Genomic DNA, 72089 nt, shown 5'->3' with positions numbered 1-72089 from the left:
CCCCTGCGGTTACTATCTACTCCCACCCCCCCATTCGATGTATTCTTTTGTGTTCATATGGCCATTTTCTTCCCTCCTTTCTTTTGTGTCTTGTTCACTTTTATATAATTGAATAAAATTTGTTACCATTTTTGCACTATTTATTACTCCATGTTTCTTCTGTTTTTTGATATTGTATAGGAGTATGTGCTAGGCACATGTTTTGCCCCATTGAGGGCAATTGTGCCTTATTTTGTGATAGATGATGGTTGTGAGGTATAGTTTTCTCATGCTTAAATGGGAGAAGGATCTTTCCTCCCCACTCCCAACTCAGGCTTGGCACTCTGCCTCAAAGTGGATGCAAAGATTTTCCTCATGCCTTAACCATATTGAACAACTAAAAAAAAATTCCCCTGAGATGGTATAATTTCCCCACCAAATTAGCAACCTTTTCTCCAAACATCTCCCCACTGTGCTTGAGGCGCTGCAACCACAGAGATACTTTAAGTCATATGTGGTGGTTCTGCCCGAGGACCTTTGAATTTTGGAATTTAGTTTTTGAAATGATCCAGGAGGTCACTGTTCTCCAGCTCCCCTCGTCCCCAGCCCTCGCCGTTCTACATATGGGTATAGACACAATTCCTGACCCCTTTAAAACCATTATCTCCCATTTCCTTATTGCAGGTAGGCATTGTATAGCTTACAGGTGGAAGTCCCCGCTTTCTCCAACTAGGACAGAGCTAACAGACAGGCTGAATCTCCAGTGAGTATATGAAATGAGTTTAGCTTCTAGTCTGAAAAAGAAAGAGGCAGTGCTGGAACAATGGGCCCCCTGGGTGACTTCTCCCTATGCCGCGGCTCTCTCACAACCTTCAAACCCCCCACAGCCACCAGGCAACTCTGAACCTTGAAGAAACTTAAGGCCCCGTCACACTAAGCAACATCGCTAGCAACATCGCTGGTAACGAACAACTTTTGTGACGTTGCTAGCGATGTTGCTGTGTGTGACATCCAGCAACAACCTGGCCCCTGCTGTGAGGTTGTTGGTTGTTGCTGAATGTCCTGGGCCATTTTTTAGTTGTTGCTGTCCTGCTGTGAAGCACAGATCGCTGTGTGTGACAGCGAGACAGCAACAACTAATGTGCAGTGAGCAGGGAGCCAGCTTCTGCTGAGGCTGGTAACTAATGTAAACATCGGGTAACCAAGAAGCCCTGTCCTTGGTTACCCGATATTTACCTTTGATACCAGCCTCCTCCGCTCTCACTGCCTGTGCTGCCGGCTCCTGCTCTGTGCACAGATAGCTGCAGCACACATCAGGCAATTAACCCGATGTGTGCTGTAACTAGGAGAGCAAGGAGCCAGCGCTCAGTGTGCGCTGCTCCCTGCTCTGTGCACATTTAGCTGCACCACACATCGGGTTAATTAACCTGATGTGTGCTGTAACTAGGAGACTGGGGGCTGGTCACTGGTTGCTGGTGAGCTCACCAGCAACTCGTGTAGCCACGCTCCAGCGATCCCTGCCAGGTCAGGTTGCTGGTGGGATCGCTGGAGCGTCGCAGTGTGACAGCTCACCAGCAACCTCCTAGCAACTTACCAGCGATCCCTATCGTTGTTGGGATCGCTGGTAAGTTGCTTAGTGTGACTGGACCTTTAGAGCTGGCCCCTTGAGACAGATAACCCCAGGGAAATTGCTAGACTCACTAAAGGCCACGTCTCACTAAGCAACATCGCTAGCAACATCGCTGCTGAGGCATGACTTTTGTGATGCAACAGTGATGTTGCTAGCGATGTTGCTGTGTGTGACATCCAGCAACAACCTGGCCCCTGCTGTGAGGTCGCTGGTTGTTGCTGAATGTCCTGGACCATTTTTTAGTTGTTGCTCTCCCGCTGTGAAGCACACATCACTGTGTGTGACAGCAAGAGAGCAACAACTGAATTTGCAGTGAGCAGGGAGCCGGCTTCTGCGGACGCTGGTAACCAATGTAAATATCGGGTAACCAAGAAGCCCTTTCCTTGGTTACCCGATATTTACCTTCGTTACCAGCGTTCGCCGCTCTCACGCTGTCAGTGCCGGCTCCCTGCTCCCTGCATACGTAGCTGGAGTACACATCGGGTAATTAACCCGATGTGTACTCTGGCTAGGAGTGCAGGGAGCCAGCGCTAAGCGGTGTGCGCTGGTAACCAAGGTAAATATCGAGTTGGTTAGTTACCAAGCGCAGCATCGCTTCCACGCGTCGCTGCTGGCTGGGGGCTGGTCACTAGTTGCTGGTGAGATCTGCCTGTTTGACAGCTCACCAGCAACCCGTGTAGTGACGCTCCAGCGATCCCTGCCAGGTCAGGTTGTTGGTGGGATCGCTGGAGCGTTGCTTAATGTGACAGTACCTTAAGGTAACTTATCTATGTGGCTGCTCACCCCTCCCCCCCTATGTGTTTCCTTAGTATTTACCAGTTCGCACTGAAGGGGTATTTAATGTCCCACAATGATATGTTGATATACCCCATATGTACTCTGTTTTTGTATTGTTACCTGTATGTTGTTTGACATTGTCAAATTTCTTTGTTATATGCTGGAAATTTAATAAAACCTTTATGATTTAAAAAAAAGATATGAAGGACAGGTATCGTTTTATTCATCTTTTTATGACCTGTATGTTTAGGAAGGATGATCCTACTGATAGATTCCCTTTATCAGTATTTAGTGATTTATACAGTATCTATATTACAATATTTTTTGGCTATCTTTTTACATTGTCTCAAGTATGATGAGAATACTAATCTGAAAAATGTTATGATCAAAAATTTGTCACTTTCTAACTTTCCTGCATTCTGTCATTTGCACCCACTGTCAGATGTGATCAATGTCTACGTCTGCTAAGAATGTGCTGATGAGGATTCATTCCACTGGACTAATTCAAAGACTTCAATAATAGGAAAGCAAATTCAGCAAATTACATACTTTAAGTGCAGTGAATAAAGAAATCATGTAAACGTGCTGAAAGCCTGTGTACATCTATTAACCTGCAAAACCAAATAAAAGTTCTTAATGAAATAACAATGCTATACGCAGTGTGTAGAATTTCTACATAGGCAATTTAAAAGTTAGAAAATAGTTCAGACAGCGGTTCAAGCGGAGATCAGCATTCTGTTCCAAGATTGGGAATGTGCTTCCCACTATGTGCTTCATAATGTGTTTTATAATTTTAACATAATATATTATTATATTAATTGTGAAAATGAAGTGTCCCACTGCCCGAAGATTCCAAGCCTTGGCAGTCCTCTTGTACATATATGGTGCAATGTAGAAGTCAATTTAATTATTCCATAGTAGCTACAAAAGCTTATTGCATTTCTATGCCCCCTAGGTCTTTAAGTAATAGCTATATCTATACTTCCAAGGCTTGTTAACAAAATAGAGCAAATAAGTAGAGATAAGCTGACACGTGGATGTTTGGGTTTGCCAGGTTTGGCCGGACTTTTGTAACGGGGTGCCAGGGGTGCCTCGGGGATTGTAGTTGTTGTATTGGCCCCTTCTGTTAGGCTTACCCCTGGTGCCGCCGTCACTTTTCGGACAGGAGATGACTGGGTGGGGCAGAGTGTGGTGGTGCAGACGCCGTCGTCAGTTGTACAGAGACTCTGCAGACATGGATCAATTGAACCAGCAGGCATTTTTATTACGCGCTTTTTCTTCACAGAGGCACAACACTTCAGGTGACTTCACACTTTTTGGCTGAGGGGAAAAACCTGCTCCTGACGTCTCCTCCAGTGGGGATGTGCCCGGCTAATCCACTTCACCTGGCTCCCACTACGGCTATCACAGACCGGACCCACACCAGTACTGCTTCACACTTGAGGTTCCGCCTTCTCCTCTTCTCTCCGGCTTTCCTATTCACCCAGCTCCCACACTCTGCCCCTTCTCTGCTTCTTCTCTCCTGTCCCAGACTCAACTGCCTCTGGTTCTAATTTTTCCTTTACAACTCTCCTTCTCCCTCCCCTTTCTTCTGCCGGCTCCTCCTTTCCTCTGCCCTGTTTCTGTGGAGACAGCCGTCCCACCCGGCCACTAGGGGAACCCCTAAAAACAGTGCATATAACAATAAAACATTTTTATTAAATAACATCAACATTCCGGGGAAACTGTACCTCATTGTAAGGGGTCTGCCCACCCCTTACATACCTCCCCTCTTTAAGCCTAAGCCTCCCGGCAAGGCACAAACCTAAAAACATATTCATGTAATAAAGTCATTGTAATAAAACTATAAACATGTCCACCTTAGGGCACACGCAAGGGGCGCACCAGTCCGGCGCCCGGAGTCCCTCCTGGGAGCTCCCGGTCTTAGAAGAAAGCGTGCCCGGAGGCCTTCAGTAAGCACTCCCGGTCTTTGCAGGTCTTCCGCCCGGAGGCTTTTGCAGCACTCCCGGTCTTAGACGGCAGGAACACAAAATAGCAAAGTTTCCTTTAACCACACGGATGGAGCCCCTGGCTCAGTCCAGCGTCAGGCTCCCTCCGGGCTCAGTAGCTTGAACAAATTGCAAACAGCAGAACTTCTCCGGCTCTGAACAATGCCTGTATCTAACATAAACAGGTCCACTATCTTCCGGTCACGACGGTTCACTCGGGGTGATAAGCACGTTGCCATTCCGCCCGTTGAGCCTTCACATAGTCAGACAAGGACTGACCAGGCAACCGGCGCAGCCTCCGGAAGGGTTCATAGTTGACGGTTGGCTCCGGTGTCTCAGTCTCCGGTCTTGTCTCCTCAACCCCCGACGGGGGTGAGGGGGTCGCTGCACGGGACGGCTGGGGGCTGCCCATGACAATCACCGGGTGAGTAACCAGGCTCTGTTGGATAGCCAGCACCGCCGGGGTCCCCTTCTCTGGGTCAGCGCTCGGTCCGGTCATGACTTCAGGTGCTACTGCCAGTGTGCTTTTCGGGCGGGAAATCTCAGCCAGTACCGGTCTTTGCTGTGCACGCCGCCAGTATTGGCATTCTTCCCACTCGATTTCTTGCTGCCTTTGGGCAGCCTCTTGGGTAGTGGGCATCCGGGTCACTCCTACCGCAAATAGGCCCCGGCATCCCACCTCTCTCATGAACCGCACCTTCTCTCCCGGGTATAAAGTGTGAAGGCGTTGTGGTAGGCCCTCAGTGTTCAGGTTCACCCGGTTGTAAAAGTAATGATCACCGGTCTCTTCATCCTCGATGAAACCATAGCCCTCCTTCTGGTTGAACTTTACCACAGTTCCGACGGTACACTGTCGTTCGAATTCTTCACTCCGGGGACCGACCATCATTTCACGGGCCACGGTCTCGGCCAGCAACCTCTCCTGTACCGGGTCGGGTTCTGGTGATGGGGACTTCCGCCGAGTCTGGGACGACGGCTGCACTGGATCCCAGAAGAAACCCCACTCGTCCTTTTCTAGCTCCCGGGCGTGTGATTCTTCCGGGGCCGGAACTGTTGCGTGGGTTGAAGATCCCACCGCGACCGGCGGGGGTACCTCCGGGCACCGGTAGGGAGTTCCCAGGAGTCTGTTTCCCGACGGCAGCTGTGCCGTGTAAGTAGCTCGGACCTCGGTCTCGTGGTCTCTCCGGTCGCGGCGTCCCAGGTAGTAACCCAGGTAACTTTCGTGGGCCGCTCCGATCCTCCGGGCACAGCCGGTAAGTTAGGGGTGAGTCCTTCCGCAGCTGCAGCCGCAGTCGGCTTCTGGTGTCCTCTGCCCAGGCCAGTCGCGACCAACGCAGCCATCGCAGCTTGCTGTCTTTCGGAGTTCTCCATCTTGCTAGCAGTCAGCGTTTCTGGTAAGGGCGTCAGGGTCAGTGGAGATGCTGGAGGAAGTGGAGGCGGGCCTACTTTTCCCGCTCTTGGGTATACTCCACCCCCAGTCTCGCACATCAGATCGACCCCTCCGCGGTGGTTCTTCTTTTTTTCTGGAACACCGCCCACTTCACATGTCTTCTTCAGCATCCTGGGGCCAGCACCTCCCCTCTTTGGGTGGAGTAGTCCGTACTTCTTTTTCTTCACCGGCCAGCCCCAGGCTCTTCTTTTGGCGCCAATTCTTCGCGCTCTTACTGTGTCCTTGAAGACGACAGCCATCTTGCCGCCATCTTGTGCCCGGTCCAACGCCTTAGGCACCACTTCTTCTTCCCACCATGGGATCGGAACCCTTCGCCAATAATCCGGATCCTGTGCCCTAGGCACCACTTGGTCTCCATCTTCTTGAATCGGGACCCCTTGCATATAATCCGGATCCTGCCGACTACGCCACATGTAACGGGGTGCCAGGGTTGCCTCGGGGATTGTAGTGGTGGCCCCTTCTGTTAGGCTTACCCCTGGTGCCGCCGTCACTTTTGGGACAGGAGATGACTGGGCTGGGTGGGGCAGAGTGTGGTGGTGCAGACGCCGTCGTCAGTTGTACAGAGACTCTGCAGACATGGATCAATTGAACCAGCAGGCATTTTTATTACGCGCTTTTTCTTCACAGAGGCACAACACTTCAGGTGACTTCACACTTTTTGGCTGAGGGGAAAAACCTGCTCCTGACGTCTCCTCTAGTGGGGATGTGCCCGGCTAATCCACTTCACCTGGCTCCCACTACGGCTATCACAGACCGGACCCACACCAGTACTGCTTCACACTTGAGGTTCCGCCTTCTCCTCTTCTCTCCGGCTTTCCTATTCACCCAGCTCCCACACGCTGCCCCTTCTCTGCTTCTTCTCTCCCGTCCCGGACTCAACTGCCTCTGGTTCTAATTTTTCCTTTACAACTCTCCTTCTCCCTCCCCTTTCTGCTGCCGGCTACTCCTTTCCTCTGCCCTGTTTCTGTGGAGACAGCCGTCCCACCCCACCTCTAGGGGAACCCCTAAAAACAGTGCATATAACAATAAAACATTTTTATTAAATAACATCAACATTCCGGTGAAACTGTACCTCATTGTAAGGGGTCTGCCCACCCCTTACACTTTAATAAAAGTTTGTTTCAGTCCTCAAACTTGACCAGAACTTGACCCCGGATTCTGAACCCCATCCAAGTCAAACGTTGTAGGAAGTTGCAGGTTGTATTGCAGCTAAGAGAAAAGGAAACTATTTCGAGTCTCTTCCATTGTGAGTATCGAAGAGCACACAGGTGTAATTTTTTTCTATGTGTGGTTTGGATTAAGTGTGTAACTTGCAATTCAGTGAAGAAGTATTTGGGAATTCTGCATCAAATACCTATGTGCATTTCTACCTAACTCTTTAATTTAATTGTATTTTCTTACGTTATTGTCTGCCTACAGGTCAGAAGACTCTTACCTTACTATTCCTTACTGACCAAGAAACTCCCTTTATGAGTAAAGTGATGAAGGAATTATGTAAAGTCCTCTAGATCGCCCAACTGAAGACTTTGGTGTACAATCCGCAAACAGATGGCCCCATTGAGAGGTTTACTAAAACTCTAAAAGCTATGCTAAATAAAGTAGTGGAAAAGAATGAGCATGACTGGATCTGTCTTCTCCTAAATCTGTTATTTTCCATCAGGGAAGTTCCACAAGCCCCTACTGAGTTCTCTCCATTTTAATTACTGTATGGCCGACACCCGCGAGGACTCCTAGACATGGCAAAGAAGACCTGACAAGCCAAAGCTATACTCTACTGGAGTGTCATTGAGCATGTCGCACCACACAGATGCAGGAGAGGATTGCAAAGGTGATGCCTATCATACAGGAAATTCCCTTCCAGGTGCAAGAGGCCCAGGCAAAGGTATACAATTGTTTAGCAAGGGTGAGACAATTGAACCTTGGAGGCCAAGTGTTAAGGTGGCTTTACACACTGCAACATCGCAAACGACATCGCTGTAACGTCACCGGTTTTGTGACGTAATAGCGACCTCCCCAGCGACATTGCAGTGTGTGAAACACATCAGCGACCTGGCCCCTGCTGTGAAGTTGTGATCGCTACAAATCGTTCAGGACCATTCTTTGGTCCTTTGTTTCCCGCTGTGCAGCAAAGTCTCAGTGTGTAAAGGGGACTTAAAACACTGGAAACGAGTGATGTGTCACAATATCTGTCAATCACTATTCTCTGTCAGTCGGTCTCTCCCTCTCGGTCTCTATTCTCTCTCTGTCGGTCCGTCACTATCTCTGTCCCTCTCTCACAGTCTGTCGGTCATTTTCCCCTCCTCTCTCATACTCACCGATCCCCGATCCCCAGCGCGGCGCTGCATGGCATTCACACTGCTGTGGAGGCTTTTACTATTTTGAAAAAGCCGGCCGCTCATTAAACAATTTCGTATTCCCTACTTTCCCCGCCCACAGGCGCCTATGATTGGTTGCAGTGAGACACGCCCCCACGCTGAGTGACAGGTGTCTCACTGCAACCAATCACAGCAGCCGGTGGGCGGGTCTATACTGTGCAGTGAAATAAATAATTAAATAATTAAAAAAAACGGCGTGCGGTCCCCCCCAATTTTAATACCAGCCAGATAAAGCCATACGGCTAAAGGCTGGTATTCTCAGGATGGGGAGCCCCACGTTATGGGGAGCCCCCCAGCCTAACAATATCACCCAGCAGCCGCCCAGAATTGCCGCATACATTAGATGTGACAGTTCTGGGACTGTACCCGGCTCTTCCCGATTTGCTCTGGTGCGTTGGCAAATCGGGGTAATAAGCAGTTATTGGCAGCCCATAGCTGCCAATAAGTCCTAGATTAATCATGTCAGGCATCTCCCCGAGAAACCTTCCACGATTAATCTGTAAATTACAGTAAAAAAACACACACACCCGAAAAATCCTTTATTAGAAATAAAAAACACAAACACATTCCCTCATCACCAATTTAATCAGCCCCAAAAAGCCCTCCTTGTCCGGCGTAATCCACGGACCTCCAGCGTCGCTTCCAGCTGTGCTGCATGGAGGTGACAGGAGCAGCAGAAGACACCGCCGCTCCTGTCACCTCCACGCAGCTAATGAAGACAGCCGCGCGATCGGCTGAGCTGTCACTGAGGTTACCCGCTGTCACTGGATCCAGCGGTGGATCCAGCGGTGGATCCAGCGGTGGCCGCGGGTAACCTCAGTGACAGCTCAGCTGATCGCGCTACTCACCGCCGCTCCGGTCAGCTCTACGCAGCAACTGAGGTGAGTAGTGCGATCAGCTGAGCTGTCACTGAGGTTACCCGCGGCCACTGCTGCATCCACCGCTGGATCCAGTGACAGCGGGTAACCTCAGTGACAGCTCAGCTGATCGCGCGGCTGTCTTCATTAGCTGCGTGGAGGTGACAGGAGCGGCGGTGTCTGCTGCCGCTCCTGTCACCTTCATGCTGGAAGCGACGCTGGAGGTCCGTGGAATACGCCGGACAAGGAGGGCTTTTTGGGGCTGATTAAATTGGTGATGAGGGAATGTGTTTGTGTTTTTTATTTCTAATAAAGGATTTTTCGGGTGTGTGTGTTTATTTACTGTAATTTACAGATTAATCATGGAAGGAATCTCGGGGAGACGCCTGCCATGATTAATCTAGGACTTATTGGCAGCTATGGGCTGCCAATAACTCCTTATTACCCCGATTTGCCAACGCACCAGGGCAAATCGGGAAGAGCCGGGTACAGTCCCAGAACTGTCGCATCTAATGTATGCGGCAATTCTGGGCGGTTGCTGACTGATATTATTAGGCTGGGGGGCTCCCCATAACGTGGAGCTCCCCATCCTGAGAATACCAGCCTTCAGCCGTATGGCTTTATCTGGCTGGTATTAAAATTGGGGGGGACCGCACACTGTTTTTTTTAATTATTTAATTATTTATTTCACTGCACAGTATAGACATGCCCACCGGCTGCTGTGATTGGGTGCAGTGAGACACCTGTCACTCAGCGTGGGGGCGTGTCTCACTGCAACCAATCATAGGCGCCTGTGGGCAGGGAAAGTAGGGAATACGAAATTGTTTAATGAGCGGCCGGCTTTTTCAAAATAGTAAAAGCCGCCGCAGCAGTGTGAATGCCGTGCAGCGCCGCACCGGGGATCGGTGAGTATGAGAGAGGAGGGGAAAATGACCGACAGACTGTGAGAGAGGGACAGAGATAGTGATGGACCGACAGAGAGAGAATAGAGACCATGAGGGAGAGACCGACTGACAGAGATTAGTGATTGACAGATGTTGTGACACATCACTCGTTTCCAGTGTTTGACTAGCTAGGTCGTTCTGCAGGTCCGGATCGCTGTTGCGTCGTTGGCCAGGTTTGCCTGTTTGACAGCTCACCAGAGACTTTGTAGCGATCCCGGCCAGGTTGGGATCGCTGGTGGGATCGCTAGAAAGTCTCAGTGTGTAAAGGGGCCTTAAGTGCTGATCCCCACAATGGAAAGCAAGTTTCTGGCTAAGTGGCAGGGGCCATGTGAAGTAATAGAAAAATTTAGGGAGGTGAACTATAAGGTCCATCAGCCTGGAAGATGGAAGACCTACCACGTATACCATGTCAACTTGATCGAGCTATGACAAGATAGAGAGCAGGTTGAAACTACATGTCTTGGGCCTAGTACCAAAGCGGTTATGAAAGATATCAAAGTCACAGAGACATTGTCACAGGCTCAGAAACAACAGTATTGAGAACTGCTCCAGTAGAGTCAAGACCTATTTTCAGAAATGCCAGGAATTGCTGAAGCTCGGAGTCATCAAGGTGTCTAAAAGCGGTTGGTCCAGCCCAATTGTCCTACTGCCAAAACTGTTGGGGAATGGAGATTCTGGAATGACTATCGGAAGTTGAATTAAGTCTCCTAGTTCGACGTGTATCCGATACATAGGGATGATGAGCTGATTGAGAAGCTGGGGCTGGCACGGTATATTTATTACTAGTTTGAACCTGATGAAGTGATACTGGCAAATCCCCATGTCACAAGATGTCAAGGAGAAGACAGCCTTCTGTATGCCTAATGGGTTTTTTCAATATACCAGGGTGCCTTTGGGGTTGCAGGGAGCCCCGGTCACCTTCCAGTGGGCTATGGACCGAATTCTGGCTCCACATAAGAGTTATGCAACATCCTATCTGGTTGAGATTGTAATCTTCGGCCCGGATTGGGGAGTCATCTTAGAAAGGTCCAGGCGGTGTTCGATGCTCTAAGGAGCAGGGTTTTTGATAAACCCAAAGAAGTGTGACATAGAGAAAGAAGATGCTAAGTACCTGGGATATGTAGTAGGTAGAGGTGAAATCAAGCCCCAAATGAATAAAGTGGATGCAATCCAGAATTGTCCAAGGCCACTTTGGAAGAAGTTTGGTTATCCTTTGTGATGTGAGCCTGGGATGCAAGCTCTAATACATGCTCCACTAAGAAAGTTATTAGGGCATAACAGACCTGGATTTATAAAAGGCAGAGAGATGGGTGGGTCTGGCTGATCACATACCCCCAACCACGAGAGTGTGAGGCTATGTGCGCACTAGAAAAGTGATTTTTCTCAAGAAAATTTCTTGAGAAACTTCTGGGAGTTGAAGATTACTGCACCTGCGGTAAAAAACAGCACAAAAACCGTGGGAAAAATGCATGCGTTTTTGCCGCGGTTTTTTCGCAGGTTGGTCCCTACGGTTTTTTTATGCTGTAACTGCAATAAATAATATAGATAATAGATAGATAATCTATAGATAGATAGACAGATAATGGATAGAGGGAAAGATTGATAGATGAATAGGTAGATAGATAGATAAATAGATGAGAAAGACCTATATAATGTCCCACTTCCCTGCATATTCAAAGCTGGCACCCTTTAGTGACTGTCATGTGGCACTAAAGGGTGCTTAGCCTTGTATTTAGCCTAAAAATAAATAAATAATTAAAAAAAATGACATGGAGTCCCCCATATCTTTTGTAGCCAGTTAGGGTAAAGCAGATGGCTGCAGCCTGCAGACCACAGCTGACAGCTTTATCTTGGCTGGTAATCCAAAACAGAGGGCACCCCATGCTGTTATTTTACATTAAATAAATAATTTAAAACAAAAAACGTGGGGTCCCCCCATATTGGGTCACCAGCCAAGGTAAAGCGGACAGCTGTGGTCTGGTATTCTCAGACTAGGGAGGTCCACCGTTATTGGACACTCCCCAGCCTAAAAATAGCAGGCCACAGCCGCCCCAGAAGTGGCGCATCCATTAGACGTGCCAATTCTGGCGCTTTGCCCCAACTCATCCTATTGCCCTGGTGTGGTGGCAAACTGGGTAATATATGGGGTTGATGCCAGATGTGTAATGTCACCTGGCATCAGATACCTAATCAAGAAATATCGTCTGGAACACCATTCTGAGTCTGAACTGGGTGCAAAAACCTAAAAAAAACTACACTATATGGAGAAAAGGTATGCACACCAGTGACTATGTAAGGGGAATATATGAAAAGCAGAAACTGCTGTGTGAATACTGACATGAAAAATCCAATAGCTATATGTAAGAATGAAAATATGAAAAATGGAATCTGCATTACTGCCATGAACATATGAATAAAGAGAAATGTAGCTATTGAATTGATCAATGCAACAGAGCCCCAACACTACGCCAAAGTATATCTCTACGTTGGGGTCCCTAGCTAGTGTGTGTCCTCTCATGCAGTTAAAAAACTTACCGTGTATGGGACGCTGAGACTAAGGCTATATATGCGTATAATGTGGACTGGCAATAGGTGTGGGTGGGGTCAGGTTCGCAAACGAAAGACTACAAATCAATAAAGAAATATTGTCTGGAACACCATTCTGAGTCTGAACTGGGTGCAAAAACCTAAAAAAAACCTTTGGTGTTCAGACGTTATTTCTTGATTGATTTGTAGTCTTTCGTTTGTGAACCTGACCCCACCCACACCTATTGCCAGTCCACATTATACACATATATAGCCTGAGTCTCAGCTTCCCATACACGGTAAGTTTTTTAACTGCATGAGAGGACACACACTAGCTAGAGACCCCAACGTAGAGAAATACTTTGGCGTAGTGTTGGGGCTCTGTTGCATTGATCAATTCAATAGCTAAATTTCTTTTTATTCATATGTTCATAGCAGTAATGCAGATTCCATTTTTCATATTTTCTTTCTTACATATAGGTATTGGATTTTTCATGTCAGTATTCACACAGCAGTTTCTGCTTTTTATATATTCCCCTTACATAGTCACTGATGTGCATACCTTCTCTCCATATAATCTATCAGATACCCGACATCATCAACCCAGTCAGTAATAAAAAAAAATAGACGACAAACAAAGATTTATTTGAAAAACACTCCCCAAAACATTCCCTCTTTCACCAATTTATTGAAAAGAACAGTCAATTCCAGGTCCGGCGTAATCCAATAAGGGGGTCCCACGACGATCCATACCATAGTCACTATCCCAGTCAATGAAGAACAGAATGTTCCCCATTGGCTGGGAGAGTAGTGCAGTGACCTGAGCTAACATCAATAGGTCACGGCAGAGGATGACGAGCGCTGCTGTCAGGAGGTTAGATGAGATCATTACGTACATGCTGTGCAGTCCTATTTGTGCATATGTGAGGCCGTTTGGCACACTTTAAATAAAAATATTTTAGTGTAGGACTGCCTCAAGAGATTTGCCGTGACGTGGCGAGGTAGCTCGAAAAATTGCAATTTTTTGCCAAAAATCTCATTTTTCAAAGTACAGATTGGAATGTTGGTACTGTGCACACTTTGCAAAACATAATATTTTGAGTAGAGGTTGCTTTTATGCTGTTTTTTAATTGCTATATAGGTATTTGGTTGGTCCCCATATTGCAGTGCACTTCATTTTTATTTTTCCATCTGTCTTGATTTTTGGCGATTGGTGGCTGTTCACACATTGCCATCTAGCCTTGTCCACAGGCTATATATTCCAAGCAGCATGTGCCTGGGCCTATCCCGCCCACAACCATGAATTAGTCATGGAGACGAGACTGAAAAGCACCAGGTACGTGCTGTGCAGTCCTATTTGTGCATATGTGAGGCCGTTTGGCACACTTTAAATAAAAATATTTTAGTGTAGGACTGCCTCAAGAGATTTGCCGTGACGTGGCGAGGTAGCTCGAAAAATTGCAATTTTTTGACAAAAATCTCATTTTTCAAAGTACAGATTGGAATGTTGGTACTGTGCACACTTTGCAAAACATAATATTTTGAGTAGAGGTTGCTTTTATGCTGTTTTTTAATTGCTATATAGGTTTTTAGATGAGATCATTGCCTGCTGCTAAGATCTCCTGCACTCCTGATGTCAGCGCTGTCACTGACTTCTATGTCCGCCGCGTTCTCAGCAGTATCGCGAGAGCCCGTGGCGTCACCGCTAGTGACAGTCTCGGGCTGCCCGCGAGATGAGACGTGAGAACGTGGCGGGCACAGAAGGCAGTGACAGCGCTGATGTCAGGAGTGGAGGAGATTTTAGCAGCAGGTAATGATCTCATCTAACCTCCTGACAGCAGCGCTCGTCATCCCCGCGGCTGCCAGCACTGCAGTGTGAGAAGCTGCTGATATTGCAGTGCGGGCATATGCTGACACGCTGCAGTGCAGGCAGCGTGGGGCTGGAGCGGGACACAGACTGTACGGGCACCCGACGGAGGTCACAAGGAAGTGCTTCCGTGCGGCGTCCAGGGAGTGTGATGTGTGTGTGTTTACTCTGCTCTGCTTCCTTTTCCTGTCATAATGACATCACTTCCCTGCAAAACGCAGGCAGTGATGAAAATTACCGCAGGTAAATCGCGGCTATACCGAGGGTATACCGCACATCATTTGCTACCTGCGGTATACCCGCGGTATTTCGCGATTACATTACAGTGAATGGAGTGAAATACTGCAGGTACCTGTGGAAAAAAAATGACATGCATATTTTCTCAATAAATTTTCTCAAGAAATTCCGCAGAAAGAATTTTCTTGAGAAAAAAACGCAGTGTGCGCACAGCTATTTTTTTTCCCATAGGTTTTGATGGGGAATGTCTGCAGAAAGGTTACAAACATTTCTCAAGAAATTTCTGCAGCAAAACCGCAGGTAAAAACGCAGTGTGCGCACAGGGCCTTATATGGATTAACCCCTTAACGACCGCGGGCAGTAAAGTTATGTCCTAGCAGTCATACTGTTAATCCCCATCTGCTGCTGCGGGCTGCAAGCAGGGATCAGTGCACATCTCAGCTGATTTATACAGCTAACATGTGTGCCTGCTAGGCAGGAGTAGAATCGCTATCAGCCCATGCTTTTTAACCCCTTAAATGGTGCTGCTGTCAAGATGTGACAGTGCCATATTAATGGCGATAGCGGTCGATCTGTACTTACTGCCCGATACCAGAAGTCACGTGACATGGGTGGTTGTCATGGTAGCATAGGCTCATGTGATGACTCCTGTGCTCACATGACTCAGATCCTGTAAGAAACAGCACAGAGTGCAGCTTGTTACAAGAGATGATAATTTCTCCCGGTCTGAGCGGTGCTGCTCCAATCGGGAGAAATGAATGAGCAATCAGACTGCTGATCGTTATAGTCCCCTAGAGGACCTAAGAAAATTAAAAAAAAAGTTTTCAAAAATAATAAAAAATAAAAAAACTAAAAGTTCAAATCACACCCTGTTTGCCTCACTGAAAATTAAAGGGTTAAAAAAATAAAAAATGTACACACATTTGGTATCGCCATGTTCAGAAATGCCCACTCTATGAAAATATAAAATCAATTAATCTGATTGGTAAACGGTGTAGGGGTAAAAAAATTCCAAACGCCAAAATTACGTTTTTGGTCACCACAAATTTTGTGCTAAATGTAATAACAGGCAATCAAAATGCAATCAAAATGTAGCATCTGTGCAAAAATGTTACCGTTAAAAACATTAGTTCAAGATGCAAAAAATAATCCATCACTGAACCATAGATCCCAAAAAATGAGAACGCTATGGGTCGCGAAATATGGCACAAAATCTACGCCACTTTTTTTCGGACAAACTTCAGATTATTTTTTAACCCCTTAGATAAAAGTCAACCTATACATGTTTGGTGTCTACGAGCTTGCACCAACCTCAGGCATCACACCCACACATTAGTTTTACCATATAGGGAACACAGTGAATAAAATATCTCAACAACCATAGTGCAATTGCACTTTTTTTGCAATTCTACCGCTTTTGGAATTTTTTTTTTTCCATTTTCCAGTACACTATATGGTAAAACTCATGGTTTCATTTAAAAGTACAGTTTGTTCCACAAAAAATGAGCCCTCACATGACCATATTGACTGAAAAATAAATATGTTACGCCTCTCTGGAGAAGAATGGTGAAAAAAAACGAAAAGTGCAAAATCGGCAGGTCGTGAAGTGGTTAAAATGGAGACTGTTTGTCTCACATGTGGTCTGTCTGTCTGGAGTTTGGATCCTTCCGTTGGACCTTATTATTGTAAGATCCTCTGAGAGCAAACCCCACAGATATATGTACGGACTTGTTATTTTAACTGTATTATTTTGTGCCAGAAAAGGCTATTTTGATTTATTTTCCCTGGAGGTTTCCAGACTTCAGACTTCAATGAAAACCATTCCTGTCTTTGCCTCTAACCAGCAGCAAGTGAGTAGCCTGGCAACAATGGGTTAAATGACATTTGGCCACTAATCGCACACCACGATTACACAGATAGTGATTACTGACATCAAACTCAGCTCATTCCAGCCATGCTTAAATGGCTTCTTGGCATCAGACCTGGCATTAAAGTCGGCAAATAGCACATTTTCACAGATTTGAATAAGTAACTGGTGCTTTTGTAAGGGGTGGGCAGACCCCTTACAAGGAGGCGCAGTTTTCCCCTGAAAGTTGTTAATGCTGATGTTATTTAATAAAAATGTTTTTACTGTTTTAGTGGGTTCCCCTAGTGGCCGGGTGGGACGGCTGTCCCCATAGAAACAGGGCAGAGGAAAGGAGGAGCCGGCAGCAGAAAGGGGAGGGAGAAAAAGAGTTGATAAGGAAAAAGTTGGAATCAGAGGCAGTTGAGTCCGGGATGGGAGAGAAGAAGCAGAAGGGGCAGAGTGTGGGAGCTGGGTGGACAGGAAAGCGAAGGAAAAGAAGAGAAGTGTCCTCAAGGGTGAAGCAGAATTGGTGTGGGTCCAGTCTGTGTTAGCCGGAGTAGGAGCCTAGGTGAAGTGGAGTAGCCGGGCACATCCCCACTAGAGGAGTCGTCCAGAAAAGGTTTTCCCCCAGCAGAAGTTGTGAAACCATCTGATTATTGCCTCTGTTATGAAGAAGTGTACAATAAACATGCCTTCTGGTTCAACCGACCTACGTCTGCAAAGTGTTTGTACATCTGACGGCGTTATCTGCACCACCACACTCTGCCCCACCAAGCCATCTCCTGTCCCAAAAGTGACGGCGGAGCCGGGGGTAAGCCTGATAGAAAAAGGGGCCACAACTACAATCCCCGAGGCGCCCCTGGCACCCCGTTACACTTTTAAGGGGTTAAATGACCTTTGGCCACTGATTTCACCCCACTAATACAGATAGTGATGCCCCACATTAAACTCAGCTCATTCCAACCTTGCTTAAATGGGTTCTGGAAAATAGGAACTGGCATCAAAGGGGGCAGATAGCCAATTTTCACAGATTTCAATAAGTAACTGGTGTTGGCCACTGATCTCACAACACTAATACACAGATAGTGATTACCCACATAAACTCAGGTCACTCCAGCCTGGCCCAAATGGGTTCTTGGCATCACTAACTTTAGGCTTCTTTATTATTAAAATCACAAAAAATATACAGCACATGTCACATACCCTATGATGCCTCAATTAGTTTCTGGTGTCAAGCACTCTAAGGCTATGTGTCCACGGTAGAATGTTGCTGCGGATTTTTCTGCATGAAAATCCGCGACTTTCCCGGCAAATCCGCACCTTTTCAAAGGTGCGGATTTGCCGCGGATTTACCGCGGAATTGCCGCGGATTTTGGTGCAGATTTTTTTTTCTATAGCCAAACTCCGGATCAAAATCCGCAACAATAATTGACATGTTGCAGATTTTTTTCCGGATCAAAATCCGCGGCAAATCCGCCGCGGAAAAATCCGCAGCATGGGCACAGCATTTCCAAAATGCCATAGAAATGGCTGAGAAGTGTCGCTGCTGCAGATTTTCGGAAAATCTGCGGCTTTTCCGCGAGAAATCTGCGGCAAAATCCGCGCATTTTCCACAGCGTGGACACATAGCCTTAGTCATGATATGAGCATGTAGGAATAGTGTTTCTTAAATACCCCTGTCCTGGTGTATATCACCAGCCTCCAATTATAACAATACGCCTCCATAGAAAATATCTGTGAATTAAAACTAAGATATAGGTTTACATAAGAATAATAATTTCATGTACAAAAAGATAGGGTGGAAGACAGCAAACTAATATTACATATTAGATAAGCATATAAAAATTGCATGTTGACACAACAACCATAAAATGTATATAAAAATTGACAGGACATAAAAATCTACTAGTATATTGCACACAAAAAATATATGAAGGCACTGATACAATAAGAAGCAGTAGTAGCGGGTTACACCACTTGCTGTTTCTTCCTTTTTTGATGGATACAAGTTACCACAATGTTATCATGCCATTATAATGAATGCAAACAGATCCCCTGCTAAAGTATGAACAGAGAGGAGAGACTAAAAACAAAAACAAAAAAGAACACACATTAGAACCATTTAAAGTCTCAGACCTATTATCATGTAAAGCAAACCATCTTTGAGCACTGTGCAAAAATAAGTATATTTGCATAAAAATCAAATTATGTATAAATAAATATACACAAAATACCACAACACATGTAATGATGATAAATACTGAATTGCAGGTTATGATAACTAATTTATACTTTAAAGAAACTGAGATGCCAGGTAAAAATTAAATCAATTTAATAATGTACCATAATATTCCTTCTTAAATTCAGCCTACAAGGGACTCTAGTTATTAATCGAAAAGTGCACCAAGCCTCCCTTCCTCACAATGCCTTTTCAACATTTCTTCCTCTTTTCGGTTCCTACTAGAGATGAGCGAACCGGTCGCGGTTCGGCTCGAGGTCGGTTCGCCGAACGGGGGTCCCGTTTGAGTTCGGCTCGTCGAACGTTCGACGAACCAAACTCGAACCTATAGGCTATAATGGGAGGCAATCACAAACACATAAAAATGCATGATAAATGTACACAAACTTCAAAAAAATGACGTGGGCTTCGCCATATTTTTGTATGCTAGCCAGGTACAGCAGGCAGCCATGTACAAAAAAATTCTGCATACAGTCCTGGATGGAGTATGCTGAGCCTTGTAGTTCTGCAGCTGCTGTCTGCTCTTCTCCATACAGACACACAGCAGCTGCAGAACTACAAGGCTCAGCATACTCAGCATACTCCATCCAGGACTGTATGCAGAAGTTTTTTGCTGAAAAAATTATGTGGGCTTCGCCATATTTTTGTATGCTAGCCAGGTACAGCAGGCAGGTACGGCTGCCCCCAACCCACAGTTGCCTATTTGTACCCAGCTGGGAACCAAAAATAAAGGGAAGCCCTTTTTTTATTATTTCATGAATTTCATGAAATAATTAGAAAACAAATGACGTAGGCTTCGCTCCATTTTTGTGTCCAGCCAGGTACATCTAGGCAGCTGGGGATTGGAATACGCAGCACAGGTTGGCCTGAGCTTTCTGGGCCCCACTGCTGCGAATTGCAGTCTGCAGCCGCCTCAGAAAATGGCACTATCATAGAAGCGCCATCTTCTGGCGCTGTATCCAACTCTTCCAGCACCTGCCTGCTATACCTGGCTAGCATACAAAAATATGGCGAAGCTCACGTCCTTTTTTTGTAGTTTTTTGGCCAAAAAAATAAAAAATGCTTCCCTGGATTTTCCATTGCCAGTGAAGGTAACACCAAGCAGTGGGGGTTAGCAGCCAGTAGCTGCTTGGATTACCCTTAGCTAGCAATACAAAAAATGCAGCGGGAGCCCATATATATTTTTTTTAATTATTTATTTAAATAACTAAAAACAAAATGGGCTTCCCTGTATTTTGATTGCTGGACATCACAGTGCTGTAAAAATAAATCTTTAAAAAAAATGACATAGCGCTCCGCGGTATTTTTGATTCTCAGCGCAGATAAAGCAGACAGCTATGGGTTGCCACCCCCATCTGCCTGTCGTTACCTTGGTTGGCAATCAAAATACAGGGAAGCCCATTAATTTTTTCTATTTAAAAAAATAGTTAAAAAAAAATGACGTTGGGTCCCCCCATTTTTGATAGCCAGCTAGGGTAAAGCAGACGTCTGTAGCCTGAAAACCACAGCTGGCAGCTTTACCGTGGTTGGGGATCCAATGTGGAGGTCCCCCCATGCTCTTTTTTTATAATTATTTTATAAATATTAATAATTACACAAAAAAAGTAGGGTCCCCTCCAAATTGGATCACCAGCCAAGGTAAAGCGGACAGCTGTGTCTGGTATTCTCAGGGTGGGAAGGTCCATAGTTATTGGGCCTTCACAGCCTAAAAATAGCAGGCCGCAGGCACCCCAGACGTGGCGCATCCACTAGATGCGCCAATCCTGGCGCTTCACTCCAGCTCATCCCGTGCCCTGGTGCAGTGGCAAACGGGGTAATAAATCGGGTTGATACTAGCTGTAAAGTCACCTGAGATCAAGCCCAGCAGTTTGTGATGTCATGGCGTCTATTAGATACCCAACATCATAAACTGTCAGTACTAACAAAAACAAAAAATTGACAAAAGAAATTTATTTTAAAAAACAGTCCCCAAAACATTTCCTCTTTCATCAATTTATTGTAAGAAAAAAAATAAAGGGGTCCCACGACGACTCTGGACCGTCTAGAATATGGGGGGGAGACACTCAGGGAACGTATCCCCCATTTTCTAGGAGTGCGGACCCTTCATGTGACGAATGTGGGTGCAATGAATCTGCACTCACTCTCCCCGGGTCCACAGCAGCAGAGTCCATGTTGTAATGGTTGCTACCAAAGCTGCAATGCCCTGCTCATGAGGTAAGGGCATGCCTAATCGGGAGAACTACTGTAGAGGAAGCTCTGCTCACTGGTATATAGGTGCTCAGAGGTAATAATAGATAAAATTAGTGAGTAACCTCGGCACTCTAAATCTCCCAGACTAAGTCAGTAAGTCACAACGGATAGTAATGCAAAATCACTCTTTATTGGTCCGTATTAAGAAAAAAAATTTTTTCATAAGCATATATGTTTTTGTCCAAAACAAGTTACAAATGACGTTTCGGCCTGAGCCTTCGTCAGATTGGACTTATCTGCATGTAATCATGAAAAATGACAATAATCAGTATCACATAAGAGTGAGAGAACAATAACATAAACTCGAACAATGTAGAGGTACAATTGGGATGCAGCAAAAAAATTGCAACACAGCAAGAAATGAAACACATGATACAAATGTCATAATACAGTACAAGGACAATATAGTAATGACAAATATGGGGTCAGAGTAGGCTTAGACAGCTCTGGTACGAAAGAGATGTCAATCATAAAGTAACATGTGCAGTAGGTGTAGAGCTACACTATGCATGGCAGAGCTAATGGGTAGACCGACCATAGAAAAAGAACGGAGAAAAAGTGGAGAAAAAATGGAGAAAAAAGTGTAGAAAAAAGTGTAGAAAAAAGTGTAGAAAAAGTGTAGAAAAGGTGGAGAAAAGGTGGAGAAAAGGTGGAGAAGTGTTTGTTCATGCCAGATGGGAGATAAATAATTTTTTACCGGCGCTGTCATTTACTGTAACGTGATCATCGGTGTACGGTGTATACCTGTGATCACGTGAGCGGGGACCGGAAAAAACATCCTGAATCATGATCTCCAGGGTCTCAGCTAGCCCTGAAACCCCGGAGGTTTTCTGACGCCGGGGGGCGTTATTCACTTATTTCTGCCTGCTGTTTATAAACGGCAGATCAGAATAAGGCTACATTAACACGACCGATCCATTTTTGTGGTCTGCAAAAAACAGTCCGTTTTTTTTTCACGGGTGCATCCGTGTGGCATCCGTTTCCGTTCCGTAGACGGTCCGTATGTCATCTGTTTGTCATCCGTGTGCCTTCCGTTTTTTTGTGTACTGCAAAAAAACTGAATGAGGGTAAATGCATAAATTTACCCAGGATCTATAGCTTCATCCTACATGAGGCGGTCACATGTTCACTCCAGTGCCATTTTCTACTGCTTTTCACAGCGTAGAGCGCTCTGGTGATTTTCTTGTGCTTGTACACTTCATATCAGTCTTTTCTGTCATTATAATGGCAGAAAGACACATAATGTCCCACTCTCCTGCATTTTGTAATTTTGCACCCTTTGGTGCCCTTCATGTGGCACTAAGGGGTGCTTAGCTTTGTATTTAGCCAAAAAAATGAAAAAAAAAATGACGTAGGGTTCCCCCTAGTTTTGTAGCCAGCTAGGGTAAAGCAGACAGCTGCAGCCTGCAGACCACAGCTGGCAACCTCACCTTGGCTGGTAATCCAAAACTGAGGGCACCCCACGCTGTTATTTTAAATTAAATAAATAATTAAAAAAAAAAAACCACGTAGGGGTCCCCCCAAAATTGGATCACCAGCCAAGGTAAAGCAGACAGCTGGGGTCTGATATTCTCAGACTAGGGAGGTCCATGGTTATTGGACTCTCCCCAGCCTAAAAATAGCAGGCCTCAGCCGCCCCAGAAGTGGCGCATCCATTAGATGTGCCAATCCTGGTGCTTCACCCCAGCTCATCCCGCGCCCTGGTGCGGTGGCAAACGGGGTAATATATGGGGTTAATACCAGATGTGTAATGTCACCTGGCATCAAGCCCTGGGGTTGGTGAGGTCAGGCGTCTATCAGATACACGACATCACCAACCCAGTCAGTAATAAAAAAAATAGACGACAAACACAGTTTTATTTGAAAAAACACTCCCCAAAACATTCACTCTTTAACCAATTTATTAGAAAGAAAAACAAATCCAGGTCTCGTGTAATCCAAGGGGTTGCCATGACGATCCACACTGTCCCAGTCAATGAAGAGCAGGATGTTCCCCATTGGCTGGGAGAGCAGTGCAGTGACCTGAGCTAACATTAATGGGTTAGCCCAGGTCACTGCAGGGCATGACAAGTGCTGCTGTCAGCGAGGTACATTACCTGCGCTGTTCTCCAGCACACTGACAGCACCTGTTACTGAGTTCAATGACCGGCGCCTTCACACCAAATATTGCGAGAGGCCCGTGACGTCACCGCTAGTCAGTCTCGGGTCGGAAGCGAGAGAAGGTGATGTGACAAGCGGCGGCCATGGAGGACAGTGACAGCGCTGAGTTCAGGATGGCGGGACTTCATCACCGCAGGTAAGCCGAGCGGGACCGTGTGTGTGTGTGTGTGTGTGTGTGTACATGCCGCGGGCAGGAGGGGGCGGAGCGAGCTGAGCGGTGAAGTGTCGGCTTCCTGCACGTAACTAGGATAAACATCGGGTTACTAACCAAAGCGCTTTGGTTGGATACCCGATGTTTATCTTGGTTACCAGCTTGTGGCAGGCTGCCAGCGATGGCTCCTGCACACTGTAGCTGTAAAAAGCCCTGCTTTTTGCTGCTAGAACCGTTCTCGAACGTATCTAGAACTATCGAGCTTTTGCAAAAAGCTCGAGTTCTAGTTCGATCTAGAACAGCCCCCAAAATCACTCGAGCCCCGAACTGGAGAACCTCGAACCGCGCACCACGCTCAACTCTAGTTCCTACGCATGTTCTAAGGCATATCCTTTTAAATTGGATTTGTTGCCATTGTAGACATCAAAAAAATGTCAAGACACTTGTGACATATTCTTAATTAGACAACTGTTCTCAATGTCATATCGATGTTCTCTGATCTGATTTTTTTAGTGGATATACGGTAATTTTCACATAATTGAGTTCACATGAAATGCATTCAATGATATACATTACATTAATTGTATTGCAGTTGATTAATGTGTTCATCTTACATAGTTACATAGGTTGAAAAAAGACCTAGGTCCATCTAGTTCAACCTTATTCCACCAATTATACATTTTGTCACTAAGTCATTTATAACCAACAATGTTATGTGTACTAAGGAATAGAGTTGAGCGCGGTTTGTGGTTTGTGGTTCTCCAGTTTGCGGCTCGAGTGATTTTGGGGGCTGTTCTAGATCGAACTAGAACTCGAGCTTTTTTGCAAAAGCTCGATAGTTCTAGATACGTTCAAGAACGGTTCTAGCAGCAAAAAAAACAGCTAATTCCTAGCTAGCTTTCCGCTGTAATAGTGTAAGTCACTCTGTGACTCACACTATTATGACATTTCAGTGTATAGTGTGCGGGAACAGCGCGTTCAGATCACTGCTGTATGGATAATGGCGATCGCCATTTTTTTTTTTTTTTCCTTGTCTTCCTTCGCTAAGCGCGCATGTAGTGGGGCAGGCCAGCATGTCACCCAATCCCAGACACACACACAGCTAAGTGGACTTTTAGCCATAGAAGCAACGGCATGTGTGATAGGATGTCCATGTCACATGTCCCTGCATTATAAAAACGGACATTTTCCTCCAGCATGCCATTATCTGCCTTCTGCGTCCTTGGTGTCAGACATCACTGGCGCAGCTCCTATCGCCGATACAGCTGTATACACTCCATACACAGCGCTGGACAGCATAGGGATAGCACTTTCTATCAGTCCTTTTAAGGGCTCATACCGGCAGGGTCAGAGCCATAGGTGACAGGTCCTGAAAACAGAGTTTAACAGCTACACAAGATGACAGCGTCTGTGTAGCTAAGGTCAGGGATTTCCTCGCTGCATTTCCCCATTAGGAGGGATAGAAAGGCAGGCTTCCTTTCCTCTACCCAGAGACCCACAACCCTGCCACTGTACCCTCCTGCCCTTTGCACACTCAAACTCATTGTTACTAAGCCATTATACTAGCAAACACTGAGTGAACTTAGTGGCATCCTAAACGTGGCTATTGGACTTCTGTATAGTCCCACTAGTGCAAAGATATTTGCAGCACGTCTGCCTGCATTGAACACTCAAACTCATTGTTACTAAGCCATTATACTAGCAAACACTGAGTGAACTTCGTGGCATCCTAAACGTGGCTATTGGACTTCTGTATAGTTCCACTAGTGCAAAGATATTTGCAGCACGTCTGCCTGCATTGCACACTCAAACTCATTGTTACTTACTAAGACATTATAATACCAAAAATTGAGAAAACTTAGTGGCATACAAGAAGTGGCTGTTGTACTCCATTAGTGCCCCACTGGTGCAAATCTATGTGCAGCACCTCTGCATGACACCCTCCTGCTCTGTTTTTAATAAGCTATAATGATAGCAAAAAATACTGCCATTTAGTGGCATCATAGAACTGGATGTTGTATTCCATTATTGTCCCACTGGTGCCAAGCTATTTCTAGCACCTGTGCAGGACACCCTCCTGCTCTGTTTTTAATAAGCTATAATGATAGCAAAAAATACTGCCATTTAGTGGCATCATAGAACTGGCTGTTGTATTTCATTATTGTCCCACTGGTGCCAAGCTATTTCTAGCACCTGTGCAGGACACCCTCATGCACATTTTGCTACGCTAATGTTATAGCAAACTCAGGGAATTCATTGCTGCATTTGATAATTCGGAGGGATAGAAAGTGAGGCTTCCTTTAGCTTTTCCTTCTGTTCATAGACAGCATCTTAAAGTCCACACCCGAAGAGCAATTTCTCCTCCACGTGTAAGTGTGGAGAGGCAGCTAGTGCGCATGCGTGTGCCGATTTACCCCAGCTGCAGCCTAACTACAGTGTTTCGCCTAGTGAGTATGCTCAGCCTGACTGTGCCATTCCTGACGCTAAGTCCTCATTTCGGGATACAGCGCATGCTCCCACACTTAGTGTGAAAAGCCTCTTTGCACAGGTACTTGCATTCCGTGCCGGGTCTAAGTCCTGTTTTGTGCCGAGACACCATGCTAAAGCAAATAGTCTTTTTTCAGAGACTCTATTTCATGCAACTGACCATGCTCAGGCACTTACTGCATCAGAAACTAGGTCCGGTAATGAATTCTTTGGCCCTGCCCCTGATGTGGGGGGGCCCATTTAGACCACAGGGCATCAGGTGTCCTGACGATGTGGCCAGGCCACTCCCAAATGGCTTGCAGAGGCCCGCCCCTATGACTTGTCACCTCATTATTGATGGTCAGACGATGACTGGTGAGGTGTTTGTGTCGTGGCAGCCATGAGGTCATTATTGAAGTTGCGGTTCCAAATAGGACGCTAGTTATGCCACTCATGAGGTGTCACTCTGCTTTTGTCTCCAGGAGGTGCATTGTAGTCCACCCTGGTTTGGGGCGGACCCAGGTTATAAAACGGGCTGGAGCCAACAAGGAGGTGCGCAGTCTTCTATTATGCTCCGAAAGAGCACACATTCATGTGTTGAACCCATTGCGGCTTTAGGCCAGAGGTAGGCAGGGATAGGGCTTCGATGCAGGCCGCCACCACAGTTGGTAACGCAGAATGGTTAAGACCAGCTCCTGTCCTACAAGTCCTGCTTGTGCAGCCCAGTGGCATTAACAGGCCTGCTGCTGCTGATGCGCCTGCTGTCCACAGGTGTGGCCTCAATGCACACGGTCAGCGTACTCAATGGCCCCTGTGATGTTAACAGGGAGTTCCTGGGCTGGGTGGGCGTGTGGACCCTGTGGCGCTAACAGGGCTTCCAGTCTCCAGATCCGAGTGGCGTCTAACTCGGTTCAGGCAACTATTAGTTTCATAGCCACACAGATCTGTATCCTCCACCTAACCTTCCATTTGCCAACCTCTCCTTTTCCATCTGGGAGCACGGTGGACATTGACTGCAGATGGGGATATATACCTTTCTCATTCTTTTCTTATTAATTTTCGTTATATACCGGTAACATAGTATATACCACCTTATCCAAATCTGCCAGTCCCACCGTAACAGATGGTGTTTCTTCATCAAATGTTACTTTTGCTTAACCACCAAACCCACGGACAAAAACTTTTTCCCCTTTCCAACACACCTGTTCCCCTTTCCACCAGCATTTGTCCTTTTTCAACTCATTTGGTATATGACCAAAAGTGCAACTCTGCAGGGACACCGTACTCAATGCCATCTCAGCCCAGCAGCCAGCCCTCGGTCCCTCAGATGTGGACAAGTAAAAGACCATTTCCTCCTATCCATGACAAAGCATTGAGATTCACTATGTGCAGCACTGGTGTTTACTGGAAAAGCAGATCTAAGAATCCGTACCACCTTCTGCAGATACTCCTGTATACGTGCGTCCCTTTCTATGGCAATAGTTATTTCGCTAAATTTTGTATTGTACCGGGGATCTAACAGTGTGGCAACCCAGTAGTTAGCATTACTTCGAATTCGTACAATCTGAGGGTCATGTTGTAGGTAGTGCAGCAAGAAGGCGCTCATGTGTCTTGTGCATCCAGGAGGACCAAGTCCTTGGTTTGTTGGTGGCAGAGAGATGAGAATCATGCCTCCTTCCTCTGCCCTCTCCCCCCAACCTCGTACAACCGAAATGTGAGCAAGCTCTCACTCATCTGCTGAGTCTTCCATGCCCATCGCAAGTTCGTCCTCCATTTCTTCATGGGCTCCTGCACCTTCCTCAACAATTTTTGCTGATACTATGCGCCCTTGTTAATCCCTATCCCCCACCATGACTGCCGCCTAGGTGCCGCTCAACGTATGGAACTTGTACATCTTATTATCCCTTCTGCATATGACTCCTCCTGTACTTCCTCCCCTTCCTCTTGGACCAACACCTGACTCTGAATAATGCATACAGTGTGCTCCATCTTGTAGATGACCAGAATTGTCATGCTGAGAACGGCATCGCTAGTGCTAAACATCTTCGTCGACATTTGTAAACTGTGTAGAAGGGTGCATAGGTCCTTGATCTGACACCACTCCAGCAGCGTGATCTGCACCACCTCTGGATCAAGTTAGCCCAGGGTATACGTCATACCGTATTTCAGCAGGGCTCTGCGGTGCTGCCACAGACGCTGCAACATGTGCAGATTCCAATTCCTGCGTGTCGGAACATAGCATTTCCGGCGTTTAACCACCAGACCCTAAGACTTCAGGAGCGATGAAAGTTGTTGAGCTGCTGGGTGCGAAGGATGAAAGTGAGCACATAGAAGCGTGCCCGCTGCACAAGGCCATGTAGGCCGGGATGGTATTTTAAAAATTGCTGGAGAATCAGATTCAACACGTGAGCCATACAAGGCACGTGTGTCACATTGCCCTGACGAAGGGTCGCAGACAGGTTTGCATCATTGCCGCACACGGCTGTTAAGTCACCAACGTAGTCCACTCAATCAATTTGTACTCCGGTCGCCAGGTGACAACGTGTTCCTTTCGTGCATAGTGCTGATGATGGGAAAGGAGTAGATGCCTGCGGCGCAGGTGGACGCAGGTTATGGTCACCCACTGGGTTGCGTTACCTTGACAGATACAGAACCACAGGCTGAATGTAGGTGGTGGGTATCTCACAGATGAAGTACCATCATTCAGCTACAACCAATGGGAAGACACCACACCCTTTTTTAGGCCCCTCCTGTCTGCAGACCACTGCCAGACAAAGCTATGAACCTTTTGTTACTGTTACCCCCAGTTCAGTTTTATGATTTTGTGTGCTTGTTACCTGAGTACTTTTCCTGCTTGCTGTTTATGTACCTCGTTGGCCGATCCGCATTTCACCTCTGCTTATTTTCTGATTAAGTCCTGGCCATCCCATTCTGTTCCTCTTCCTCAATTAATGTTTTTGACCCTGCATGACTACTATTCTCTGGAACTGCAGCCTTCCACAGGTATTGATCAACTTGGGCCCTGTGTAATTCCAAATCACTGTATAGGGGTTAAAGGGTTTCAGGGTTCTGGGTGTCCAGCTTGGTGAGTGGCTTGCCTCTAGCCTATCCTTTACAGCCTATCTGAGTGTGTCGATCCAGGCAGGCGTTACACCGTGCCCTCTGCAGAAGGCCATGTAGGCCGGGATAGTGTTTTAAAAATTGCTGGACAACCAGGTTCAACACGTGAGCCATACAAGGCACGTGTGCCACATTGCCCTGAAGAAGGGTCGCAGACTGGTTTGCATCATTGTCGCACCCGACCTTCCCTGGCTGCTGGTTGAGTGGAGACAACCATTGATGAAACTCGGTCTCACTCTCCAGAGCTAACCGTCCACAATTCCTCAGCGGTGTCTCACATTTCCCCTACATTTCAAAGTAAACATTTGACCGCCTGATGGCCTTGAGCTCTGCTGCCAGAATAGTAAGGAGGTGTGTGGGATTCCTTGGGCGCAGTTACAACACGGGTGGCCTGACCACACAGGGTTTGGGCCGAGGTGGAGGACCCACTCAAGGTTGAGGAGGCAGAAGCAGTGGAGGAACTTGTACATACAGATGAAGGATTGACACACAGGTCGTGTGGACGGCAAGACTTGTACAGCAAACCCTTCTCCATCTCTCACCATAGTTACCTAGTGCCCAGTCAGCAACATGTAACTCTCCTGTCCATGCTTACTGGTACAAGTATCTGTGGTGAAATGCACCCTGTCACACACAGAGCTTCTCAAGGAATCGGTGAGGTTGTGTGCGACCTGCTGTGGTACCGCGGGCACGCTTTTCTTGGAGAAGGAGTGACGACTGGCCATCGGCTCTTGGGGCACTGCAATGGGCATAAGGTCTCGAAAATCCTCGGTCTCAAAAGGGTGTAAAGGCAGCCTTTCTGTTGCCAACAAGTTGCAGATGATGAAACTCAACCTTTTAGGCATGTCATGCCCTTCGAAAATCATCTAAAACACAGCGAGGGGACTCCAACCACAGTCTCCCTCGTTGCCACTAATTGGGCCACACACACCCCACTTGACTGGCATCAGTTGACCCCCCCTTTTGAAAAAGAAAAAGATGCTTTGCATGAAGCACTCTCAAAAATACGCGTGCCTTTCCCGTCCCCTGGCTGACCCAGGGGAAGAAAAGTCCTCTGAGAGCCATGACTTGTTCATCTTGGTTCTTTTAGAAACACAGCGAGGGGACTCCAACCACAGTCTCCCTCATTGCCACTAATTGGGCCACACACACCCCACTTGACTGGCATCAGTTGACCCCCCTTTTGAAAAAGAAAAAGATGCTTTGCATGAAGCACTCTCAAAAATACGCGTGCCTTTCCCGTCCCTTGGCTGACCCAGGGGAAGAAAAGTCCTCTGAGAGCCATGACTTGTTCATCTTGGTTCTTTTAGAAACACAGCGAGGGGACTCCAACCACAGTCTCCCTCGTTGCCACTAATTGGGCCACACACACCCCACTTGACTGGCATCAGTTGACCCCCCCTTTTGAAAAAGAAAAAGATGCTTTGCATGAAGCACTCTCAAAAATACGCGTGCCTTTCCCGTCCCTTGGCTGACCCAGGGGAAGAAAAGTCCTCTGAGAGCCATGTCCACATTGTCAGTGGACAGACACGTGTGCTTATCTGCCAGCAGACCCCCAGCAGCACTGAAGACAGGTTCCGAGAGAACGCTGGCTGCAGGACACGACAAGATCCCCAAGGCGTACGTGGCAATCTCAGGCAATTTATCCAGAGTGGAAGCCTAAAATGAGCAGGGCTCAAGTTGCACAGTAATGGCATCGATGTTTCCTTGCATATACTCATATATCTGTGTGTCCTCCTCTTTTTCCTTGTCCAGCTCTTTTGTTTTCGCATGAGTATATGTCCTTGTCACTTTCCCATGTGTTTGTGTTGTGAGTTGTTTATCACCTTTTGGACACCTTTGAGGGTGTTTTCTAGGTGTTTTTATGTGTTTGTGAATGCCTGCCATTGTTTCCTATGCAGTTCGAGTTCGGTTCGTCGAACGTTCGACGAACCGAACTCGAACGGGAGCTCCGTTCGGCGAACCGACGTCGAGCCGAACCGCGACCGGTTCACTCATCTCTACTAAGGAAATCATCCAGCCCTTTTTAAAAAGCTGTTATCGTATCTGCCATTACTACCTCTTGTGGTGGGGCATTCCACAGTCTGACTGCTCTAACTGTAAAGAACCCTTTCCTATTTAGCTGCCAGAATCGCTTTTCTTCCACTCGCAGTGAGTGCCCCCTGGTCCTTAGTATTGTCTTTGGAAGGAATAAGTCATGTGCCAGTCCTTTTATATTGACCACACATGTATTTATACATATAAATGAGATCTCCTCTGAGACATCTTTTTTCTAAGCTAAACATATCTAACTTTTTCAACCTGTCATCATATGGGAGGCCTTCCATTCCTTGTAGTAGTCTAGTTAACCGCCTTTGAACTGATTCTAACTTATGAATGTCCTTTTTAAAATGTGGAGCCCAAAACTGGATCCCATATTCCAGATGTGGCTTTACAAGTGATTTATAGAGGGGTAACAATACATTGGGATCACGGGATCTAATCTCTCTTTTTATACACCCTAAAATCTTGTTTGCTTTAGCAGCTGCTGCTTGACATTAAGTGCTGCTGCTTAGCTTATTTGTAATGAGAATACCCAAGTCTTTCTCCTCTTCTGTAGTCCAGACTTTACTTCCATTTAATGTACACGCAGCTATCAGATTACTCTGTCCTAGGTGCATTACTTTACATTTATCAACATTAAATCTCATTTGCCAAGTATCTGCCCATTCTGACCTCTTATCCAGATCTTTCTGTAATATTGTACTATCTAGGTCAGTTTTTAATATCCTACATAATTTGGTGTCATCAGCAAAGACTGACACTTTACTATCAATCCCATCCACAAGGTCATTAATTAAAAGATTAAAAAGAATCGGTCCTAGCACAGATCCCTGTAGTACCCCACTGCTGACTATAGCCCATTTAGCGAATGTACCATTTATGACTACTCTTTGTTTCCTATCTTTTAGCCAATTCCTTACCCAGTTGCATATAGTTTCTCCTAGTCCTTGCTTCTGTAGCTTTAGTATAAGGCTATTATGGGGTACAGTATCAAATGCCTTTGCAAAGTTCAAATAAATCACATCAGCTGCATTACCAATATCCAGATTTGCACTTACCTCCTCATAGAACCCCAACTATGTTGACTAGACACGACTTATCTTTCATGAACCCATGCTGTCTGTCAGTTATAATATTTTCTGCAATATATTTCTGCATGTCATCCCTTAAAATGCCCTCAAAAACTTGTCATACTACTGATGTCAGGCTTACTGGACGGTAGTTGCCTGGATCCACCCGCTTACCTTTCTTAAATATCGGAACCACATCAGCAATCCTAACAATCCTGAGGCACCAACCCTGTTACAAGCGAGTCTAAGAAGATGAGATACAGCGGTCTGTCAATTACTGAGCTCAATTCCCTCAATATTCGGGAATGAATTCCATCTAGACCGAGGATTTGTCAGTGTTTAATTTACTCAGACACAGGCATACTTCTTCTTGTGTTAAATTAATTATTACAGGTGGTGAACTTTCATTTTTCACTTGTTGAATGATCCCTGGAACAGTCAGTTCCTTGGTGAACATGGATCAGAAGTGCCTATTTTATATCTCAGTCTTTTCTTTGTCCTCTATAACTAACTTATTATATTTTAAGGGGCCGATACCATCCTTTATTTTCCTTTTGGCATTAATGTATTTATAAAAGATTTGGGGATTTATTTTAATGTCTTTGGCGATTTTTGTTTCAGTAGCTAATTTTGCTTGCTTGATTTCTTTTTTACATTTCCTATTGATATCTTTATACTTCTGAAATGCTCTTTCTGTATTCTCAGCCTTCTAGATTTTAAACGCCCTTTGTTTTTGTTTTATTATATTTTGTACAGTCTTATTTATCCATAGTGGTTTCTTTTTATTCCTGGACATTTTATTACCAGAGGGTATAAGCTTTTATATGTTATATGTCAAAATGATCATTTTTCAAAGAATCAGTGAATGTTTCTTTCTTTGTGGTATATAGACATCTTGCAATGATTTGCCCCACATTTGAAGAAACCCTTAAGGGGGCTTTACACACTACGATATCGTTAATGTTTTATCGTCGGGGTCACGCCGTTAGTGACGCACATCCGGCGTCATTAATAGAGTTGAGCGCGATTCGTGGTTCGTGGTTCTCCAGTTCTAGGCTCGAGTGATTTTGGGGCATGTTCTAGATCGAACTAGAACTCGAGCTTTTTTGCAAAAGCTCGATAGTTCTAGAAACGTTCGAGAACGGTTCTAGCAGCAAAAAAAACCAGCTAATTCCTAGCTTGGTTTCCGCTGTAATAGTGTAAGTCACTCTGTGAATCACACTATTATGACATTTCAGTGTATAGTGTGCGTGAACAGCGCCTTCAGATCACTGCTGTTTCTATAATGGCCATTTTTTTTTTTTTTCTTGTCTTCCTTCCCTAAGCGCGCGCATCTTGTGGGGCGGGCCAGCATGTCAGCCAATCCCAGACACACACACAGCTAAGTGGACTTTTAGCCAGAGAAGCAACGGCATGTGTGATAGGATGTCCATGTCACATGTCCCTGCATTATAAAAACGGACATTTTCCTCCAGGACGCCATTATCTCTTCTGCGTCTTTGGTGTCAGACATCACTGTCGCAGCTCCGTCCTCCTGAGTCCTATCGCTGATACAGCTGTATGCGCTCCATACACAGTGCTGGACAGCATAGGGATAGCACTTTCTAGCAGTCCTTTTAAGGGCTCAAACCGGCAGGGTCAGAGTTAAGGTGACAGGTCCTGAAAACAGCGCCAGCGTCTGTGTAGCCAAGGTCAGGGATTTCCTCCCTGCATTTCCCTATTAGGAGGGATAGAAAGGCAGGCTTCCATTCCTCTACCCAGAGCCCCAAAATCCTGGCACTGTACCCTCGTGTCCTCTGCATACTCCAACTCATTATAACTAAGCCATTATACTAGCAAACACTCAGTGTACCTAGTGGCATCCTATCTGTGGCTATTGGACTTTGCTATAGTCCCACTAGTGCAAAGACATTTGCAGAGCGCGTCTGCCTGCATTGCACACTCCAACTCATTATAACTAAGCCATTATACTAGCAAACACTCAGTGTACCTAGTGGCATCCTATCTGTGGCTATTGGACTTTGCTATAGTCCCACTAGTGCAAAGACATTTGCAGAGCGCGTCTGCCTGCATTGCACACTCCAACTCATTATAACTAAGCCATTATACTAGCAAACACTCAGTGTACCTAGTGGCATCCTATCTGTGGCTATTGGACTTTGCTATAGTCCCACTAGTGCAAAGACATTTGCAGAGCGCGTCTGCCTGCATTGCACACTCCAACTCATTATAACTAAGCCATTATACTAGCAAACACTCAGTGTACCTAGTGGCATCCTATACGTGGCTATTGGACTTTGCTATAGTCCCACTAGTGCAAAGACATTTGCAGAGCGCATCTGCCTGCATTGCACACTGCAACTCATAACTAAGCCATTATACTAGCAAACACTCAGTGTACCTAGTGGCATCCTATACGTGGCTATTGGACTTTGCTATAGTCACACTAGTGCAAAGACATTTGCAGAGCGCGTCTGCCTGCATTGCACACTCCAACTCATGATAACTAAGCCATTATACTAGCAAACACTCAGTGTACCTAGTGGCATCCTATACGTGGCTATTGGACTTTGCTATAGTCCCACTAGTGCAAAGACATTTGCAGAGCGCGTCTGCCTGCATTGCACACTCCAACTCATTATAACTAAGCCATTATACTAGCAAACACTCAGTGTACCTAGTGGCATCCTATCTGTGGCTATTGGACTTTGCTATAGTCCCACTAGTGCAAAGACATTTGCAGAGCGCGTCTGCCTGCATTGCACACTCCAACTCATTATAACTAAGCCATTATACTAGCAAACACTCAGTGTACCTAGTGGCATCCTATACGTGGCTATTGGACTTTGCTATAGTCCCACTAGTGCAAAGACATTTGCAGAGCGCATCTGCCTGCATTGCACACTCCAACTCATAACTAAGCCATTATACTAGCAAACACTCAGTGTACCTAGTAGCATCCTATACGTGGCTATTGGACTTTGCTATAGTCCCACTAGTGCAAAGACATTTGCAGAGCGCGTCTGCCTGCATTGCACACTCCAACTCATTATAACTAAGCCATTATACTAGCAAACACTCAGTGTACCTAGTGGCATCCTATACGTGGCTATTGGACTTTGCTATAGTCCCACTAGTGCAAAGACATTTGCAGAGCGCGTCTGCCTGCATTGCACACTCCAACTCATTATAACTAAGCCATTATACTAGCAAACACTCAGTGTACCTAGTGGCATCCTATCTGTGGCTATTGGACTTTGCTATAGTCCCACTAGTGCAAAGACATTTGCAGAGCGCGTCTGCCTGCATTGCACACTCCAACTCATTATAACTAAGCCATTATACTAGCAAACACTCAGTGTACCTAGTGGCATCCTATCTGTGGCTATTGGACTTTGCTATAGTCCCACTAGTGCAAAGACATTTGCAGAGCGCGTCTGCCTGCATTGCACACTCCAACTCATAACTAAGCCATTATACTAGCAAACACTCAGTGTACCTAGTGGCATCCTATACGTGGCTATTGGACTTTGCTATAGTCACACTAGTGCAAAGACATTTGCAGAGCGCGTCTGCCTGCATTGCACACTCCAACTCATTATAACTAAGCCATTATACTAGCAAACACTCAGTGTACCTAGTGGCATCCTATACGTGGCTATTGGACTTTGCTATAGTCCCACTAGTGCAAAGACATTTGCAGAGCGCATCTGCCTGCATTGCACACTCCAACTCATAACTAAGCCATTATACTAGCAAACACTCAGTGTACCTAGTAGCATCCTATACGTGGCTATTGGACTTTGCTATAGTCCCACTAGTGCAAAGACATTTGCAGAGCGCGTCTGCCTGCATTGCACACTCCAACTCATTATAACTAAGCCATTATACTAGCAAACACTCAGTGTACCTAGTGGCATCCTATCTGTGGCTATTGGACTTTGCTATAGTCCCACTAGTGCAAAGACATTTGCAGAGCGCGTCTGCCTGCATTGCACACTCCAACTCATAACTAAGCCATTATACTAGCAAACACTCAGTGTACCTAGTGGCATCCTATACGTGGCTATTGGACTTTGCTATAGTCACACTAGTGCAAAGACATTTGCAGAGCGCGTCTGCCTGCATTGCACACTCCAACTCATGATAACTAAGCCATTATACTAGCAAACACTCAGTGTACCTAGTGGCATCCTATACGTGGCTATTGGACTTTGCTATAGTCCCACTAGTGCAAAGACATTTGCAGAGCGCGTCTGCCTGCATTGCACACTCCAACTCATTATAACTAAGCCATTATACTAGCAAACACTCAGTGTACCTAGTGGCATCCTATCTGTGGCTATTGGACTTTGCTATAGTCCCACTAGTGCAAAGACATTTGCAGAGCGCGTCTGCCTGCATTGCACACTCCAACTCATTATAACTAAGCCATTATACTAGCAAACACTCAGTGTACCTAGTGGCATCTGTCACGCTCCCCGGGTCCTCGGCTCCCCTCCCCGGGTCCTCTGCTCCGCTCCCCGGGTCCTCTGCTCCGCTCCCCGGCTCACCTGCCATGCTCCCCGCTCTCCAGCCTCCGGTGCCCGTGCTTCCCAGGCCCCCTGGTCTCCGCTCCCGGCGCCCGGCGGCTTCCCAGTCCCTGGCCGGCTCCCCTGCGTCCTCTTCTCAGCTTCCTGCCCTGGCTTCTGGCACCCGGGCCGCGCGCATGCGCATTAGGGCGCGCGCGCGGTCACTGACACTTTCTTAAAGGGCCAGTGTCAATTAACAGGAAATGATGCACACAGGTACAGGGTATATAGGGGGTTAATGTCCAAGGGAGCGGGGCCTGTTCTTCGTGTTTTCCCAAGCTAGGAGTCAGGTCTCCTTGTGTTCTGTGAGATACTTACCTCTCTGTCTCCTAGAGCCGATCCTGCATCGCCATCCGGTCCTGCGGTACCTCGAACCCCGAACGCTGCCCATCTGCCATCCTGACAGTCCGCACCATCTCGGATCCCTGCGGTGACCTGTCATCTCGCTCCAACGGTTCCAGACCCCGCCTGACACCATCACGGCTTCCGAACCAGAGCTCCGTCACCCGGACCACCATCAGTGACCTCGTGATCCCAGGGACTTCTCCGTTTTCTCCCAGTGCACGGACTGTCCTGCTACCTACAGTGCTCCGGCTACCGGACTCCTTTCCCTCATCCGGGAGTTCGGCCCAGTGGATCCACCTCCAGGGTCTACCCGCCCATCTGGCCCTAACAGTAAGAACAGGCCATGGATCCCGCCGAAGCACTAGCGGCCTTGCAAGAGGAACTCCAACGCCAGCGTGAAGTCCAGACCCGCATGCTGAACTTTATGACTTCCGTGGACACCCGCCTGACCACGCTACAAGCGGCAGTCACGTCTTCAACATCCCGAGCCTCCACTAGTCAAGCCACGACCCCCGCTCCCGTGGCTGCCTCTTCGGATGCTTCCAGACTGCGTCTGGCCTCACCACCCCGGTACGCCGGAGATCCCAAGACCTGCAGGGGGTTTATAAACCAATGCTCCCTCCATTTCACGCAGCTGCCACATCTGTTTGCCTCCGACCAAGCCAAGGTCGCCTTCATCATGTCTCACCTAGAGGGCGAGGCACTGGCGTGGATGAACCCCTTGTGGGAGAAGGAGGAACCTATAACCAAGAACCTCCAGGAGTTCCTGCAGGCCTTTTGCAGCACCTTTGACGAACCCGGACGCGCCTCCGCGTCTGCGTCATCACTTCTCCGGTTACGTCAGGGAACACTGACGGTGGGTCAATACGCCATCCGTTTCCGCACCTTGGCTTCAGAACTCGGGTGGAATAACGAGGCCCTAACCGCCGCCTTCTGGGAAGGACTATCAGGTCGAATCAAAGATGAGCTGGCTGGACGTGATGTACCGTCCACCCTGGACGCCCTGATTACCCTAGCGACTCGAGTAGACATACGCTTTCAGGAGCGGTCCAAAGAGGTATCCCGTGAGAGACGTCCGGTTCGGCATTCCTCTCCTCCTCAGAAGCCCGCCGTACTCCAGTCAACGGCCTCTGGTGTCTCCGTTCATGAGCCCATGCAGATCGACCGTGTACGACAGTCTGAACAACGTCGAGCAGAGCGGCTCGCCAAGGGTCTTTGCTTTTACTGCGGAGAGGGCACACACCTGCTACGCGCCTGTCCAGAGAGGCCGGGAAACTCCAAAGCCTAGGGTTGGTAGGAGAGGCCACCCTAGGTGCTGGGACTCTCTCAGACCCAATTACATGGACTGTGCAAGTGACAACAGGAGAGACGCGGTTTACGGCTGAGGCGTACCTCGATTCTGGGGCAGCAGGCAATTTCATCCAGCAGGCCACGGTGGACAAGTACCAGGTGCCTGTTACTCCACTTGACAAACCCCTCGTGATAGCCTCTGTGGATGGGAGACCCCTCTCTGACACCATCTCCTGGATCACCAAGCCGCTTGAACTGCGTATCGGTGCTCTGCACACCGAGAACATCGCTCTCTATGTCCTCCCACATATGTCACATCAAATCCTGCTGGGCCTTCCCTGGTTGCGGACACACGAGCCTTCAGTCAGCTGGGGCACTGGCGATATCACTCGATGGGGGTCTTCTTGCCATGAGAGATGTCTGAAGACCATACAACCCATCCGGCGACCTCCGGTTCCCGAGTCCCTACCGGGACTGCCCTCAGCCTATTGGTCCTTCGTGGACGTATTTGATAAGAAGGAGTCCGAAGTACTTCCGCCACATCGTCCTTATGATTGTGCCATTGACCTGCTTCCGGGAACTACACCACCTCGAGGACGGATATATCCACTGTCTCCAGCCGAAACAAGGGCCATGTCTACGTACATCACAGAGAGCCTGGCTAAGGGATTCATCCGGAGATCCTCCTCTCCTGCTGGAGCAGGTTTTTTCTTCGTAAAGAAGAAAGAGGGTGACCTACGCCCATGTATAGACTACCGGGGATTGAACCTAATTACCGTGAAAAACAAGTACCCCCTGCCGCTCATCCCCGAATTGTTTGATCGGCTCAGAGGAGCTCGAGTGTTCACCAAGTTGGATCTTCGGGGTGCCTACAACCTGGTCCGTATCCGCTCAGGGGATGAATGGAAGACCGCGTTCAACACTCGCGATGGGCACTATGAATACTGCGTGATGCCCTTCGGCCTGTGTAACGCACCAGCAGTCTTCCAAGAATTAGTGAACGATGTGTTTCGAGACCTTCTCTACGTCTGTGTGGTGGTATATCTGGATGATATCCTTGTCTTCTCTCCGGACCTCCAGACCCACCGAGAGAACGTGCAACTGGTTCTACAAAGACTGAGAGAGAATCGTCTGTACGCCAAGTACGAGAAGTGCGTCTTCGAACAGTCTTCTCTCCCCTTCCTGGGGTACCTCATCACCGATACCGGACTACAGATGGATCCAAAGAAGGTCTCCTCCATTCTCAACTGGCCTCCCCCTTCTGGACTGAAGGCAATCCAACGCTTTCTGGGATTCGCTAACTATTACCGCCAGTTCATTCCTCACTTCTCGGCTCTGACTGCTCCTCTCTCCGCCTTGACCAAGAAGGGGGCTAATCCAAAAGACTGGTCACCTGCGGCCGACGCCGCGTTTGGCGCTCTTAAGCAAGCCTTTGCCTCCTCTCCTGTACTCCACCGTCCAGAGTTAAACCACCAGTTCACCTTGGAGGTGGATGCCTCCTCCTCGGGAGCCGGAGCAGTGCTCATGCAGAAGTCCTCCTCCGGGAAGATGGTGACGTGCGGTTTCTTCTCCAAGAGCTTCTCCGCGCCTGAACGCAATTACACCATCGGTGACCGAGAGCTATTGGCAGTCAAACTGGCTCTGGAGGAATGGCGCTATCTTCTGGAAGGGGCAGTGTACCCTGTCATTGTGTACACGGACCACAAAAACCTGGAATACCTGCGGACTGCTCAGCGACTGAACCCACGGCAAGCCAGGTGGTCCTTGTTCTTTGCCCGGTTCGACTTCCAGCTTCATTTCCGACCCGCGAACAAGAATGTACGCGCTGATGCCTTGTCTAGGTCTTTCGTGCCCGTGGAACAGGAGGAAGAGACATCTCAACCTATCATCTGTCCAAGTAAGATTATTCCGGTGGCTCCTGTCACTCTGGCCCAGATACCGCCCGGGAATACCTATGTCTCTGAGACTGATAGGCAAAAAGTGTTACACTGGGGCCATGCCTCGAAAACAGCCGGTCATGCAGGTCAGAAGAAAACATGGACTGCTATTGTACGTCATTACTGGTGGCCATCCCTTCGCACGGACGTCGCCTCTTTTGTCTCTGCCTGCTCCTCCTGTGCCCGGAACAAGACACCCAAACACCTGCCATACGGCCGTCTTCTGCCTCTGCCCATACCCTCAGTTCCCTGGCAACACATAGCGATGGACTTTATTACGGACTTGCCATTGTCCTCCGGACACACAGTCATATGGGTCGTGGTGGATCGGTTCTCTAAAATGGCCCATTTCGTTCCTATGGCTGGACTGCCCTCTGCTCAGGAACTCGCGGACGCATATATACAACACATCTTCCGCTTGCATGGCTTTCCAGCACACATTGTGTCCGACAGAGGAACTCAGTTCACCTCCCGCTTCTGGAGGGCTCTCTGCAAACATCTGGGAGTGACTCTGGACTTTTCTTCGGCCTACCACCCTCAGTCGAACGGCCAAGTGGAACGGGTCAATCAGATATTGACCTCTTTCTTACGACACTACGTCAACGCCCATCATGACGATTGGTCCACGCTTCTTCCTTGGGCTGAATTCTCCCATAATCACCACGTCAGTGAGTCCTCCTCCAGTTCTCCCTTCCGTGTCGTCTACGGACTTCAGCCGTCTGTCCCATTGCCTGTATCCTCGTCCTCGGACATCCCTGCTGCTGATGCAGTACTCCGTGACTTTGCAACCATTTGGGACTCAGTTAAGGCATCCCTTGCACGGGCAACCCTGCGGATGAAGAGACACGCGGACAAGAGACGCCTGGATCCTCCGTGTTTCTCTCCGGGAGATCTCGTCTGGCTTGCTTCCAAGTACATCCGACTGAAGATACCATCCTACAAGCTGGGACCTCGCTACATCGGACCGTTTAAAGTTCTCGGCAAGATCAATGAGGTCTCCTACAAACTGCAGCTCCCGGCCACGATGAGAATACCCAACTCCTTCCACGTCTCTCTGCTCAAGCCGGTTGTCCTTGGTCCCTTCTCCGCTGCCGCCAGTCCGGCTCCTCCTCCTATTGCTGAGGACGACATCTATGCGGTAAGAGATATCGTGGCCATGAAGACCGTACGTGGTCGGCAGTTCTTCCTGGTGGACTGGGAAGGGTATGGTCCTGAGGATAGGTCCTGGGAGCCCAAGGAGAACGTGGGCACTCCTCTGATCCGTGCCTTCCTGTCCCGGTTGCGGGGAGGGGGGCGTGGGGGGGGGTACTGTCACGCTCCCCGGGTCCTCGGCTCCCCTCCCCGGGTCCTCTGCTCCGCTCCCTGGGTCCTCTGCTCCGCTCCCCGGCTCACCTGCCATGCTCCCCGCTCTCCAGCCTCCGGTGCCCGTGCTTCCCAGGCCCCCTGGTCTCCGCTCCCGGCGCCCGACGGCTTCCCAGTCCCTGGCCGGCTCCCCTGCGTCCTCTTCTCAGCTTCCTGCCCTGGCTTCTCGCACCCGGGCCGCGCGCATGCGCATTAGGGCGCGCGCGCGTTCACTGACACTTTCTTAAAGGGCCAGTGTCAATTAACAGGAAATGATGCACACAGGTACAGGGTATATAGGGGGTTAATGTCCAAGGGAGCGGGGCCTGTTCTTCGTGTTTTCCCAAGCTAGGAGTCAGGTCTCCTTGTGTTCTGTGAGATACTTACCTCTCTGTCTCCTAGAGCCGATCCTGCATCGCCATCCGGTCCTGCGGTACCTCAAACCCCGAACGCTGCCCATCTGCCATCCTGACAGTCCGTACCATCTCGGATCCCTGCGGTGACCTGTCATCTCGCTCCAACGGTTCCAGACCCCGCCTGACACCATCACGGCTTCCGAACCAGAGCTCCGTCACCCGGACCACCATCAGTGACCTCGTGATCCCAGGGACTTCTCCGTTTTCTCCCAGTGCACGGACTGTCCTGCTACCTACAGTGCTCCGGCTACCGGACTCCTTTCCCTCATCCGGGAGTTCGGCCCAGTGGATCCACCTCCAGGGTCTACCCGCCCATCTGGCCCTAACAGCATCCTATCTGTGGCTATTGGACTTTGCTATAGTCCCACTAGTGCAAAGACATTTGCAAAGCGCGTCTGCCTGCATTGCACACTCCAACTCATTATAACTAAGCCATTATACTAGCAAACACTCAGTGTACCTAGTGGCATCCTATCTGTGGCTATTGGACTTTGCTATAGTCCCACTAGTGCAAAGACATTTGCAGAGCGCGTCTGCCTGCATTGCACACTCCAACTCATTATAACTAAGCCATTATACTAGCAAACACTCAGTGTACCTAGTGGCATCCTATACGTGGCTATTGGACTTTGCTATAGTCCCACTAGTGCAAAGACATTTGCAGAGCGCATCTGCCTGCATTGCACACTCCAACTCATAACTAAGCCATTATACTAGCAAACACTCAGTGTACCTAGTGGCATCCTATACGTGGCTATTGGACTTTGCTATAGTCACACTAGTGCAAAGACATTTGCAGAGCGCGTCTGCCTGCATTGCACACTCCAACTCATGATAACTAAGCCATTATACCAGCAAACACTCAGTGTACCTAGTGGCATCCTATCTGTGGCTATTGGACTTTGCTATAGTCCCACTAGTGCAAAGACATTTGCAGAGCGCGTCTGCCTGCATTGCACACTCCAACTCATTATAACTAAGCCATTATACTAGCAATTTTTGCTGCCAGTTTAAGGGCCGTAGTTGCATTGTCAGGGATATTTATTCTTTATTATTCTGCTGTTAATAAAGCTAGACCACCACTGCAATCTACACCACCCCTCAATTTTTACTACCACATTTTCAGTCCACAATCTTGTCGCAATCAACATGAGTGGCAAAATGACAGATGCTGGTGGAAAGGGGAAGAGGCGTGGTGGAAAAGGCAAAAAAGGTTTTGTCCGTGGGGAAGGTGGAAAAGCTCCATTATCATCTGCTGAAGATAGACCCTCTACCAGCAAAAGTAAGATGTCTACTACTTACCATGGACAATCCGATGTGCTCCCTTTTTTACGGACACGAACAACAGGAAGAAAGGTAGATGATGGGCAAAAAAGGAAAATGCTTGAATGGATCTCAAGTGGTCCAACAAGTGCCCTCTCAGCCACTTCAAGTACCGCATCCAAAAAACACCAGTCCTCTGAGTTGTCATCCCAATCACACTTGATTTCTCCCAGCTCTGAAGTCTCCATCAGCCCTGCACAGTATGGTGGAACTGAGATGGCTGAGTCTGCAGAGCTGTTCAGTCACACTATAGCCTGGGAATCAGAGGTCTGCTCCCAAGCTACAGTGAGTACAGAACAGGAAATGGTCTGCAGTGATGCCCAGAACCTTTGTGACTCGGATTCAGGCCGTGAGGAACAAGTTTCTGAGCATAATGTTGACCCTTTGTCACAAACTGTAACACCTGTGGTTATAGACAATGAGGAACATTCTGATGAAGATGAGACGCAGATACCCGATTGGGATGACAACTTAAATATTCGGTCAGGGCAAGAAGAGGCTCGGTCTGAGGGGGAGGGGAGTGCAAACACAACAATTGATGATGAAGTTCTAGATCCCACCTACTGTCAACCCCCAGTCAGGCACTCGAGGAGGTCAACAGAGGCGGTGGAGGAGGATGCAACCGACGACGAAGTTACCTTGCGCCTTCCTGGACAGAGTCAGAGCACTGGTAGCACGTCTACAACTGGATCCTCAGCCACCACCCTGCCTCTGAGCATTATTCGTGGTGGATCAACAGGTCGCATGGCCTCTAAGCCTTGCCTAGCCTGGTCCTTTTTTGACATAGAAAAAGATCGCCCAAATTATGTGATATGTAAACTTTGTCATGATTCTCTTAGTAGAGGTCAAAACCTCAGCAGTTTGACAACTTCTTCCATGAATCGTCACATGAATAAATATCATAGGTCCCGGTGGGAAGCTCACCGTGCTGCAATGCGGCCTAGCGGAGTGAACCATCCAGCGCCTGCCCCTTCCAGTGCATCCGCGCGCTCTTCATCTTCTAGGACTGTGGGGACAGCTGTCACACCTGTTTTTCCACGCACAACTTCCACCACTGTAACCGCAACAGGCAGTTTGCTTGGTAGGTCGTCAGTTGGTTTGGAAGGGGAAACAAGTGAGTGTGTACAGCTCTCTCAGACATCGATAGCACCAACGTTGGATGAAGGCAACATCATGTCTCCGCCTGCACTTTCCTCACAAACCTGCATTTTTCCAGGGACACCCTACTCAACACCGTCTACACACAGCAGCCAGATCTCTGTCCCTCAGATGTGGTCAAATAAAAGGCCACTTCCTGCGACCCATGACAAAGCTAAGAGGTTGACTCTAGTCCTCTGTAAGCTGTTGGCTACCGAAATGCTGCCTTTCCGCCTAGTGGACACACAGGATTTTAGAGACCTTATGTCTGTCGCTGTGCCCCAGTACCAGATGCCTAGTCGCCACTACTTCTCTAAGAAAGGTGTGCCCGCGCTACACCAGCATGTCGCACACAACATCACCGCTTCCTTGAGAAACTCTGTGTGTGAACGGGTGCATTTCACCACCGATACTTGGACCAGTAAGCATGGACAGGGACGTTACATGTCGCTGACTGGGCACTGGGTAACTATGGTGATAGATGGTGAAGGGTCTGCTGCACAAGTCTTGCCGTCCCCACGACTTGTGTGTCAATCCTCTAACTGTCCAAGTTCCGCCACTGCTTCTGCATCCTCCACCTCATCTGGGTCCTCCACCTCCACCCCAAGCTTGCCTGGTCAGGCCACCAGCGTTCTCACTGCGCAGAAGGAATCACGCACCCCTCATTACTATGCTGGCAGCAGAGTGCAACGGCATCAGGCGGTCTTTAGCTTGACATGTCTTGGGAATAAGAGTCACACAGCTGAGGAGTTGTGGTCAGCTCTGCGGTCCGAGTTTAATAAATGGTTGTCTCCACTCAACCTGCAGCCTGGTAAGGCCGTGTGCGACAATGCTGCAAACCTGGGTGCGGCCCTTCGCCTGGGCAAGGTGACACACGTACCTTGTATGGCTCACGTGTTGAACCTTGTCGTCCAGCAATTTTTAACACACTATCCTGGCCTAGATGGCCTTCTGAACAGGGCACGAAAACTGTCTGCTCACTTCCGCCGTTCAAGCGCCGCAGCAGAGCGACTTGCATCGCTCCAGAAGTCTTTCGGCCTGCCGGTTCATCGCCTGAAATGCGATGTGGCGACACGCTGGAATTCAACTCTCCACATGTTACAGCGACTGTGGCAGCACCGCAGAGCCCTGGTGCAATACGTCATGACGTATAGCCTGGGCCAACGAGATGCAGAGGTGGGGCAGATCACCCTGATGGAGTGGTCTCAGATCAAGGACCTATGCACCCTTCTGCACAGTTTCGACATGGCGACGAATATGTTTAGCTCTGACAATGCCATTATCAGCATGACGATTCCAGTCATTTACATGCTGGAGCACACGCTAAACACTATTCGGAGTCAGGGGGTGGGACAACATGAAGGGGAGGAACTACAGGAGGATTCATATGCGCAAGGGACAACAACATCACCAAGGTCCAGACGTTCATCATCACCAACGCAGCAGGCATGGGACCATGGGGGACAGGGATCGACAAGGGCGCATAGTAGCAGGCGAAATGTTGAGCAAGGTGCAGGAGAACATGAAGAAATGGAGGACGAACTGTTCATGGACATGGAAGACTCAGCGGATGAGGGAGACCTTGGTCAAATTTCAGTTGAAAGAGGTTGGGGGGAGATGTCAGAGGAAGAAAGAACGGATAGCACCTCTATGCCACAAACACAGCGTGGACTTGGTCCGCATGGCTGCGCAAGACACATGAGTGCCTTTTTGTTGCACTACCTCCAACATGACAGTCGTATTGTCAAAATTAGAAGTGATGATGACTACTGGATTGCCACACTATTAGATCCCCGGTACAAGTCCAAATTTTGTGACATAATTCCAGCCATAGAAAGGGACGCACGTATGCAGGAGTATCAGCAGAAGCTGTTACTCGATCTTAGCTCGGCTTTTCCACCAAACAACCGTGCAGGTGCAGGGAGGGAATCTCCCAGTTGTAACTTGACAAACATGGGACGGTCTCGTCATCTTCAACAGTCTACCCGTACCAGTAGGACCGTATCTGGTGCTGGTAACAGCAATTTTATGGAATCTTTTCAGAATTTTTTTAGACCCTCTTTTGCAAGGCCACCAGAGACAACAAGTCTGACACATAGTCAACGGCTGGAGAGGATGATACAGGAGTATCTCCAAATGAACATCGATGCCATGACTTTGCAAATGGAGCCTTGCTCCTTTTGGGCTTCAAATCTAGAAAAATGGCCAGAGCTCTCCAGTTACGCCTTGGAGATTTTGTCGTGTCCAGCTGCCAGCGTTGTCTCTGAACGTGTCTTCAGTGCTGCTGGGTGTGTGCTGACAGATAAGCGCACGCGTCTGTCCAGTGACAATGTGGACAGACTGACGTTCATCAAAATGAACAAGTCATGGATCCACAAGGAATTTACTACCCCTGTGTCATCCTGGGGAGAGTAAATGCTTGTGGATTTGGAATGTGCTTGATGCAAATCAAAACATCCTGTTTGCAACTAGGGCACAAGTGCTGCCACTGATGGGGTGTCTGTGTGGCCCAATTTTTGGAAAAAAGGGAGACTCCACTTGGAGTAACCCTTGCTTGCTGTGTTTTTTAAAAATGATCCAAGATGAACAGAGCTGGGATCAGGAAAGACTTTGCTACCTACCCCGGTGTCATCCTGGGGACGGATAAGAATGGCGTATTTTTGAATGTGCTTGATGCAAATGTAGCTGTGAAGTGTACAACTGGGGCACAACTGCTGCCACTTAAGGGGTGGGTGTCTGTGTGGCCCAATTTTTGGAAAAAAGGGAGACTCCGCTTGGAGTAACCCTTGCTTGCTGTGTTTTTAAAAGAAGCCAAGATGAACAGAGCTGGGATCAGGAAAGACTTTGCTACCTACCCCGGTGTCATCCTGGGGACGGATAAGAATGGCGTATTTTTGAATGTGCTTGATGAAAATGTAGCTGTGAAGTGTACAACTGGGGCACAACTGCTGCCACTGAAGGGGTGGGTGTGTGTGGGGCCCAATTTTTGGAAAAAAGGGAGACTCCGCTTGGAGTAACCCTTGCTTACATTGTTTTTAAAAGAAGCCAAGATGAACAAGTCATGGGTCAGCAAAGACTTTATCTACCTACCCCGGTGTCATGCTGGGGACGGTTATATATGGCGTATTTTTGAATGTGCTTGATGCAAATCAAAACATCCTGTTTGCAACTAGGGCACAAGTGCTGCCACTGATGGGGTGGGTGTCTGTGTGGCCCAATTTTTGGAAAAAAAGGGAGACTCCGCTTGGAGTAACCCTTGCTTGCTGTGTTTTTAAAAGAAGCCAAGATGAACAGAGCTGGGATCAGGAAAGACTTTGCTACCTACCCCGGTGTCATCCTGGGGACGGATAAGAATGGCGTATTTTTGAATGTGCTTGATGCAAATGTAGCTGTGAAGTGTACAACTGGGGCACAACTGCTGCCACTGAAGGGGTGGGTGTGTGTGGGGCCCAATTTTTGGAAAAAAGGGAGACTCCGCTTGGAGTAACCCTTGCTTACATTGTTTTTAAAAGAAGCCAAGATGAACAAGTCATGGGTCAGCAAAGACTTTATCTACCTACCCCGGTGTCATGCTGGGGACGGTTAATTATGGCGTATTTTTGAATGTGCTTGATGCAAATCAAAACATCCTGTTTGCAACTAGGGCCCAAGTGCTGCCACTGATGGGGTGGGTGTCTGTGTGGCCCAATTTTTGGAAAAAAGGGAGACTCCGCTTGGAGTAACCCTTGCTTGCTGTGTTTTTAAAAGAAGCCAAGATGAACAGAGCTGGGATCAGGAAAGACTTTGCTACCTACCCCGGTGTCATCCTGGGGACGGATAAGAATGGCGTATTTTTGAATGTGCTTGATGCAAATGTAGCTGTGAAGTGTACAACTGGGGCACAACTGCTGCCACTGAAGGGGTGGGTGTCTGTGTGGCCCAATTTTTGGAAAAAAGGGAGACTCCGCTTGGAGTAACCCTTGCTTGCTGTGTTTTTAAAAGAAGCCAAGATGAACAGAGCTGGGATCAGGAAAGACTTTGCTACCTACCCCGGTGTCATCCTGGGGACGGATAAGAATGGCGTATTTTTGAATGTGCTTGATGCAAATGTAGCTGTGAAGTGTACAACTGGGGCACAACTGCTGCCACTGAAGGGGTGGGTGTCTGTGTGGCCCAATTTTTGGAAAAAAGGGAGACTCCGCTTGGAGTCACCTTGCGGTGTTTTACATGACTTTAGAAGGGCGTGCCATGCCTATATCTGTGTGTCCTCCTCTTTTTCCTTGTCCAGCTGTTTTGTTTTCGCATGAGTATATGTCCTTGTCACTTTCCCATGTGTTGTGAGTTGTTTGTCACCTTTTGGACACCTTTGAGGCTGTTTTCTAGGTGTTTTTCTGTGTTTGTGATTGCCTGCCATTGTTTCCTATGCAGTTCGAGTTCGGTTCGTCGAACGTTCGACGAGCCGAACTCGAACGGGACCTCCGTTCGGCGAACCGGCCTCGAGCCGAACCGGGACCGGTTCGCTCATCTCTAGTCATTAACGATATCGCAGCGTGTGACATTTTTGTGCGACCTAAAATGATCGCAAAAGCGTCCAAAATTGTTTGCCGCGGAGAGGTCGTCCTAAAACCAAAACTCGTTTAACGCTCATTAGCGATGTTGTTCCTCGTTCCTGCGGCAGCACACATCGTTATGTGTGGCACTGCAGGAGCGAGGAACATCTCCTTACCTGCCTCCACCAGCAATGCAGAAGGAAGGAGGTGGGCGGGATGTTACGCCCCCGCTTATCTCCGCCCCTCCGCTTCTATTGGATGCCTGCCATGTGACGTCGCTGTGACGCCGCACAACCCGCCCCCTTAGAAAGGAGGCGGATCGCCGGTCAGAGCGGCGTCGCAGGGCAGGTAAGTCCGTGTGAAGGGGGTGTGCGATTTTGTGTGCGAGGGGCAGCGATATGCCCGTGTCGCACAAACGATGGGGGCGGGTACGCACGCTAGCTATATCGGCAATGATATTGTAGCGTGTAAAGCCCCCTTTAGTATTCAGCTAAGTGAATTCATTTTTATTGTTCATTCTAAAAATAAACTCGGTGCTCATCTATTCCCCAAAGTGGGAGCTCTTTTTGATACCACCCGACAACCACGTTCAATAATTTTTGCGATTTTTGAATTTGCTTTCAAGATAGACAAATTTTCCCAAAATATTTTTTTTCACTTGATCCAAACTGGCTGCTGTATTTCAGTATCAAATGAAGTGGCTTATTTTGATCTTCTTTCTTAACTCCCATTTTTTATTTTTTTTTTTTTTTTTTAAACATGGCTTATTTTCAACAATTGTAAACACTGTAACCTCTACTGGTCAATTTCCTGATTAAAATTATCATTAGTGTTACAGTTTCTCTTAGCCCTACTGTACTCTCTCGTCTTAGGGCGGCTTTTCACGTTGAAACATCGCACGTGCGATGTTGGTGGGGTCAAATCGAAAGTGACGCACATCCGGCGTCACTTTCGACATCGTTGTGTGTAAATTCTAGATGATACGATAACGACGCTTTTGCACTCGTTAATCGTATCATCGGTGCAGGCTCCGACTTTTTCATAATTACGCTGCCGCAACAGGTACGATGCTCTTCCTCGTTCCTGCGGCAGCACACATCGCAGTGTATGACGCCGCAGGAGCGAGGAACATCTCCTTACCTGCCGCCAGCGGCTATACGGAAGGAAGGAGGTTGGCGGGATGTTTACATCCTGCTCATCTCCGCCCCTCCGCCGCTATTGGCTGCCTGCCGTGTGACGTCGCTATGACGCCGCACGACCCGCCCCCTTAGGAAGGAGGTGGGTCACCGGCCAGAGCGACGGTCGCAGGGCAGGTGAGTGCATGTGAAGCTGGCGTAGCGATAATTTTCGCTACGCCAGCTATCACAAGATATCGTACCTGCGACAAGGGCGGGGACTATCGCGTGCGATATTGCAGCATCGGCTTGTGATGTCGCAACGTGCAAAGCCCGCCTTAATGGTATGTTTGGAGTGATAACTAGGGATGAGCGAATGTATTCGCTACTATTCGGTATCCGACTAATGATGGGGTGTTCGAGCTATTTGCTATCTGACGGCTAATATGGTATTCGCTCCGATACTTTCATTTTCATTTCTGGACTTCCTGGCGCCTTTTTCCAGCCAATGAACACATCTGATGTTGCTTGTCCTCACAGTTGCAGCCATCTTTGTTGTGGTTTTACTGGCTTGGCCGCATAGCATCATAGGGGCTATATAAGGCTGCCGCAATTTTGTGTGCACGCATTCATTCCTGAGCTGCCGGTGTACCTAGACTGTACTTGTGTGCGGTACAGCGTTTTTCCAGCCAACTAATGCTAGTCCTTCAAAGGGCTGAAGAAATTTAGCATTAGCTGCTAGTGACTGTGTAAATCACAGAAACAGGTATAGGGACAGTGCAGTGCATTCTATGAGATAGTGTTCCTGCTGCAGAATCCAAAATACTGTAGTCCTTATAAGGGCTGAAGATATTTATCATTAGCTGCTAGCGACTGTGTAAATAATAGAAACAGGTATAGGGACAGTGTTACTGCATTGCTTAGTCTGGTGACAGCCGTTCCTGTTTTAAACGTGCAAAAAAAAAAATCCTCTTATTAGTGGTGCATACAGACTGTTACTGCAGTGTGTGAGATAGGGAGAGCTTATTCACAGGCAGGGAGAGATTTAAAGCTGTCCTGACATCTGCTACTACTAATCAACAATCTCAGCACTGCTACATCCCTTGTGTCTGTTATACTAGCAATAGGTATTACAACTTGCAAAAAAAGGGTCCCAAAATTGTAAAAACAACAGGTTCAGGTGTAGTGCCTGACAACCACCATCTCAATTCACAGTCTGAGTGTTACTCAATTTTTATTAATACTAGGTGTCAGTGGCACAACTTATGCCTGAAGCAAAATACCTTTGTACCACCCCGCTCTCAGCAGCCGAGCTGCTCGGATCCGGCCCTTCTGTGGGTGACTTGAGGGTCTCCAGACCCGGGGGCCTCACGGTCACTTCAAATGAAAAGGGGTAGTGATGGGATGGTGGATTTAGGATGTATATGTACGGGCTGAGCCGTACGGAGTTCGTGACGCCACCCACGGTGTGTGGTGATATTGGACACCACCGCTGCAGTTACGGGGCACTCGGTGCAGCAAGTTGTTAACCCCTCCATGGGCAGGGATGGTGGCCCCGGGACCCATTGGGGGTTGGCGATGCAGGGAGATTGGCGACCTCAGGGTGCTGATGTACTCACTATTAGAAACACACACGAGTCTCTGGTAAACCAAGGTGATGGTGGTCGGTGCCCGCAGCTGGCTACGATTGGGTTCCCCCACCCGGCTGGTGGTCTCTTTCTCCTGCACCTGTGTAAGATGGTGGACTGCCTGTGCTTGCAACTTCAGGAGTCCGCTCCCGGCTTGTGGTCACCTAAGAAGCCCTTTGCCCGCAGACGCTGGCCCGTGGGATCTCTGAGATGTGGCGGTGGCCTGTTATCCCCCTATGTGGGCTGTTGCCTTCAGTCAGGACTTTGGGTGGGATAGGACCTCTAGTTCTGGCCGCAATCAGTTAATTAGCTAGCCCCCAGTCACTTCTGGACCTAGCTTCAGGGTCTGAGTATCCCCCTTTGTGCTCCGGTTTCCGAGTCGGTTCCCCGGGTCGGTATCGGTGGGCCACTACCCTGTCCCGGTCCACCTCGGTTCCACCGAGCCGTCTTCCTGGCTCTTGCAGACGGAGACTGCCGTCTGCCTCCTAGCCAAAGGCACCAGGGCTCCTACCCTGGTACCTGTCAGTTTTACTTCAGTCCTGTGACACAGGCCTGACCTCCACTCTCCTTGAACTCCACAACTAAACTGACTTTTGCCCGCCCCGGGTTGTCTGAAACTCCTAGGTGGGCGTCTTCCAACCACCTGGTTCTGCCCCTTGGTGTGTCTATCAAACCCTGAGGGGGTGACTAGGGTTTTGTGGTTGGCTGTGTGTTACCTGTAAGGGAAGGGTGTAATTCGGGGCCCTATTTGTGACTACCTGGCCCGGCCAGGGCGTCACACCTTCATAGCACCAAACTAGCATAATTTTGGGGGCTTCCTATCTTACAGAACATACATAGTGGCTTGCTCTTATTAAAACACAGTCTCAGTGTTACCCAATTTTTATTAATACTTGGTGTCAGTGGCACGAAAAAGGAGGGGAGCCAGCACTGCTTGTGAATGGCTTGCAACAATGAAGAAATAAAAAGTGTAATATTCACAAATTCGTTCCTACTGTAAAAATTCAATGAGATTTTTTGCAAATGATTGATCAATGATTTGAGCCCCCCTGCCCCGTCACGGCAAATCTCTATAGGGGGGTCCCTAACGCTATATTATAAATTATTATGTACCATAAGGTCTCATATAATGAGCAGGACCATATGAAGACACCACTTACCTGAGACATGTCTGAACCGCTCCCATGCTACTAGGACTGACAACCGCGAATAAAGGCAGCCCAGGTGCCAGTGTGTGTGGCAGAACCACACACACCAGCACAATGTCAGGACTGGCCCTCACAGTGCCAGACCAGCAAACATGGATGAGGGCGGAACAAGGTTCAGGCAGGTGGTGTCAGTGGCACTACTTGTGCCTCAAGGCCAGTACCTTCCAAGCAGCAACCTAGCATACTTTTGGGGGCTTCATATCTTACAGAACTTAGATAGTAGCTTGCTGCAACTAACACACAGTCTTAAGCGGGCTTTACATGCTGCGATATCGTACCCGCTGTGACGACATGGACTCTCATGGGTTAAAGTTTCTTAACATTCAGCCAGACAGGATTATAGATTGTTTATAGACGGGGGAGAAGTCCCTCATTGTTTCTACAAGACTCTTGTTGACTCAATGTAATTGTGTTGGCCACTGAAAGCCATACGTATTGTTCTCCAGACATTTCCAGTAACCATTGTATTGTAGTTGTGTATTGATAATGTAATTACCTTTGGTAGCCATTGTCTAGTCGGTGACTTGCCGACTGCATGTAGATATACTGAGTCTTTCTATGCACATCATTTAAATGAACATTATCCATGCAGCTTGAAATTCATCCAATGGGAGAAGCAATCTTGTCCAACCAATCGATGAGGACGCAGTGTATCCTAAGGGAAGGTTATGGCTATAAAAGGGACTTCTTTAAGCCACCAGGGTTGATGAAGGTTGATGGATGCTGATGGATCCAGTCTAAGCTCTCAGGAGCTGACTAGAGGATCAGGATATCTTATGGCTTCAATCTAGGGGCTCCGGTTCCGGTTGGAGACCATATCCACAGCCTAGGGATTTCGACTCCGACTGCCAGGATTTTAACATCAAACCAGGACTACCTAAGGAGGACACTCAGGTTGGGACAGTTCAGTCACCTGTTTCAGACTTTGCAGACCTCAGACAGCTTGGAACCTGTGAGGCATGGACATTCTAAATCCCTGGTGAGCCAGCGGAAGGGTGAGACTCTGTTGCTTGTTACATTTGTGTGTTTTGCTGGTTATGTGTTATGTGCCGTTAATTGTTTGGGGATCCAATAAAGTTTAATTATTGTGGTTCCCTCACCCTGTGTTGTCTGAGTAGTGTTACGCCCATGGTTAAGGAGGCCGGCGTTCAGTTGGGATGAGCCCTGAGCCACGCTGTCTTTCTAAAGGCGGCGGGTTTTAGTGGACGAGAGCACCCATTGAGCCCTGTGTCTCCACACCCGCCCCTGTCGGTTGTGCGACATGGGCAAATTGCTGCCCGTGCCGCACAACCTCGCTTAACCCCGTCACACGCACTTACCTGCCCAGCGACGTCGCTCTGGCCGGCAAACCACTTCCTTTCCAAGGGGGCGGTTCATGCGGCATCACAGCAACGTCACACGGCAGGCGTCCAATAGAAGACGAGGGGCGGAGATGAGCGGGAAGTAATATCCCACCCACCTCCTTCCTTCCGCATTGCTGGTGGAGGCAGGTAAGGAGATGTTCGTCGCTCCTGCGGGGTCACATACAGCGATGTGTGGTGCCGCAGTAACGAGGAGCAACATCGCTAATAAGCAGAAAACTATTTTTTGTTTCAGGGCGACCTCTCCGCGGCAAACGATTTTGACCACTTTTGCAATCATTCAAGGTCGCTCATAAGTGTCACACACTGCGATATCGTTAATGACGCCGGATGTGCGTCACAAACACCGTGACCCCGACGATAATTCATTAACGATATCGTAGCGTGTAAAGCCCGCTTTAGTGTTACCCAATTTTTATTAATACTTGGTGTCAGTGGCACTACTTGTGCTTCAAGGCCAGTACTTTCCTAGCAGCAACCTAGCATACTTTGGGGGCTTCATATCTTACAGAACATACATAGTGGCTTGCTCTTATTAAAACACAGTCTCAGTGTTACCCAATTTTTATTAATACTTGGTGTCAGTGGCACTACTTGTGCCTCAAGGCCAGTACGTTCCTACCAGCAACCTAGCATCATTTTGGGGGCTTCAAATCTTACAGAACGTAGATAGTGGCTTGCTGCAACTAACACGCAGTTTCAGTGTTACCCAATTTTTATTAATACTTGGTGTCAGTGGCACTACTTTTGCATCAACGTCAGTACCTTCCTAGCACCAACCTAGCATACTTTTGGGGGCTTCATATCTTACAGAACCTACATAGTGGCTTGGTGCAATTAACACACAGTCATAGTGTTACCCAATTTTTATTAATACTTGGTGTCAGTGGCACTACTTGTGCCTCATAGCCAGTACCTTGCTAGCAGCAACCTAGCATATTTTAGGGGCTTCATATCTTAAAGAACCTACTGTCACGCTCCCCGGGTCCCCTGCCCAGCTCCCCGGCTCCCCTGCCACGCTCCCCGGCTTCCCTGGCTCGCTCCCCGGCTCCTCTGTCCGGCGTCCCCCGCTCCACAGCCTCCAGGCCCCCTCACCTATGATCCCCAGGCGTCCCGGTCCCCGCTCCCATCGTCCGCCGGCAGCTTCGCTCCAGCCCGGCTCCCCTGCCTCCTGTTCGCCGCTCCCTGCCCTGGCTTCTGGCACCCGGGCCTCGCGCATGCGCATTAGGGTGCGCGCGCGGTCATTGACCCTTTCTTAAAGGGCCAGCGTCCACGGACAGGATATTGAACACACAGGTACAGGGTATAAAGGGGTTTAATGTCCAAGTGGGCGGGGCCTGTTCTTCGTGTTTCCTAAGCTAGGAGTCAGGTCTCCTTGTGTCTGCTGGTATACTTACCTATCTCTCTTTTAGAGCCGCTCCTGCCTCGCCATCCGGTCCTGCCGATTCCCGAACCCCGAACGCTGACTATCTGCCATCCCGTCAGTCCGTACCATCTCTGATCCCTGTGGTGATCCGTCCTCTCGCTCCATCGGTTCCGGACTCCGCCTGACAACATCTCGGCCTCCGAACCTGAGCTCCGTCACCCGGACTACCATCAGTGACTCCGTGGTCCCAGGGACTTCTACATTCCACTCTTTCTAACGGACTGTCCTGCTACCCGTAGTGCTCCGGCTACCGGACCCCTTGCCTTCAGTAAGGTGTTCGGCCCAGTGGATCCAGCTCCTGGGTCCGCCCGTCCACCTGGCCCTAACACCTACATAGTGGCTTGCTCTTATTAAAACCCAGTCTCAGTGTTACCCAATTTTTATTAATACTTGGTGTCAGTGGCACTACTTTTGCCTCAAGGCCAGTACCTTCCTGTCAGCAAACTAGAATAATTTTGGGGGCTTCATATCTTACTGAACTTAGTGGCTTGCTGCAACTAAAACACAGTCTTAGTGTTACCCAATTTTTATTAATACTTGGTGTCAGTGGCACTACTTGTGCCTCAAGGCCAGTACCTTCCTAGCAGCAACTTTTGGGGGCTTCAAATCTTACAGAACCTACATAGTGGCTTGCTCTTACTAAAACAGTCTGAGTGCCAAAACCCAATACTAAAAGAAAAGTGTTGTCAAACCCTGTTTTCTTTTGGGGCTGAAAGACATTCACAACATCTTTGTCGACTCCTCCAAGTGGTAGTTTGTCCAATAAAAGGTACCTTTTGGTTTTTAGACTTACAAAAACAGCTATCATGAGAAACTATTAACACAAGTTTAACAACCCGGCAATAGTGTTGTTCCATTGCCTGTAGAAAAGGTCACGTTACTGTATTCACCTTCAATAATCCAACCAAAAATATGGGAAAAAGAGGGCATAAGGGTCGTGGACGAGGTGGTAGTGACTGTGGTCGTCGCCCAAGCAGTGTGATCGAGCCAAAGAAAAGGGTTCCTGGTTTATCTACTTCTGCCTTCCCATCCCAATTTTCTTGTCCACGTGGAAAAGCACTCTTGCGCCCTGAACAATGCGAACAAGTAACGAGTTGGATAGCAGAAAATGCCTCCAGTTACTTGTCGAGTAGCAAATCCCAAGGGTCCACACAGACAGACTTGAGTAGCCCAGAGGCTGGCCCATCGAATCCTCAGCCTGGTCCTCCTTCCTCACAACATCCGTATTCTAAGGAAACATATGATACCAAAGCAGTTTACTCTGAGGAACTGTTTACGGGACCCTTTGACCTTTTTTGCCTCTCACCGCACAACACCATCAACGCAAGTGACGCAGTGGTGTGCAGTAATGCACAGATCTTTGAGCACCCAAGGCCAGAAGAAAGCCATGTTGTTGGCCGTGACATGCTGGGCAATCAGGTGGAAGTGTTGGAGAATGATGAAACATAGTTGCCCTCAAGTCAGCCGGAAACCTCCATTCCCGAAGATATTGACCTTCAGGAATTTGAAGACGACCTGGTCGATGATGAGGTGACTGATCCAACATGGACGGGTGGCATGGATTGCGAGAGCAGCAGTGCAGAGGAGCATGTGCCCATAGTCCGCAAAAAGGCTGTAAGAGATAGGGTTTTGACCACTGCCAGAGATCAATCAACTGCACATGACACCACCACCTGTGGCATCTGAGTCCAAGGATCCATGCACCCCCTCAGCCATCGCAGAGTCCAAGGGTCCGTGGTGCGAATGTGTGGGAGTTTTTTTTCCAAGAGTCCTTCGGACCAAACGGTTGCCATTTGTCAAATCTGTCTGACCAAGCTTAGCAGAGGTAAAAATACTTCCAGCTTGGGCACCTCCTGCATGAGAAACCATATGTTAGCCAAGCACACCACTAGGTGAAAAACACGATTTCCAGACTCAAAACTCTGCCACTTCCCCTGGGCTGCCTGCTTCCCAAACTGGTGTGCAAGAAGGTGGCGCTGATGCCTCCTTCTCCCAATCTGATGTTAGCCAAACTCAATCAACAACATCAGCTTTGATGTCCCAGAGTGAAAAGAAGCGAAAATACCCCGTTACGCACCCCAGGGCAGAAACCACAACTGCACAAATTGCACGATTGATAGCCCTTGAGATGTTGCCGTATCGGCTTGTGTGAACAGAGGCTTTCCGCGATCTTTTGGCGTTGTTAGAACATTGGTACTCTGTGCCTAGCCGCCACTATTTTTCTTGTTGTGCCGTCCCCGCGCTCCACAATCACGTGTCCGTAAACATCAAACGGGCTCTCAATTTCAATGCCATAACAGGGAAGGTCCACTTAAACACAGACACGTGGACAAGCGGAAGTGGACAGGGACGCTACACCTAACTGACGGCACACTGGGTGAACCTGGTGATGGCTGGTACAGAGTCTGAGTCGGCAACATCTCATATAATTCCCACACCCAGAATAGCGGGCCCACTTCAATCACAGTTTCAGTAGCCTCCTACACAGCAACAACTCCCTCCTCCTCCTCCTACTCTTCATCTGGCTCCTGTGCATCCTCCTCAACATCCGCCGGTGTCCAATCGTCAACATCATTCCCCAGCTGAAATCTCTGCAGCACTGCCTCCGCTAAGCATCAACATCCTCTACTGAAGCTCATCTGTATCTGTGACAAATCTCACACGGTACCTGAGCTTTTGAAAGCAATAACTGAGCAGACAGATGAATGGCTTGAGCCTTTGGATCTCCGTCCAGGGATGGTAGTGTGCGATAATGGTCGTAATCTGGTGGCGGTTTTAAAGCTTGGAAAGCTTGTACACGTTCCTTGTATGGCCCACGTTATAAATTTACATCTCCCTTTTTTGCTGGCCTGGCAGTGCTACAGCAGCGCTTACACTTGCCTCTCGTAATAATATGTGACCTCCCTATGAGATGGAATTCAACCTATTATATTTTGGCCAGGATCCATGAGCAGCAGAGGGCAGTATCCCAATTCCAGCTGGAACATGCCCGTCAGACACAGCTGTCAGACATAAGTACTGATGAGTGGGTGTGGATTAGACATTTGTCAGGTCTTGGAGAATTTTAATTACTGTACCAACATTGTGAGCAGTGAGGATGCTGTTATCAGCATTACGATTCCAGTGTTTTGTTTATTGAAACGCTCTCTGGATGGTCTGACTGACCAAAGTGTTCATGCACCCGAGTTGTCTGTGGATCCAGACTTCACAATGGTTGCTAGTAATCCACACAACCTCGGCCAACAAGTTCAGGCCACCTTTGTTCTGCATCATAAGGATGAGGATGAGGAGGATGATGAAGAACAGGAATGCTTTGAAGTTGGTAACCAAGTGATTGACAACCCAAGCTTCAGGGCTGTCCAGCATGGAAGGCCTGAGGAGGAGCAGGAGGAGGAGAGAGAGACTGAGGAGGAGAGGAGGTTTAGGGAGACAGAATGTATTGTTAGCAGTGACACACAAAGGTTTCCAGTTCGGAGTCTGGGACACATGGCACAGTTCATATCACACTGCCTTTCTCATGACTGTCGGCTAGTCCACATTTTGGCAGACAACAAATACTGGTTATGTACCTTCCTTGACCCACGCTACAGACAAATTTGCTTCGCTACTTGTGGAGGCAAATAAGGATTGTATTACGGAAACATTCAAGAGGGCTATAGTGGAGCAGTTGATGAAACGATTACCCTCAGACAGCGTCGGTCTGTCGTGCCGGGGTAGCGGGGAAACCCCCGGTAGGCCCCGATCTTTGTGTCAAACTAAGCTGTCCCTGGCACCCTGCAGAGGCCCCCGCCGGGTGTATTAACATCACCTGCAGCCGTGGCTCCTTAGACCTTCGGGCTGCCGCCGCAGGTGATGACACTGTCTGCACTGCAAGCAGCAGTCAGATTATGACAGCATCAGCAGCTACAGGGGGGGAGGGGGCGGTCCTGACCTGGAGGGGTGCCCGGAGCTTATGAGCAGCAGCGTGGCAGGGGCAGAGCAGAAGCTGCTTCTGAAAGGAAGAAGATGCATTCAGTGGTGGATCAGCAGGACCTGTGGTGATGTCATGCTCATGTGACCGTGTGGGAGGAGCCGGGCAGGAGCTGCCGACTGAGGAAGATGTGCCCGATATGATGGATGATGGGGGAAGGGGTGCTATGAGGGGTTTAGACTGTGACAGAGGGGTTTTAAGGGATACTGTATGTAGTACATGGGGTTTCAATGTGTTTGAGATAGGGGTAATTTGGGGTACAGCCAGTCTGTGTGAGTTATGCAGGGGTACTGGGTGTGTGTGATTTGGGGGGTGCAGGGTGTCTGCACTAGTCCCTGCTGCGTGACATGAGTGCAGTCCACACAGTAACCATATATCAGTAGGGATTAGGGAAAGAGGGATAGCAGCAGTCAGAGCATGGTATGGGATTGGGAAAGCTGGGTGTTGAGCTGAGAGAAAAAAGCTCTTTTCCTCATCACCCAGCCTTTCTATGTTCTATTATCCATCTTATCCTCAGCTTCTAGCTTTCCCACTCTCTGATATCATGGGAAATCTGGGTGCTGGGCTAAGAGAAAGAGGCTCTTTTCCTGATCACCCAGCCTTTCTATGTTCTGATATCCATCTTGTCCTCAGCTCCCCAGTTCCCAGCTTTCATATTCTCTGATATCATGGGAAAGCTGGGTGCTGAGCTGAGAGAAAGAGGCTCTTTTCCTAATCACCCAGCCTTTCTATGTTCTGATATCCATCTTGTCCTTCCCTCGCCAGCTCCCAGCTTTCCCATTCTCCGATATCATGGGAAAGCTGGGTGCTGAAGACAAGATGGGTATCAGAACATAGAAAAGCTGGGGGGTGAGGAAAACAACTGAGTGTCCAGAGTAATTATCCTGTACCCCAAGTGTCTTATCCTGTACTGAGTATCAAGCGTCAGCATCCTGTAACCCCAGTGTCAGTGACATTATCCTGTACCCCAGTGTCATTATCCTGTCCCTCAGTGTCAGTGTCATTATCCTGCATCCCCAGTGTCATTATCCTGTACCCCCAGTGTCAGTGTCATTATCCTGTCCCCCCAGTGTCAGTTTCATTATCCTGTACCCCAGTGTGAATGTCATTATCCTGTCCCCCCACTGTCATTATCCTGTACCCCCAGTGTCAGTGTCATTATCCTGTATTTCCAGTGTCATTATCCTGTCCCCCCAGTGTCAGTGCCATTATCCTGTACCCCTAGTATCAGTGTCAGTATCCAGTACCCCAAGTGTCAGTATTATTATCCTGTACCGTACCCCATTGTCATCATCCTGTACCCCAGTGTCAGTGTCATTATCCTGTACCCCACTGTCATTATCGTGTACCCCCCGTGTCAGTGTTATTATCCTGTACCCCCAGTATCATTATCCTGTACCCCCAGTGTCAGTGTCATTATCCTGTACCCCACTGTTATTATCGTGTAACCCCAGTGTCAGTGTCATTATCCTGTATCGCCAGTGTCATTATCCTGTACCCCCAGTGTCAGTGTCATTATCCTGTCCACCCAGTGTCAGTGTCATTATCCTGTCCACCCAGTGTCAGTGTCATTATCCTGTCCCCCCAGTGTCAGTGTTATTGTACTGTACCCCCAGTGTCAGTGCCATTATCCTGTACCCCTAGTGTCAGTATCCAGTACCCCAAGTGTCAGTATTATTATCCTGTACCGTACCCCATTGTCATCATCCTGTACCCTAGTGTCAGTGTCCTTATCCTGTACCCCACTGTCATTATCATGTACCCCCAGTGTCAGTGTAATTATCCTGTATCGCCAGTGTCCTTATCCTGTACCCTCAGTGTCAGTGTCATTATCCTGTCCACCCAGTGTCAGTGTCATTATCCTGTCCCCCCACTGTCAGTGTCATTGTACTGTACCCCCAGTGTTAGTGCCATTATCCTGTACCCCTAGTATCAGTGTCACTATCCAGTACCCCGAGTGTCAGTATTATTATTCTGTACCGTACCCCATTGTCATCATCCTGTACCCCAGTGTCAGTGTCATTGTCCTGTACCGTACCCCGTTGTCATTATCCTGTACCCCCAGTGTCAGTGGTATTATCCTATATCCCCAGTGTCAGTGTCATTATCCTGTACCCCCAGTGTCAGTGTCATTATCATGTACCCCTAGTGTCAGTGTCAGTATCCAGTACCCCAAGGGTCAGTGTTATTATCCTGTACCGTACCCCATTGTCATCATCCTGTACCCCCGGTGTCAGTGTCATTATCCTGTACCGTACCCCATTGTCATCATCCTGTACCCCCAGTGTCAGTGTCATTATCCTGTGCCCCCAGTGTCAGTGTTATTATCCTGTCCCCCCCAGTGTCAGTGTTATTATCCTGTACCCCCAGTGTCATCCTGTACCCCCAGTGTCATTATCCTGTACCCCTAGTGTCATCCTGTACCCCCAGTGTCATTATCCTGTACCCCCAGTGTCACTGCTATTATCTTAGGCTATATGTAATTACTCTTCAGGGGGTCTCTATATGTGATGATAGTACAGGAGGGGCCTCAGTATAAATACTGTATATGTAAAAAAAAAAAAAAAAAAAAGAAAAGCCTGATCTGCCTATAGAGCAGTATTGTCAGAATACACAGGACTAGTAAAGGGTTTATCCAACATGTAAGACTAGTTTGGTGAATTTGTCTTCACTATGGTTTCCAGTCTCCAAATGGAAAAGTGTATTGGGTGGTAATGCTTCACACCACCACATATTGACTCTTAAGGGGGCTTTACACGCAACGTCATTGCTAACGAGATGTCGTTGGGGTCATGGAATTCGTGATGCACATCCGGCCTCGTTAGCGACGTCGTTGCGTGTGAAACGCAGGAACGACCGTTAACGATCAAAAATACTCATCTGATCGTTGACACGTCATTCTAATCCCAAATATCGTTGCTGTTGCAGGACGCAGGTTATTCGTCGTTCATGCGGCAGCACACATCACTATGTATGACACCGCAGGAACAAGGAACAACATCGTACCTGCGGCCGTCGGCAATGAGGAAGGAAGGAGGTGGGCGGGATATTCCAGCCGCTTATCTCCGCTCCTCCGCTTCTATTGGGCGGCCGCTTAGTGACGCCGCTGTGACGCCGAATGAACTTCCCCCTTAAAGGAGAGATTGTCGGTGGCCACAGCGACGTCGGTGAAGAGGTAATTGCGTGTGACGCTGCCGTAGCGATATTGTTCGCTACGGCATCGAGCACCTTGTGACGTGCTACCGACGAGAGTGGGTGCTATCGCTCGCGACATCGCTAGCGATGTCACAGCGTGTAAAGCCCACTTTAGGGTATGTGCCCACGATCAGGACTCCACGCAGAGGGTCCTGACCTGTGGGGCCGTGAGTCTCCTCTGCAGGAGAACACAGGAGACTGCAGCTGCTTGTATTCACAATCAGGGTTCAGTGCACTGCGGTCTCTCTCGCTTGTGTTCTCCCTATGGAGGACACATGCGATTACGCCTCAAACAATTGACATATTGCAGTCTGGAAAGACGCACGGCAGGTCAGTGTTTGCTGCAGAAAAAACAAGCACAGTGGGCACGGGATTTCTAGAAATCCATCCACTCTGCTTGTACTGTACATCATGACCACTTAGGCTCTCCACCTTGACAAAGCAAACACCTCTCGCAAAACGCGCGTTGGCGGTGATCTTGGGCGCTCTTTAGGGACCTTACCTTGACTCTGGGACTGTGTTTTGGGTCATCTGCACCAGGAGCATACTTTGGGAATCACCCGTTAAGCACTTGCACTTTAGGTAAGAAAGTGAAATCCTGTTGTGCTCTTTTAAATACTGGTTGTTTCAATTTAATAATTATGTATGACTCGCACTTTTTATGCTTACCCATGTTATTAAAGCAATTGCTGTCACCATGTCTTCTCCCTACTCTAGGTCGGAGAGACCATGATGATTTGATGTTTTGATTACCCAACCACAGTCCTTGTCTGTAATACCATCACTGTTTACAATTGTCCTGGGTGATTTAACCCCTTCCTTGACAGTAACCACCTTTATAAACTTTAGCATTTAACTTTTAGTCCAAAACCGTGGGCTGTCAGTAATCTACTAAACCTGGACTATTGTATATTTGTCCCTCATTTGATATGGTAGTATACCCATATTTTAATCTTTTCCTGTTGTGTATGTCTAAATAAAGATTCTAGTTTTGCACATTTACTCTTGTCCTCCTGTTACTTATTTATGACTATGAGTACTGCAGGCACCAATTCTGCCTTACTTTGGTTGACTTGGTGTCTATTTTGATGGCTCTGTTTATGAGAAGTGTGTTGTTGTTTGTACTGGACATCGCAACATTTTGGATGCAGCTGAATCATGCTACATTCAACATGCTGCAAACACTGATCGTGGGGTACACAGCCTTATAGGGGATTTCCCTACATGGTGGTTAGATGGTGGCATTGGTGGATTAACGTTAGTAATCCTTTCCACGTGAAGATGCTGGGTAACATTTTGCTTCACTGTGAATATTGTTTGGCTGATGGACTCGGTGGTTTTCCTAGGACAAGGAATGTCCGTCTGTAAGAAAAACTGTGACTGATTGTAAATAATAGATTCCATTATTAACTACAATAAATAGGATGCTACAAGAAATCCTGTGATACATGCAGGCACAATACAGGTCTCTTGTGCACACTGTAGAGTTTTTCGAATAGGCTCACGTTATACTGAGAAAAGCCGAAAATGATCAAGTAATAAAACCGTTTGTGGCAGCTATAGTGTGGGCCCCTAGAGGCAAATTCCCTGGTAGGCCCCTCACACCCCAGTCCGACCCTGCCCTCAGATCATGCTGGCGTCAGAGGTAGCGTGTCATCTCACGCAACAGGATTAAAAGGGGTGACTAATGTGCCAAAACTGGTCCATTTTCCACAAACCATCAACTGCGAATCAGATAAGGGTTGGGGGAACGATGACAAGGAGGGAATAGTTAAGTAACATGGTGAAGGACTATGTAGGTGACCGTATCAGCGTGCTTTCCGAGTCTACTGTTCCCTTTAACTATTGAGTTTCCAAGCTCAACACTTGGCCAGACCTCGCGTTATACGTTTAGGAAGTGCTAGCTTGCCCTGCTGCGAGTGTGTTGTCTAAGCCTGTTTTCAGCTCAGCGGGGTCAATAATAACAGATAGTCGACTATCCATGGAATGTGCAGCTCGACGATGATCAAAATGAACCATAGATGGATTGTCCCAGAGTATCTCAGGCCGCCTGTTAACAATACCCAATAATAAGTGTAGCCCCAAAATGTGTATTTCTTAAGTTCAAATAAGTTCCATTGTTTCTTATTCAAGACTATTTTGTCTTCTATCATCTAATGACACCGCATGACTAATGTAACTTGTTATACTGCTGCCATGTAATTATTTGGCCTAATCACCCAGGGCAATATTTTTCAAGCCTTTGTACATTATGCACTGGCACAAGTACTGTCAAGGCTACACTGTCTAGATCAATTAGTCAGGCAGTCTCTATTTGTTTTATTTATTGATGCTGGGCTCTACGGTGTGTTACACATGGCCCCCTGCAAAATCAGAATTTGTTTTAGCACCTTGGCATCTTATGCCCTGTCGCTTATCCTACCATTTAAAAAAAAATAAAAAAGCTGTTGGGAGTACCTACAGATGCAGTGCTCCATGGTGTCTGAACCATTATACCCTGGGGAAATTGAATTTTTTTAAATCCTCGGTGTTAGCTAGTGGAATAAAGCCTGCATTCCAGAGTGAAAGAACTGCCACTTCCCCTGGGCTGCCTGCTTCCCAAGCTGGTGTGCAAGAAGGTGGCGCTGATGCCTCCTTCTCCCAACCTGATGTTGGCCAAACTCAATCATCAACGACCACATCCGCTTCTGTGTCCTAGCATTCAGTTCAGTTATCCATACCACAGACCTTTGAAAAAAAAGCGAAAATACCCCGTTATGCAGCCAAGGGCAGAAACTATAACTGCACACATTGCACGATTGATAGCCCTTGAGATGTTGCTGTATTGGCTTGTGGGAACAGAGACTTTCCGCGACCTTTTGGCGGTGTTAGAAACTGAATTTATTATACTTCTTGGCATGTAATGCCCTGTTGCTTATCCTACCATTTTGTTTTTAAATAAGCTGTTGGGAGCTGTTGGGAGTACCTTGTGATGCTTTGCTACATGGTATTTAAACCACTAAACCCTAGGGGAACTGAATGTATTAAACTCCTTGGCATGTTATGCATTGTTGCTTATCCTACCTTTTTTTTTTTTTTTTTTTTTTTTTTTTAAAATAAGCTGTTGGGAGCTGTTGGGATTACCTTGTGATGCTTTGCTATTTAGTGTCTGAACCATTACACCCTAGGGGAACTGAATTTATTAAACTTCTTGGCATGTTATGCCCTGTTGCTTATCCTACCAATTTTTTTTAAAATAAGTTGTTGGGAGCTGTTGGGAGTACCTTATGATGCTTTGCTACTTAGTGTCTGAACCATTACACCCTAGGGGAACTGAATTTATTAAACTTCTTGGCATGTTATGCCCTGTTGCTTATCCTACCAATTTTTTTTAAAATAAGTTGTTGGGAGCTGTTGGGAGTACCTTATGATGCTTTGCTACTTAGTGTCTGAACCATTACACCCTAGGGGAACTGAATTTATTAAACTTCTTGGCATATTATGCCCTGTTGCTTATCCTACCAATTTTTTTTAAAAAAAAGCTGTTGGGAGCACCTTCTGATGCTGTGCTACATGGTGTTTGAACCATTAGAATTTTTTAAATCCTCGGTGTTAGCTAGTGGAATAAAGCCTGAGCTCCAGAGTGAAACAACTGTCACTTCCACGGTGCTGCATGCTTCACAAACTGCGGTCTAGGAAGCAGGCAATGATGCCTCCTGCTCCCAACCTGCTTTTGGTCAGATGCAATCATCATCAACGACATCAGCTTCGATATCCCAGCGTGGTGTTCGTTTGTTTTTTAAAACATATATTTCTGAATCATTTGAATAGAATTTGAATAGAGGGCCACTGGAGCCGGTAGTGTTGGTGGAGGAGGAGGGCAAGGCCAACACCCAAATGGCCACATTGACAATAGCAAAGTAGTAAAGTGTTATTCCAACTTTCACACTAATGATATAGGGGATACAGAAAACTACAAATGACTGCTATCCCTCCCCAATGTATGTTACAGGGCCCACCTGAGAGCCCTAAGAAGTCTGAGGTTTGAGGACAGCCAGTGGCCCTTTCTACAATTGAGTAGAGGGCCACTGGAGCCGGTGGTGCTGGTGGAGGAGGAGGAGGGCAAGGTCAACATCCCAACGGGCACATTGTAGCTGACCTTTTTAAGTGCTGTCAAACATGTTCCAAAAATGGAGGTGTGAGACAGACACCAATATAATGTATAAGTTACAGCCCTTTCTAATCGAAAAAGAAAGAAAAATGTAAAAATCGAAACATGTGAACATATGCTAAAGTGTTGGGTTTTTTGGGAGGTCGGGGATTGATTTGATGTTTTATTACAGTTATTAGGCACTAGAAACTGTTTCTTAGCAATTTCCCCTCTTTTACTTTGGTTTGAGAGCTGTTCTGGTGACTACGTAAACGTTGTGTGCTGCTCTGGCCACGTTATTCAAAGACACCAGAAATGGAGTCAGGCACCTTCTACAGGCTGTGCCCATACTGTTTCAGCCTTTTTCCATCCATTTCAGCCTTTTCCTCAGTCACCACAGGTCACAGACAGATTCAACGTAAAATTATTCGAGTTTCCCATAGACTTACATTGAGAGTCGAATTTTCGCGAATATTCGCAAATAGTCAAATAGCGGCGAGGTATTCGTCAGATATCCATCGAAGCGAATAATAGGGTATTCGATAATCCCTAGTGATGACTCAACGTGCAAAACAGTGTTGCCTGATATTTCCTTCCTGTAGGTTGAGGTAATGACCTTTTGGGAAGAAATTCCCTGAAATTTTAAGTCAAGAGATTCAATACTGTTTTTTTGACGATTAATTGTGAATTTCAAATTAAGGGGATTATTGTTCAGATAATAATGAATGTCAGACACGGCAGGCCCACCAGATCTCCAGACAATTAATACGCCATCTATGAACTTGCCGTGCCATACAATGCTATCCACAAATGGATTAATCTCTCTGTACAAGTACACCTCTTACCAAAACCTCATGACCAAATTGGCCAATGACGAGGAATACTTCGCCACATTGAAATTCTTGTTAACAGCAAACATTTTTTTTATTGAATTGAAAATAATACAGGTCTACAAAAAAATATTATTTGTAATCATCGCAGGTGACTTTGTACTTTTCTGAATCATCTTTTTGTTCTGATTTGAAAAATGTATATAGTTTTTCTGTAACACTTATTGTTTCCATGGAGCAGCATCATTAATATAAGGTATAGGAAATATACTGGCGACATTAAGAAAACAGTAATTTACATATCAGAAAAAAATGCCTCACCTTACAAAACAGTTTTTATTGAACCAAAATAATTTCACATGCAAAATAGAAACCAAAATCAAAATATGAGCAGAAATTAAAAGTGCTTGACATTAGACAGTTGTTGATACAATTTTTCATGGTTGTCCCTATATAAAATCCAACAATAATCTGCCATCATTGAGTCATTCCAAAAACCATGGTAGCGATGTTCCTTTACTTTAACCCCTTCACGACCAGCTGATTTTTTGCTTTCCATTTTTTTTTTCCGCCATTCTTCTTCTGAGAGACGTAACTTTTTTATTTTTCAGTCAATATGGTCATGTGAGGGCTCTTTTTTTGCGGAACAAGCTGTACTTTTAAATGAAACCATACGTTTTACCATATAGTGTACTTTAAAATGGCAAAAAAATTCCAAATGCGGAAAAATTGAAGAAAAACTGCGATAGCACTATTGTTTTTGAGATATTTTATTCACTGTGTTCACTATATGGTAAAACTGATGTGTCAGTGTGATGCCTGAGGTCAGTTCGAGTTTGTAGACACCAAACAGATATAGGTTTACTTTTATCTAAGGGGTTAAAAAATCAGACACTTGTCCGAAAAAAGTGGCGCATGTTTTGTGCCATATTCCGTGACCCATAGCATTCTCATTTTTCGGGATCTATGGCTCAGTGATGGCTTATTTTTGCATCTTGAGCTGACGTTTTTAACGATACCATTTTTGCGCAGATGCTACGTTTTGATCGCCTGTTATTGCATTTAGCGCAAAATTTGTGGCGACCAAAAAACGTAATTTTGGCGTTTGGATTTTTTTTTTGCCGCTATGCTGTTTACCGATCAGATTAATTGATTTTATATTTTGATAGCTCGGGCATTTCTGAATGCGGCGATACCAAATGTGTATATTATTATATTATATGTTTGTTTTGTTTTTTTATTTTTTAAAACTTCTTTTTTCACTTTTATTATGGATCAGCAATCTGATCACTCTGCCACATCTGCTGATCCCTGCTACACAGCTGTGAAGAGCAGATATACTCATTTCATGTCTCACCCAGCTTTGGGACAGGTGAAACAAAAAGTAAGTCATGTGAGCTACAGGAGTCATCACATGACCCTGTGCTACCATGACAACCACAGGAAGTCACATGATCACATCACTTGACTTCCAGTGTTGGACGGTGAGTATATGTTTACCGCCGATGCCATTATAATGGCGCTGTCACATTTTGACAGCACCATTTAAGGGGTTAACCGGCACGGGCAGATAACGATTCTGCTTGTGCCTGGCAGGCACACATCTCAGCTGTAAAAATCAGCTGAGTTGTGCGCTGATTGCTGCAAGCTGCTGCAGGATGTAATATTACTGCCCGCGGTCGTTAATGGGTTTTAATGCCCTAGTGAAACCGATCACCTTGTTTCAAAGAGCAGTCTGATAACATACAATTCTATTCCTCCACAATTTTTAAGAGTATACAGTACTCACCACTTTTTTAAGAGGCAATCCCCTTGGGATAATGTTTTTATCAGCATAGTTCTGTAGAGAACTGAGATCCCACCATTTGAGATTTCCTTTTCCATGTAACTCTGAACCTATTTTCAAAGCCAATGACTGCAGTAAATAATTTAAACAGCTCTGCGGCCTTGTCCTGTCTTGTGGACATTTTGTGCATTCCAATCATGCTGAATGAGATTCTATATATATATATATACTAGCTGTACTACCCGGCTTCGCCCGGGTTAATAACTGCTGTTAACAAAATAGAATGTATTAACAAAAATGTATTCTGCACACAAAAAACACAAAACAAATAGATATAAATGTAATTTTGTCTGTCTCCCCATCTGTATATATCTCTGTCTCTCTCTCTCTCTCTCTCTGTCTGTCTCTTTCCCTGTCTGTCTCTGACTGTTTCTGTCTCTTTCTCCATCTGTCTCAATCTCTTTCCCTATCTGTCTGTCTATCTATCTCTTTCCCTGTCTATCTATCTCTGTCCCTTTCCCTCTCTTTCCCTCTCTTTCCCTGTCTGTCTCTTTCCCTATGTCTCTTTCCCTGTGTCCTTTCTCTTTGTCTGTCTCTTTCCCTCTGTCTCCCTGTGTCTGTCTCTTTGTCTGTGTCTGTCTTTTTACCTGTCTGTGTCAGTCTCTTAACCTGTCTCTTTTTTTTCCCTCTCTTTCCCTGTCAGTCTGTCTTTGTCTGTGTCTGTCTTTGTGTCTGTCTCTTACCCTGTCTATGTCTGTTTCTTACCCTGTCTGTGTCTTCCTCTTTTCCTGTCTGTGTCTGTCTCTTTCCCTGGCTGCATTGTGACGGCCGTCGTCTAACGTGCTGTCCTGTCTCTCCCCCTCCCCGCTTGCCACAACATGTAATTTCAGCGCACAAATAAATGCCTGCTTTTTCTACACAGCAAAAACCGGTGAGTGTCTACTCTTATCTTCATCCTTACTTATTGGATCCCTTGTTTGCTTTCTGGAGAGAGCACCACGTAGCTCTGTTAGATTTTTTTCAGCTGAGTCTCGCTGGTCATACCAGCATGCGGTAGGTAACCGCTGTATGTGAATACGGACAGAATTGCTAGTCGGAAGTAGTGCCCTGTATTTTTCCTTCTTTACTCCTGCTCATTGAATAGATCCTACACTATTAAATATATAGTGATGCCCCACATCAAACTCAGGTCACTACAGCCTGGCACAAATGGGTTCTGGGTACAGGTGAGCAAACCTTTCAAAGTTCGGTTCACCGATCCTTGGCCAACTTCCTTATGTTCGCCGAACAGTTCGTGACCGTTAATCAAACCTTTTCAAACCCCATTGGATTCAAAGGGGGGCCAATCTTTAGCCAGAGAAAACACCTTTAGTGGGGTTTAAAATATTCCAAAACAGCAAAAATAAATTTTACAATGCAGCACCACTCTTTTAGTATAGCCATTATCTTCCTAGACTATTGACATAGCAAATATTGAGGTGGATGTGTAGTGCCCCTGAAACCATCAGGGTGCTACAAGGTTCTGCATCCCCACAAGGATGCAGGGCCTACCCACTTAGGGACCCAGAACACCAGTGCCACTACCAACAAAAACCCAGGTAATCCCAGTTTTTCCTCAACAATGCCCCATACAATGGTACCCAGCTAGGGTGGGACTAATGGATGGCCACCTAGAGGTGGAGCCAATCCAGTACACTAGTTGACCAGGTGGGAGGGGCAGACTGTGGAGAGTAGTCAGAGTGAGTTGACAGCAGTAGGAGAGTGAAGGTGGAAGCAAAGCGACATCCTGACTCGGGTGGACGGTGACCTGGTACCCAGGAAAAGTGGTTGCCCGTGGAGTACGGTGGAGTACTCCCAAAACTACGCACCAACGGGGTACAAGACCCTAGGACAGGAAAGACTCGAGGCCGACCTGTTAGCACCTGCACAGCAAGGGAACCATCAAGGACCTTGCTGACCCTAAAGAATCCGAAGACTCAGTAGCAAAGGGAGAAACGGGGACAGGACCAGAAATTCCAACTCCACAGGGTTCACGCTACCGTCAGGCGAACAGAAGTGGACAAACCACAGAATGGGGACCCCAAGTTGTTCTATACCACGGGGACCCACTTACCAAAGACAGGTGCAGGGGAAGAAGGTACCAGAGAACCAAACTGGCACTGGGACGAAGGGGACCTGGAGGCGAAACCAGCTGGCCTCGGGCAACGAGTCAACATCTACCAGCAGTGAATAAACCAGTTGCACTGAACACCTGTGTGGACTACCTTCTTCCGACACCCACTTCACCATACACCCGCTGGGGCAAAACCCTACTTGCGGAGGGATTACCATACTAGCTGCCAATACCATCATCCCCAGTAGAGACATTCTGCAGCGGCGGCTCCCTACACTTAGCCACAACGCCGCAAGTGGCGTCACATGTGAACATTATCTTATTCTCAGAAATATCCTCTATAAATTCTCTATAAATATCCTCATTACAAGAAGGGCCCAGGGCACGGAACCGGGTAACGGCCACCACCGTGACTTCCCCAAAACCTGTACTGCCCAGAACCGAGTATCCCATATCCCTGGGTG

This window comes from Anomaloglossus baeobatrachus, chromosome 7 (genome assembly GCF_048569485.1).
Source record: "Anomaloglossus baeobatrachus isolate aAnoBae1 chromosome 7, aAnoBae1.hap1, whole genome shotgun sequence".
NCBI lineage: Eukaryota > Metazoa > Chordata > Amphibia > Anura > Aromobatidae > Anomaloglossus > Anomaloglossus baeobatrachus.
The sequence above is the reverse complement of the archived record's forward strand: the minus strand, read 5'-3'. Positions refer to the sequence as shown.